General features: G+C 36.9%; 3 protein-coding genes across 5 annotated transcripts in view; all 3 read right to left on the bottom strand.

Annotated features, from left to right (window-relative positions):
• Positions 1–17,867: 17,867 nt before the first annotated feature.
• Positions 17,868–42,968, bottom strand: cylda (cylindromatosis (turban tumor syndrome), a). The gene is given in 18 exon segments (XM_048185017.1): positions 17,868–19,491; positions 19,642–19,858; positions 20,129–20,247; positions 20,374–20,482; positions 21,200–21,332; positions 21,448–21,514; positions 22,799–22,890; positions 23,052–23,174; positions 24,040–24,181; positions 25,658–25,823; positions 26,353–26,541; positions 26,543–26,745; positions 28,607–28,723; positions 30,579–30,671; positions 31,377–31,482; positions 34,003–34,308; positions 34,596–35,232; positions 42,603–42,968. Coding segments are annotated over 17 exon segments (2,859 nt in total). The 5' UTR covers positions 35,088–35,232; positions 42,603–42,968; the 3' UTR covers positions 17,868–19,306.
• Positions 42,969–43,156: 188 nt separating this feature from the next.
• On the bottom strand, positions 43,157–49,419 carry nod2 (nucleotide-binding oligomerization domain containing 2). Its single transcript, XM_048185016.1, has 11 exons — positions 49,082–49,419; positions 48,323–48,851; positions 47,924–48,050; positions 45,888–47,652; positions 45,658–45,741; positions 45,459–45,542; positions 45,288–45,371; positions 45,115–45,198; positions 44,829–44,912; positions 44,665–44,748; positions 43,157–44,196 (listed from the first exon to the last, which is right to left on the bottom strand). Exons 2-11 carry the CDS (start codon positions 48,800–48,802, stop codon positions 44,124–44,126), a joined length of 2,949 nt encoding a protein of 982 aa, XP_048040973.1. The 5' UTR covers positions 48,803–48,851; positions 49,082–49,419; the 3' UTR covers positions 43,157–44,123.
• A 15,991-nt stretch (positions 49,420–65,410) lies between these two features.
• The window catches only part of nkd1 (NKD inhibitor of WNT signaling pathway 1), a 25,622-nt gene continuing 18,943 nt past the window's right edge, over positions 65,411–72,089 (bottom strand). For 2 of the 3 annotated variants that reach the window (XM_048185013.1, XM_048185015.1), the window contains 4 exons: positions 71,732–71,879; positions 70,535–70,616; positions 70,232–70,359; positions 65,411–68,916 (listed from right to left, as the gene is read on the bottom strand). In XM_048185013.1, coding sequence (XP_048040970.1) covers positions 68,408–68,916; positions 70,232–70,359; positions 70,535–70,616; positions 71,732–71,879 — 867 coding nt within the window. In that variant the 3' untranslated portion in view covers positions 65,411–68,407. The remainder of the gene's footprint in view (positions 68,917–70,231; positions 70,360–70,534; positions 70,617–71,731; positions 71,880–72,089) is intronic. The other variant, XM_048185014.1, reaches the window with a different exon arrangement.

Here is a 72,089-nt window from a genome sequence, read left to right as displayed (position 1 = left end):
AGTTTATTGAGGGAAAAGTCATAGTTAACCGTTTATATATGTGTTCCCTATACTGAAATGTTACCAAAATAATGTAATGTAATGTTAACCCATAAAGCTAAGTAGTTTTTTTGTTTGATAATTAATCTGCTATGTCATGTTTATGACAGGTTATGATGTTTTGCTAATGTCAAGTTGTCATGACAAAGACATCTCAAACAATGTCATCTTTGCATTAAAAATGACTTAACTGAGCGAATGACATTTAATGACAGTTGTCATAAACATGCATAAAACCTCCTTCATATTCATGACACATGTCATGTCAAGATTATGAAGGTGTCATGTCAGTCTTATGCACACCCCTTCAAGTAAAGTGTTACCATTTACAGTAAATGAAAAACGTTATTTTAAATTGTAATAATATTTCACAACTACTATTTTAACTGTATTTTTGATCAAATAAGAGCAGCCTTGCTGAGCATAAGACATATAAAATAAATAAATAAATTACGGACCAGTAACGGTAGTGTACAGCATGACATTTTGCTAGTATTTTTAGGGCTGACAAATTTCATAAACATTCAGAGCCATAATCGTGCAAGTGAAGTCAAACTAACACACATGACTCACACAACATTTACAAAGTTAAATCCTTTTCCTCAGGGTTACATTACCCTCATGGCAAAGTGTAAAACAACCAGCGTTGTAAAACTATCCTAATCTGGCAACGCTGCTGCAGTGAACCAACACTACAAAACTGGCAATCACGAAGTATGAGATGCCATTCACTTCGAGTGTGAGCAAAGCTAAAACTCCCCTTTTTGCCAGGGCTCCTAGCACCTGCAGAGCGGTAGAGTGTGTTGTAATTGCAGTTGTATAATGGCCTGTTTAACACTATGAATAGGAACAGTGCACCTGATGAAAACAATGAGCAAACCCAAGAGATTGAGTGTCTGCCAACACTAAACCTAACCATTCAAACTGCACACAGATAAAGTTACAGTTCACTACTCTGGACTGCATTAAACTAATGGCGTTCATTGATATGGCTCAAAATGGAGTTGTTTTTCAAAATATTCTTTAGAATAAGGAATGGCTTGAGTGCTTAACATATGGCTCAGCAGATTACTAATTGAATATTCCGTCTCTTATTTTGTGTATCACCTTTCGTCAAGGCAGCATACAACCTCTCACATATTGCATATGTTATTCCGTCCATAAATTACATGTGGCGTCACATGATATTATCAGCTGTAATCATGAATAGGGAGGCAGTTGGCCATTAGTGTGGGAGGATGAAGATGAGTAGATTAACTCAGTCCTTATCACATTTTGCTAGAGAGCATGTGAAATCTATACAATACACACCATATTTAGATTGAAAACCATCTCTGTAATATATATGGAAATTTTGGTTAAAAGTTCAAAGCATTTCTGATGATACTGGACATTATATGCTATGTTTTGTTATTCTGTCACTATTCTGGACATTATATGTATTATTTACTATCCCCTAAATTTTGGGGGTCAGTAAGTTTTTTTTTATTTTATTTTTTATTGGAAATTATTACTTTTATTCAGCATGAATGCTTAAAATTGATCAAAAAGGAACAATAAAGACATATATAATGTTTTATTTCTAATAAATGCTAATAAAAACTTTTTTTTAATCAAAGAATCCTGAAAAAATGCATTACAGTTTCAAAGTAGCAAAAATATAAAGCATAATAATATTTCATATTAATAATATTTCACAATATAACTGTTTTACTGTATTTTTAATCAAATAAATGCAGCTTTGTTAAGCAGACTTCTTTCAAAAACATTCAAGATCTTACTCCTAACTTTGGAATGGAGTATATATATATATATATATATATATATATATATATATATATATATATATATATATATATATATATATATATATATATATACACACAGTATGTGTGTGTATTTAAAGTGGATCATTTTAAAAAAAATTGGGTTTTTTTGTTATTTCATCGTAAGGGAAGCAGTGTAGTGATAATGTTTGAGTTGTTTTTTTTAAAAGGTACAGCAGAAGTGGAGAGATTACTATTCACCCCCCTTTTTCTGAGATTCTGTTTGAATGGTTTGTTCAGATTAACATATGTTAAAAGAGGGAGCAATAAATGATTTTAGTTTGCTTTTAATGCAGGGAGTGTAGCCTTAACCATAACTCTGACACAAGCCCACTGTCTAGGGCTGTTTTATGATTACATCACAATTGTAAAGTTATGGTATGGCTGTATTGTTTTGGATCAGTGGTATATTGCTTTTGATATCTGTGCTTTTATAATAAGTACAGGCTCCATTTGGGTCATTATGTTCTCTCTAATGCCTGTTCCTTTTGTCAAAATGTCCTACAATACATCTAGCGAGGCATGCTTTGTGTGAATAATTGAAGATATCAGAATTTTAGAAGTTAATAAGCTCAGCGTTTGGCCATGTTAGAGGCGTACTTTGACAAATGCATTATATTTCCTCCTCCCTGATGCACTTACTATCTGTTACAGCTAATATAAATATGCAAATCTGCCTGTTGAACTTTACTGGGGCTGCTGTGATTCGTCTCTTTAAGATATTCATTTGCATGGCTGAAGCACCCATGCATCATGCCAGTGTCATTCTGAAAGCAAATATTAATCAATTTTGTGTGATGTACCCCATCCCCCAGCAATCCCTGTTTCTTTGTTTGACTGTAACATTCGTTTTTTAACGTTTACTTGCTTTACAATTTAAGAATGGTCTTTGTGCATGACCCAGCTATTGTTGTATCTGGCCCTTGTACAATAGTGAACAGAAATGGTGGCATAATGAAATTGATTCATCTGTGTGAATTACATATGAATTTAATTAGATTGAGTTATGTCCAATATCATCACAAAGACTCTCTTTGAACCTTAAACCAATATTTTCAGGAGCGGGTGATGTTCTTCGGTTCTGATTGACAGTGGTGTGGTTTACGTGTGGTAGGGTGTGCATTTTTACAACACTTAAAAGGAGGACAGTTTGCAGGATTCAGTGATGCCATGATATAACATGAAGGGAAAAACACCAAACCTATAAGCAATGACAGGAATTAACTTTTTTTTTTTAATTGATTTCTAGGGGCATTTTTTTACCTTTATAAGGTCCCCTTTCATGAAAATTCCTAGATTTATCCCATGAATGAAATTAGACATTATAACAGTATTACCAATAGACCCTTTTCACATTTCCGGAAGTCTTCATAGTTGTGTAAAATATTATAGCGGTGAATGAGTGACTTCGTTAAACATATTTTTTTGCATTTCCATTTGCACAAATAGCCAAAAAAAAAAAAAAAAAAAAACTCCACAATAGTTTTTTTATAACTTTCAAAAAGAGGAAAAAAAAAACAGCAGTCAGAAGAGAGAAAGATGTCATTTTTACCGTCACTTCCATAGCCACTGTATTAGAAACACCCTCACAGCAGTGTTAACTAGTTTTTTGTAATTTGATAAAACGGTAATATAATACTAAGTATAGTGTTATAAATATAGTACATACATTTAAAAAAAAAAAAAAAATGAAAATATAAAAAACTTTGCAGGATTTACAATATTGATGACCGTTAAAACACTTCATCACAGTACGTGAAAAGGGTCTATCAAATAAAATAAGCATCAACAAAATCTATCTTTGTACTGCAGAGGTGACACAGAAGCTGCATCTGTAGTGGCATTTAGATGTTTTTGCTCAGATTGTTCAGATTGTTTAGATGCCATGAATGTATTTACACCGCGGTAACAATTGCATAAATAATGTTATGAGATTAATGTTTTAAAGACCCCCTGTGGTGAAAATCAAATTTTTAATGTTGTTTATATGTCTATCTGGTGTTTTTAACATGCAAGACAAACCATGTGCAAATTCATAAGTCAACACCATTGCTGGGTATTTTCTATTTAAAATTGCAGTAAAACAAAGACAGCCTCAAACCCGCGGTTTGAGATCGCTGGTGTTTCTGACGTCACAAACTACCTTGTAACCAATCACGTCAACGTGCTGGTGGGCTTTAGCATATCATTAACTGACGGCGCAAGAGTCTCAAAAGAAGGTTATCCTGGTATATTTTTCTGTTGATATTAAAAATCAGGTAGATTTAGCAATATGGCGGGTGTATGATGCATATTACGAAGTTATGATTAACTATATGCCTTTCTCCACTGATGTTAAGGTGTTCAAAGCGTTTGTAAGGATACTGATTGTTAGCAGGCAGCTGTCTGACTCGTGAATATGAACATGGTTTGTGTAACATTAGCAACACATTATTAGCTGTTTGATAACATAGTCAAGCAAAAGGCTAGTCATATTAATTACCGTTATGTGTCCGACATTATAAAAAGCGATACCATTGTGCAGCATTTACCTCAGTAAGTTGACAGAGTGAGTGGAGGCGGGGCTAATTATCATATTCACAGATCCTTGTATATTAAATGAGGCGTTGAGTTACATTCAAGCTATTCGAAGGCATTAAGAATTTTTTTCACAGGAAAAAAACATTTAAATATGTAATTTTGGTGATTAAAGATGAGTTTCAAAGGATAAAATTATTGACTACAGGGGGATAAACATAAAATATATTGAAGATAGTTGGGCTGCCACTAACGACTATTTTTATATCGATTAATCTATTGACTAATTTGTCAATTAATTGATTACTTTGATGTGATGCAACTATTTTATCGATTAATTGATTACTTTGACATGATGCGCATAATGTTAGCTCACACTAGTGGCATGGAGGAAACGGTTATTTTAGTCAAAGCGTGAAAACGAAATTTAAAAGGTAAAATAACATAAAATTATCAGCGTTGACGCAGTCAATTATATAGACCAATCATGACAGGCCTAGAAGATAGTCATATGAAATGTTAATAAACTATAAAAAAATAAATTATACTTTACATTTGAAACTAAAACTGCTTGTAGGTGGTGGCAAATCACTGTTGTGCACCAATAATGCAATTATTAGGACTTAATCGCAGTAAGATGTTCACATGACACAAGCAGAACTCTTCACTCCAGTTTACATGCAATTTTCATTATTCTGATTATTTGCTACCCAGCAAACACGAACATTTCCCTAAGGTTCTCATATGGTTCCCATTTGGTTATTTTTTTTGGGAACAAATAAGAATATTCTGTGAACGTTCTCTATTGATTTTTATTTTATTTTTGCAACCTAAAGAGAACGTTCCCAGAACATTCCCTGCAGGTTATTTTGGGGTTTTATTTTTATAACCTAAAGAGAACCTAATTTGCTGGGAATATTTAAATTTTACCCTTTAAAAATGAGGTTGTTACAAGTTTTACAGATATTGTTTGTGTATTAAATTTACATCTGTCCTATCTCAAGCTACTGTCAGTTCAAGCTTTTGTCAAATCAAAAATTTCAAGAAACAAAACATGTAATATATATGATTTAAGTGCACTGATTGATTGATTGATTCATTCATTCAACCAATTTGCTCAAAACTTTATGAATGTGTTATTGAATCATTGACTCAACCGATTCATTCAAAAATGCTGAATCATTCAGGAACAAAACACTACTGTGTTGATTGGAGATGCAACGGTTCTGATGTTATTCTGTTTGGAACTATTCTGCTGTGATTGGTGGAATAGAGCAAAAACAGAGGATACTGAAAATATTGGGTCTAAAATGTCTGTCACTTAATATTAACTTAAACATTGCCAATTTTTAATTAATTAATTTACTAATTATATACCATTGGAAGTATAAAAGTATAAAACAGAGATGATCTCAAGGCTGCGCTGGTAGGCAGAGATGGTATTTCAAAAATGGACTGTCCAACCTAAAACCAGACAGATGGCCGCCCTAGGTGTTACAGTATCTGCATGAACTCATCTGGATTAGTGCATATAAAACCCAAAATTTGCACTTACCAACTACAGTAAATGTTTTATTCTAAACTCTGTCATGCTCAGAAACCTTTAAGTAAACACAGATATGGGTCTGACTCACTCCCTGAATTAAGTTTCCATCATGATTCATTCATAGCAGAACATCAGAACTCAACAGCCTGGTACACAGTCAAACAGAGAATGGGATAAGAGCACAAAGTCAGTCTGCTTTCTTTCTTTCCATCTTTCTCTCTGTGTACTTGCTTTCTCACCTTCTCCAGCAGGGTTAAGAGCATTGAACTGCACACATTCATAACACAAATAAGTTAGATGTTAGATGAATAGCCAGCTATGTGTTGCATAGCTAGAAATCAAAAGCCTAAGACTCAGAATAAAATACAAACCTATCCAAAGGGCCTTTTTCTCCCTCCCTCTCTCTCTCACTCACACACACACACACATACTCAGCCCCAGTGGGATCCCCAGTCAGACAAACAATGATAAAGTAGTGCTCTTATGCCTTTGACACTTTGAGGAGATGCAGACCTCAAAACGGCTAACTAATAAACCCTGTCTGACTGCCACAAACCCTGTGTACACAGCAATCCAATGTAATGTTACTGATGCCTCTGTGTGTTTCTTGAAGAATATTGTTTATTAAGGTATTGCACATTTTCCCCAATCCCATTGGAAAAGGTCAGTATATGGTCAAATTGAGTAAACTGGGCCACTTTTTGTCACTGAGGTGAAAAAAAAAAATGTTCAGAATTCACCCTAATACTCAAACGTTGGCCATTTTAATCTGAGCTGACCGCTAAAAAAGACAACATGTGGTCCTGATGAGCAGTCTTAAGTGAACAAAACAAACCGGTTTCTAGGTCCCGCTGAAGTAAAAGGGCAATGAGGAGAGCGAAAAGTTTGATTGTGAGCAATACCCGCGAAGTAACGGAGGGAGGACGGATGAGTGGACGGGTGGGGGTGCCGTTGCCAAAAGGTCAAGCATGTAATATAAGAGCAGGATCTCTGCCGTCTCCGTCAGACAAAAGCCTCCCGCGGCAGACACTCCTCTGTTCTCTCTCTTCTCTTAATTACAGTCATATCACCCTGCCACCGCCGCCTGTCCTTAACATATTCCTCTTTATTTGGAGTCCTTTTTTCTCAGCTAATGGAATGTCAGCTCTCTGCTATTCCCTCTCCTCATCTCACACCGATCAAAGTGACCTCTGCCTCTCCGCCAGCGCGCAAATCAATACGCACACTGACAGAAAACCACACAACATATAATAAATGACAATCTGCGCACACACTCACACGGGCCGTCCCGTGGCATATCTGACAAAAGCCTTTCATAGCAGTCATTCTGGAACGATGGCAGTGAGTTATGTTTAAAAGAGGATTGGCGGAGCGCTCGGCTCTGCGCAGGTGTGGATATTACAGGGCAGGGTCGGTTAAAGCGTCTCTCTTCGGTGCGTGAGAACGCCCGTCCCGGCCCGGGGCTGACAGCACCAATGCCATTACAGTTGTAGCTGTTTATTGTGGTTGTCTTGCTGGGAGAGGTTCTATCCAAAGCAATTTTCCTCTTAAGGGGGCAAATTGCTGGCGGAAAATTGTATGTGCTGTCGCTCAGCCATGATTGGCAGGGAGGCCGAGTTTGGCAACAGCGAATAAAGGAGAATGAAAGGATTTCATACTCGGAGCTGAGAGCAAGTGAGCAAGGGAGGGATGGATGGAAGGAGGAACGAGAAAAAGCACAGTGCATATTAAAATGTGTTGTGAAAAACGAGTGTGAAATTTCACACAATTCTGAAAACGACTGCTGTTCTTCCAGGTGGAGCGAGAGAAGCCAGGTGTTTGTGAAAACCTCATGGAACTAATCTCTCTCTCTATCTTTTTCCTCTCTCTTTTTTTCCCCCATCGGTGTGCGCTGGCTTTGTAAAGGATCAGGAGGATTTGTAACAGCTGGCATTCTTCCAGTCACTTGAAACAGAGAGAGAGAAGAAAACTGAAGTGATGGAGAGAACGGCAGACGCTTGCATTCTGCAAACTTTGATAGTAGTTATTATCTGCAGGCACTCTTAGTAAAATAAAGGGGTGAAGTGCTGTGAACTAGCTGAGTTGTCTAAACTCTTTCGTTCTTTGTTTCTATTGCAATAACAGGCAGCCTCTTTCTGCTTTGGTTCTTGTCTGCTCATGAACAAATATGAAACACTCTTCCTTCCTGATCAATACTTTTCATTTTCTTTCTTTCTTTCTTTCTTTCTTTCTTTCTTTCTTTCTTTCTTTCTTTCCTGTCCATCCTTCCTACTCTTCTTACTCTTTTTTCTTTTCCTTCCATCCTTCCTTCCTTCCCCATTTTTGCCTTTCTTTCATGTTTTCTTTCTTTCTTTCTTTTCTTTCTTTCTTTCTCCCTCATTGTCCACCCTTCCTACTTTCTTTTCAATCTTCCCTTTTCCTTCTTTCCTTCCTTCCTTTCCTGTCCAAACTTTATTTTTTTGTCCATGCTTCTATCTTTTCCTTCCTCTCATCCCTCCCTCCCTCAGTTCTTCCTTCCTTCCTTACTTATTTTCTTTCTTTCCTTCCTTTCTTTTACTTATTTTCTCCCTCATTGTCCATCCTTCCTATTTTCTTTTTATTTTATTTTCCTTCCTTCTTTCCTTCCTCATCTTTTTCTTCCTTTCTTTCTTTCTTTCTTTCTTTCTTTCTTTCTTTCTCTCCCTTTCTTCCTTCCTCTCCTCATTGTCCATCCTTCCTATTTTCTTTTTTATTTTCCTTCCTTCTTTCCCTCCTCATTTTTCTTTCTTTCTCTTTCTTTCTTTCTTTCTCTCCTCATTGTCCATCCTTCCTACTTTCTTCCTACCCCCCGTTCTTCCTTCATTCCTTCCTTTCATTCCTTGCTTCCTTTAATTTCTTTCTTTCTTTCTTCTTTCTCTTTCTTTCTTTCTTTCTTTCTTTCTTTCCTGTCAAAACTTCCTTATTTTCTGTCCATGCTTCTTTCTTTTCCTTCCTCCCATCCCTCGGTTCTTTCTTTCTTTCTTTCTTTCTTTCTTTCTTTCTTTCTTTCTTTCTTTCTTTCTTTCTTTCTTTCTTTCTTTCTTTCTTTCTTTCTTTCCTTCCTTCCTTCCTTCCTTCCTGTCAAAACTTCCTTATTTTCTATCCATACTTGTTTCTTTTCCTTCCTCCCATCCCTCAGTTCTTTCTTTCTTTCTTTCTTTCTTTCTTTCTTTCCTGTCAAAACTTCCTTATTTTCTGTCCATGCTTCTTTCTTTTCCTTCCTCCCATCCCTTGGTTCTTTTTTCTTTCTTTCTTTCTTTCTTTCTTTCTTTCTTTCTTTCTTTCTTTCTTTCTTTCTTTCTCATTTTGCTCTCTCTCTCCCTCCCTCTGCAGATGGCTATTCAGCCTCATCCATTAACTGTTATTGTTTTTCCTGAACATGACATTGATTCAATTTAACACCAATCAATTTCAAACGCTTCTGACATTCAGATCTGACCTTAAGGCAAACGACTCATGAACTATGATCAGAATTAAACTTTTGCTAACGAGGTGATCTCTCAGCCTTGCCCAACAGCAATGTTCGCTAAAAATTAGATCAATTATTATAAGGGAAACAGACCCTAAGTTGATTACCCTGCCCTCACTAATTTGTGTAATTAATAACCAGGCCTGGACTAGAATAAGAAGTTTATTAATCCATATCTACAAGCCAGTAATGAAATTGCGTGGGCAGGTCATCCATTTAGATGGTAATGTCATAATCAATGCTGCCACACCATACATGTTAATGAGCATTGTTATGAATTGTTACAGTTAGAGCTGTGTGTATGGAGACGTCGGCCTCTTTGTGTTGTTATGTATGGCAATCAGACGCGTGAAAATGGCAAATCTAATTAGGAATTCCGACTGGAGCGGCTGGGAACACTGAGAGCAGTAGACGGTATCGGAGCTGACAGCTGCCAGCCGGAACGCCGAGTGTCGGAACAAAACCAGCATTCTGCACCACAACGGGAATGACAGGAAAAAAGGATGTATCACAAACGAATAATTGCACTCTGCATGGCCTCTTGCCATATAGCACAATAGATCTGCCAGCACAGGAAGAAGATGCTATTGTGTGTGTACAAGCACTCTTTATGAGTTTTACCTTCGAGTCGAGGGGATAGACTCGTGTCATCTGCATGGCGATGAGGCTCCTGTTCTCGCATTCAGTCTTCCTCTGCAGGCCCTGTGTGGTCCTCCTCTTCTGCATGCTAGACAATGCACTGCATTCATCTGCTAAATTAATAAATGCAAATTCACACATATAGAGGACTCACGAGTTATAGGATTCATATATAGAGGGTTTATATTAATTCATAACATAAGGAGGAATGTTTCCTTATATTATGAATTAGTGTGTTAAATTTGTATTGTGATGCTTAAAGATTTGCCATGAGAGAAGTCTGCCACTATGTACACTACCGTTCAAAAGTTTGAGATTGGTAAGATTTTTTTTTTTTTTTTTTTTTATGTTTTTGAAAGAAGTCTCTTCTGCTCACAAAGGATGCATTTATTTGATCAAAAATACAGTAAAAAAAAAAAAAAAAAAAAAAAAAAAAACAGTTAAGTATAATAATACCATTTTTAAAGTTCTTAATTTTGTTTTGTAGGTCTCCTACAACATGCTTACATGCATCAAAGGTCAAAAAACACTTGAATAATTTTCTCATAATTTACACTGCACATCACTACATTTTTCTCAAACGACTTGTCCGATGCTTCAGTCTCTCTTAAACCAGTGGTTCTCAAAGTAGTTCCCAGTGGTTCTCAAAGTCTGGGGGTGTGCTACGGCGTTCAAGTGCGTGGAATAACGGTTGGCGTTCTGCCTTTATAAAGCGGCACCGAACGCCAATTGCACTTAATCGCTCTTCTTTAGATTCTTGACTTGTCACTGTCTGAACAAGCCCAACAGAAGCTGCTCGCCATAGAAAAGCACCGCTTCAGCGGATGGAATCACAAGCTGCTATTGTGAAAGGCGCGCGCTCCGCTGCTGTATGCGTTCCGGTGAGAAGACGCAACTCACAAGAAGCTGAGCTTGTGAGGCGCTGTCAAAAATGGTTATATATTGGCGCTGTTATATATTTCTCACCCAAAGCATCACTGAAATATTTATTTATTTAAATTATAAATTATCATCTATTATTTTCTCTGTTATATTTTTCAATGATTCAGTTACATTACAAAGTGAAACTAATGCAGGTGTTTTTCATTGCACGTTTTTCAATGTAAAAATCAGTTTTTATAAGTTTTAGTGAAATTATTTGGTAGTCAGAGGTGTGTTGTTTATTGGGGGTGGGGGGCGGCAGATTTTTTTTAAAGGTTTAAAGGGGGGCGCGACCAAAAAAGTTTGAGAAACACTGCTACTCTGGGGTGCGTTTCCCAAAGCGAACTATGGTCGTAAGTTCCGTCGTTACCAATAGAGTTCAATGGACTTACGACCATAGTTCACCAACGATGCTTTCGGGAAACGCACCCCAGATTGGCCAGGTGGCACAGTGATTGGTCTGCCGCTTACAACAGCGCCTGTAGGAAACGAAACTCCCATTAAGTTACTTTACAGAACTTCAGCTTCAGTCGATTAAAGTAAAGACAGTAACGATGGCGTCAATTTTAACATATCTGACTGCGAGTCCAATGATGAAATATTGGAAGAACTAGTTTTTCAACCCGAACCTCCATCGTAAGGATGACTTGAGCAGCTTCTCAGTGATACACTACTCTTTTTGACGTTCATCGTGAGATGTTGCAACTGTAATTCCTCACCATAAGCATTAACAAGTGTATGCCCATCAAAAAACTCATATTTCTAATTTATGATAGTGCACATGTGGGAACTGCATCATTTAACTGTATCAATAATAGTGCTGACATTAGCCGAGCACTAACATAAATGATGTAACATTAAAGTTTGTAAAGCAAATCTTGCTCCGTCCTTTATCACTACTCAGAGTTCTAAGAAAGACATACATTGTGCATTAATGGACACAATTTTAGGTAATAGTGAGCCACAGATGATGTATTTCAGTAAGACGGTAGGCTAATAACGTGAGTTAGCCAGTTAGCCGGAGATCTACACAATATAAAACACAAAACTACTATTTTGAACACCCAGTAGAAAATATATACATCAATAATTAATCGTACTTACAGGCTGTGATTCTGAGGAGCACGTTGGTTCAAATAAAGTCGGTACGGTCCCATCTTTAAGCATGTTGTAAATCCCATATAGACCTCACGGAGATTTGAGAAGCAACCGTGAAAATGTTATTCTGATGTTGTATCACTGTGGTCATTTTTTTGTTTTTTTTTGGTCACTTTTGCAGAGCAGAAAACAGCGTCTTTTCGACATGTATACAACACAAACCAATTACAGCGTTTTGAGGGCCGGTCAAAGTAGACGTTTTTTTCTTTCTCTAGAGATGCTTGAGCAAATATGTTACCCAGTGACGTGTAGCCGTCACGGAAGTGGGATTCGAATTCCTAACGATTCGTTTAAGCGGTTCAGAGTCGATTCATCTTTTGAGAGACTATAGAGGCTTGTTCGAGATGCATCAGCGCTGCACAGACAGATCGGCAAATGACATCAAAGTACAGCAAGAAAGATTGGAGAGCAAACAAATCCTTATACTTTTGGATTGCTCTCGCGGTACTTTGATGTCATACGCCGATGCATCTCGGACAAACCTAATTAACTTTATTTAGTGTGCCCTTTCGGGTTGCATGAAATGTAATATTCGAAAAAGCATAATAGGGGCACTTAAAAATAAGATTTAAATTATTATAAAATTTATTCCTGTGATGGAAAGATGAATTTTCAGCAGCCATTTCAGCAGCTCCAGTCTTCAGTGTCACATGATCCATCAGAAATCATTTTAAAATGCTGATTTGGTGATCAAGAAATATTTATTATTATCAGTGTTGAAAATAGTTGTGCTGCTTAAGTGTTTTTAATAAATTTTTTCAAGATTCTTTGATTAATAGAACCTTTAAAAGAACAACATTTAATTTAAATATAAATCTTTTGTAACATTATAAATGTCTTTACTGACCCCACAAACTTTCAATTGGAACTGTATGTGGGGTATAGAGAAGTGTTTACACTGATTCACTATTTACTACTATTAAATAAAAACATATTAGAAATACAAAACTAGCAGTTGGAAGAATATGTTTGTTGAAACCTGCATGTAAGTGTACTGTAAGTCATACAAACCTTGTGTCCTAATAAGCAACTGTAAATAATGCAGTGTTAGAGACAGATGAAAGGAGAGAAGAGAGAAAGAAAAGTGCACAGGTGTGCAGTCAGACACACCAGTCCTGCCACAAGTTGCACACCAATGCTAACTGCTTTTAGCACCTTACACATGCCACTGTGTGTGTGTAGGTGTGTGTGCTGCCTGTTATAAGCTTTAATATTTTACACATGCACGCTGCATATGTAGCTCTGCAACACCTGTTCTTCAGAGCCAACTGCAGCATCTGCTACACAGCTCATTAATGACTACACAGATACACACCAACATATATTAAATGAAATGCACACAATGTGTATTTTCCTACCCTCTCTCACACCTTTTCGGTAAACTTCTATAAATTCCCCTTTGATTAGTGAAGACCGTTTTACAGCTAAAATGACAGATAAAGCCTGATCTAAGTTTGATCACAGGCATCAAGATGATCATTAAGAGCTCGAGATGAAACTTAATCAAAGAGATCCTTTAAAGAAAGGTGAATGAGTAGAGGTAATGCTATCATCAGTCATCATCCCAGCATTACCTGCTCCAGTTTTTGAGCTTTGAAGACGGCCAATAAAAGCTGCTGTTAGGATGAAGTTAAAGTGATTCTCTGGGTTTATATTGGGTTAGTACTGATTGGCTTTAAATTGCTCTGTCTCGAGATTCCCTTTCATCTTTACTGCTGGAAATCACTGTTTTCCTGTTGTCTGAGTAGGTTTAAACATTTACTCTCATGGATGTTTTCCCTTGGGAACGTGAGGAGGAACAGCTCAAGGAGTGAATTTCAACTAACTAGCAGTAAAGGTGAAGAACAAGACACTGAATCAGAAAACAATTGTCAAATCACAGCCAGCGTCTGTACATTTCCATACTGAGTGCGCAGATTATAGGCATGTGCACTCACTATGGAAAATAAGATATAGGCAAAGCTGAAGACCTGATCTAATACCATGAGTATTTGCTAACCTGTGAAAGATGCATATTTAAACACAGTACTACAATATACTTTCTTTGTGTCAAGAAGGCATGCAGCGGCTCTGAAGCACTATTGCTATGCGCTCAAAAATATTTTCGGCTGAACTTAATTTAAATGTGGACAGCACATGTTGGAAATGAGATTTCTTAACATGAAATTGCCATGTCGACTCAACTTTCAATATTTTGTAATTGAAGCTGACTTATTATGAAGTACCAAAGTAACTCAAATAAAACAATAGAATACACAAGCATGTTAAACTTATTTTTTTACAGTATGTAACGCATGGTTGCACAGTTATCACAGTTACAAACTTTGGAAGCAGCAAACTTGGTCATATTTCTAATAACTGTCAATCACAACTAATTATATTATTATATAATATATAACCACAGGACTGCTGAATGCTTGATTCTGATTAGTTGACAAACATTCTAAGGTGTGCAATTATTTTTCAGTAAACGCACAGCTATGAAGTAGTTCCAGGTCTGCTGAACGCATTACAGTTCCATATCACTTTGGCCAATTATTTCAGTTATTTCATTTGTCCTTGCAGTCTACAAGAGCAAAAGAACCGAAAGAAACAAAAACACTGACCAAGTTAGCTGTAGAACGATGTTTTGAAATTAGCAACAGAGGCTTCGGATAAGATGCGTAAGACATTAGTTCTACACAGAAGAGCACTTTAAAGGATTAGTTCACTTTCAAATGAAAATTACCCCAAGCTTTACTCACCCTCAAGCCATCCTATAGTGAATATGACTTTCTTTTTTCTGATGAACACAATCGGACAAATATTAATAAATATCTTGACGCATCCAAGCTTTATAATGGCAGTAAGCGTTACCAAAGGAGTATGAGCTGAAGAAAGTGTCTCCATCCACATCCATCCATCATAAACCTATTCCACACGGCTCCGGGGGGTTAATAAAGGTCTTCTGAAGCGAAGCGATGCGTTTGTGTGAAAAATATTTCCATATTTAACAAGTTATGAAGTAAAATATCTAGCTTGCACCAGACCGCCTTCCGTATTCTACTTACGAAGAAAGTGTAAAACTCTAGCAGTTCAAAAAGCTTACACTACGTCCTACGCCTTCCCTATTCAACTCTCGGAAAAAGTATAACTGACGCGACGGCAGTTTACACCTCACGAACTTGAATACGGAAGGCAGTCTGGCGAAAGTTAGATATTTTACTTCATAACTTGTTAAATATGGGTTTGTTTGTTTTTTACACAAATGCATTGTTTCGCTTCAGAAGGCCTTTATTAACCCCATGGTTTTTAGAGTTTAGAGTTTTACACTTTCTTCGTAAGTAGAATACGGAAGGCGGTCTGGCGCAAGCTAGAAATTTTACTTCATAACTTATTAAATATGGAAATGTTTTTTACACAAACATATCGCTTCGCTTCAGAAGGCCTTTATTAACCCCCTGGAGCCGTGTGGAATAGATGGATGGATGTGGATGGAGACAGCTCATACTCATTTGGTAACGCTTACTGCCATTATAAAGCTCGGATGCGTCAGGATATTTATTAACATTTCGTCAATTGTGTTCATCAGAAAAAAGAAAGTCATACACACCTAGGATGGCTTGAGAGGGAGTAAAGCTTGGGGTAATTTTCATTTCAAAGTGAACTAATCCTTTAAGGACAAAACCGTGACAAACGTCTTTAAAGAAAACATTGGACTATGTCTTAAAGTGTGGGAACTGTGGTATAGCAGAATAATTTATTCTGGTCTGTTGAATTATTGAAAAATAATTCACTCCAGAATGCGGCAACGATGCAAAGTGAACCCTCATCAATTATTCCTTTTATCCTAATGTATATTAAATATTATTAACTAGAGTAAGAATAACATTTTGGCATATTATATTATACATAAGTTTTCCAGAAACTTTAAATAGAGTGAAGGTCGATCATCTTAATGTTGTTTTGTCCTGTTGTGGAACATTTCCTCAAAATTGTATTTTGTGCTTAATTTTCTTGCAATTTTTCATACACTGCGCTGCACCAGAAGTTGTGGTGGCCACTAGGCTAAATGCAAAAGCATTGTACCATTGCTCATTAAGAAAAGCAAAGTACACTACATTCACCAGCTCAACCCAAGCATAAGCGCCACTCTTCAGCATTAAGGTAACCGCCAAAACTTACGTTTCAAAACATTCACCTTTTTAACTTGCTCAAAAACACATTAAATAGCACTTAACTTTAACATTTATTCTCCCATTCAGTCCCATGCAAAGCATGCTGGGAACTAGAAATCTAATTCCTCTGGCCATTTCAGTAAACATCTGTTTTACAAATTTAAGTGGATTGCACACAATGACATTAAGTTAAATAAAATGTTGAAGAAGTGTTCCATTAGCTTAAGCAAATTGAACAAGCAGCAAAATCATTTTTTGAGTCCACATAGCAAAGGCACACATAAAACCAATTGTTACATTCCTGAACTCTCATCGGGAGGCTCTGCGATAAACCTCTTAACAATAGCAGATCTTCTGTTTGTCAGAATCAAAGTTGACAGAGAAGCAATCCATATGCTTTGATTTTATTTGACATTCAGCCCCCAAGGCGATTTTCTAATGGTGAGAATGGCAATACTGTTCTCCATCTGGTCAGGTAGCGCCAGCGTAGTCTAAATTAGCACGTGGCACACAGCAGGCATATGCCACAGCATAAAGCTACAAGAGAGCGTTGTGTGCCAGCTGTTGTGACGACAAATACTAGCATAATCGTGCAGTTCGCAGGCTTGAAATGGACGTGAGACGACAAGACTAAAAGGCAGCAATATGTTTCAGTTGTTTAAGTGGAGTATATACATTTTTATTTATGAGAAACATGATTTATAAAACACCAACAGACTTAATTATGAGTATCCAAATGTACATTCGACAATCAACACTTTATTTTAATGTGTCCTTGTTACACATTACATGTATTTACTGTTGTAATAAGAGTAAATTATCGATAATTACTAGCATCTAACACTAAACCAAACCCTAAATCTAAAGTACATGCTGTTAATATTACTCAATACTTAATTGTGTAATTTCACCATAACAAGGACACATTAAAATAAACCAAAAATTTGTACCTCTACATCTATTGGTACAACTGAACATGTAATGGCCGTCACCATACAAGGTCATTGGGGCGGGGACTTGATGTAGCATGTGTGTGTGTGTTGTGTGTGTCTCCAGTTGCTGAGCCTTCACTACACATCAGCCCCATCTGTCCAACGTTGGTGTGTTTGCGTCCGAGACCACATCATGCCCCGGCCGTGACACCATGTTAATGAGATCCGCACAGGTGACAGGTGAAAGCAGCAGCGCCCGTGGCAGTAGACAAATCCCCACACAAACACTCTCAGACTTATGACAACACTGAAGGCAATAGACATCCAAACACACCTCACCCGTCTGCCTGCCGAAGACCGTCTACAAACACACTCTCACACACGTGGCAGATGAAAACACTGCTGGCATCAAAGCACAAATGCTGCACACATCTCTGTGACATGCGAAGACAGAGATTCTCACAGCTTGGTGGCACATCTGTCAACTTTTCAAGGTAAATATTCACTTCACACACACACACACAAACCACACTCCTTCCTCTTGCTTGTCCTCACTTCTATTTAAAAAAAAAAAACCACACACATTTTACCAAACATAATCCCAAATGAGCAAATCAAAAGCAGTGCAGCCATTACCACAAAAGCTGTTTTCAAAAGGGCGTTTTAATTTAGTTAACATTTAAGAGAACAGCACAGAGATAATAAAGTCCACCTGGCTTCATTTTACACAAGTACACCAGTCGTCATCCTTTCTCCCATTACAGCATCTCACGGAGAATCTCTCCCATAGTGTACGGTTACATTAGCAGAGATTAAAAAACAATCCCAATGCATGTTTCTTTCCATAGCTCTTCAGTTATAACCAGGCTGTGTAAACATTCCAGTAACCTATAGGTAAAATGTGCACGGTACATCAAACCAGTATCTCGATGAACAGTGTTACTGCAAATCAGCCAACAGTGCTGCAGTATAACGTGAGACAGCTCTTGCCCATTCAACCTCAGCAGTGAACACTCAAACCAGAGGATATCATATACAAAAAGGAACTTAAATCAGCTCTTTATAACATGAACATGTCCTTGACTGCAAAACTATAACTTTTGGAATATCATAATGTTATCATAATACTAGCAAAAATTGACTTGCATCTGTAAGAAGTAATTTTCTGATATTTTTACCACTTCGAGAGCAGGGCCTGGGGAGCTGCTATTAATTCTTGTGATATTTAAAATAACATAATATCCATATTTATGAAACAACTAATTATAATAAAATGCAATAACTCCTAATTCAACAGGAAAAAGCTCAATTATATTATTCTTCATGTCAAAATCAAATTGTGTGCTTAATCATCTCATTCTTCGGACCAGTGCATGGCAGTCGAGGGCTATGCTGTTTGTGAACACACCTGACAAAGACTTCACAGCAAAATATAAAGGCAAAAAACAGGGACTACACACAGTTAATGCTGGATGCTGCAGTGCATCAAGATGGGTTGATGATGAGTGGAGGCAATCAGACGGAAGAGTCATTTTGGTCATTCTTCCAAGGCTTCATTTACAGGGGTAGAGTGTGTTGGCCGTTTGGAGGGGTCAGTTCTGGCGGTACGTGGCGAATGTTAAGCCGTCAGGTGAGTGAGTGTCTGCGATATGCAGGAAAGGGTTGGAAAGACAATGGATTCTCTCCATTTTCAAATGGCAAAACCGTCACTCCACACACTCAAAGAGTTTGAGCTCAGTCAAAGACGGTACAAATCAGAGAAAACGACAACAACACTTCAACAAACACACACAAACACATACGCTCTCACACAGTGCAAATAGGCTTTTTTAGTTCGCTCTCTTGATCTCGCCTTCGCTCTTATGGCCGTATTTACCCTGCGGTATATACAGAGAGATGCAGAAGAGAGGATGAGGCAACTGGACATTCAACCTCGAGTGCGTCTTCATGGGCACTTTTCTTCTTATTTAATTCCTCATTCTCTCTTCATCGCAGCCCCTTTCCTCTGTTCCCTTGTTCCATCATCTCTCTCCTTCTTGGCCATTCCCTTTCCTACCTTTCCGTCCTTCGTTATTTCTCCGTCTCTATTTATAGAGGCTCATGGTAGGACTCTGGTACATGCACATATAGGCGTCACAGAGAAGTCTGCGTGCATAGCCCTGGATGTTCTTGGGGTCCAGCGCGTGGAGTTCCTCTGGGGTCATCTTGAGGTAGGCCCCTACTTCTGGGCACGGGGATACCTGTGGGATGTTAAACCCGTTCTGACCGCCTGCCACCAAAAACAGAGAAACAACAGAGTTAGCGACAGAAAAATCAATAAAAGATAAGAATGGTGCGTCTATTTATTATTGTGACTCAAAAGTGAGTCATATACGATTAAAAAACAATAACACAAAATAGGTTTATAAGTCCTCTGTACCGTCGCGGTCAGCCATACTATCGAAGAACAGCCAAGCCGAGTCTGCGGATCCGTATTTGACAAAGGCGACATAGTGGCTCGTCTCAATGCAGAGCACGGCAAACAGCTCCATCTGCTGGTGAGGGTAAGATCCCTGTCTCCACACTGATTCCTGCAGCTCTTTAGGGACAGATGACTTAACATAACGATGAGACTTACGCCGTGGGTGCAGATGTACCTAAAGGTCCAGGAAGTGAACACAAACTGTGTCAAATACTCAGGAAAAAAAAAACATGTACACACAAATATGCACATTAATGTACATTTAACCACTGTAAGGAACTGTTATAGTTGTCTACACACTATAGATTAACGCATTTGAACAGTGATTTATTTGGAAAAGCCTCCATCTAGTGGATATGAAAGGTACTGCAGACAAGATCACTGAATTTTCATAGAGCCTAGAAGAGCATGTTTGTGCTTAAATGTGCATATGTTAGTGTCCTACCTGCGTATTGCACTTTTCACAGAACTGCTTGATCTTTCCTGGTGTGATGTCACAATCTTCGTAGCACTCTCTGCACTCGTAAAGAGCTAAGCCACCACAGATTCGACATTCTCTAGGGGCTGATACAAACATTTGTTATACCATTTTCCTTTAAACACTGAAAACACAGAGCACAGCTAAAATGATGCATATTACAATACAATGAGTTCTTTTATTCAAATAACTTCACAAATCCATTGACTCACTGTCATCTAATAGATCTGTGATGTCAAGCTTCAAAGAGGGGAAGATCTTATTAAACATTTTAAAGTCCTTCCCAAAGCGAGGCATCTGAATTATAAGGCAAGAAGGGGCCTGGACAGAAACAAACAGACAAGAACATGACCTTTTCATTCGTCCTCACACAATAATAACCAACATGGATGTGTAATTTCTCCTCTGAATGCATCTTTCTCTTTTAATTTTGTACTTGTTCTATGTGCTTATTTAGAGAAATTTAACAACTAAATTATAAAATGATAATAACAGTAGTATTAATATCATGTGCAGAAATTGTACCTCAAATTGCTTTAACAAGTAAGTTTCAACAAAAATATTATTGCAAATTGAGAATAATAAGATTTGTTAGCACCAAATCAGCATATTAGATTGATAGTAATGGCTACTTTACCATCATAAATTACACTTTAAAATATAATCAAATAGAAACTGTTTCAAATTTCAAAATATTTCACAATATTATTGTTTTTACTGTATTTTGATCCAATAAATGCATTGGTGAGCATAAGAAAGTTCTTTCAAAACATTACAAATTTTAGAGACCTCAACTTTTTTTTATATATATATATATATATATATATATATATATATATATATATATATATATATATATATATATATATATTTAAAAAAAATGTAATATATATATATATATATATATATATATATATATTTTTTTTTTTTTTTACAGAATAAAAAATATTGTAAAGAACAATAAAACATGGAAGTAAAAGTGGCCTCTCCACTAATTATATGGTTAACAAAGATATAGAGGATGCCTTGTGTCCATACCTCTGCAAATTTGAGATCACTGTTGATGAAGGACCACTCCAGAAGTTGCTGGCTGGTTGGCACCAGAACTTTATCTTTCTTGTCCATAAATATTTGATAGAAGTAACAGTCCTGAACCTTCTGCCCTGCAGACCTGCAAGAGATAAGATAAAAGATAAAGACACCACTTTTTAATACTAGCTTTGTGGAGTTCCTAAATATGTTAATTCTACCATGGATTTGATTTGAAGGGTATGTGGGAGGCGCACCGAAGTTTGAGAAGAGGGTCGACTCTCAGGATGTGATGAAACAAGATGTTGAGAAACTCCTCAGGATCTAAACAGAGAGAATAACTTATTACAATTCGCACTATACAAATCAAAATGCAAATCAAAATAACTTATTACTATTCATCTCATAATTATTTGTAGTTAATATGCAGATCTTTATAAAAGAAATGTAATTTTTTTATAATAAAATATTTTCCATTGAGGTCCCACTTTATATTAGGAGTCTTTCACTACTATGTACTTGCACATCAATATATATATATATATATATATATAGAGTTAGGTACAACGTACATACAATGTACAACTTTTGCTGCTATTGAGGTGGGTAAGTTTAGGGACCAGTTTCATGGTATGGGTAGGTTTTAGGGTGGGTTAAGGGGTAGGAATCGGGTTAACAGTGTAATTATAGATTTTAGAGAACCCAGTTACTTACAGATGTAATTAAATGCAAGTATTTCTAAATATAAGTACAAGGTAAAAAATGTATTTACACAATACGTGCATTGTATCAAATGATTAAATGTTATTACAATGTAGTTGAAGACTAGTATATAAAGTGGGCCCATATTATGATCATTTTGAGTGCCATAATTTAAACGTTTAAGCATTTAATACATTTCTGGTGCTCTAGATCAATATAGAGTGTGTGTTTTGATGAAGAATTAGGTTTAGAGAACAATAAATTAGCATCCTTATAATTAATGACTTTATCTGTAACTTTTACTCTGCTTGTATAAAGAATGGAATGTTCTGTGCGTCATAATGTGTGATATACTTTATAAAAGCACAAAGTGGACATAACAGGTGCCACCTGTGTTTCAGTATGGGAGCACAATGTTCCCTAAAACAGCAGGATGTACTCAAAATAAAAGTAAATGGGAAAAAATTCCATTCCCAAACCACTTGGTATAACAATAACAGGTTCTGAGGTGATAACATGTTCTAAAACATCTAAGAACATGTGCTCATATGACAATATTATGACTAAAATACTTTTGCAGTCATATTGTCATGTAGATGACAACATTATTTCTTCATATTTTGTAGTATAGAGTACTGTTTTCAAACCAATACAATGTAGTATTAACATTACCTGTAAAAATCATGTTGATGCACCTCTAATAATTAATTATTATAAATAATTATCTAATAATTATTATCTAGTTGTGTTGTTCCTCAATATTGCAGATGCTCAAAATAACTCAACTGCTGAATAAAACATCTGTAATTTTTACAGAGTGAAAATCAGTTTCTGTTTGCACCTACAGAGGGCAGTATCAATACATTTCTTCTACAGTGACATGAAATACAATGAGACTTTTCTCACCTTTCTCTTCTGAAGTAAATCCTGACGCCGCCTCCACTTTCTCCAATATCCTCCTTAGTTTCATGATTTTAGTGGCGCATACGTAGCCATGTCTAACAAATACACACACACGCAGATTAATAAAAGTCTGTCACAGAAAATACCGAAAAGAGAATATTTGGATGAATATTTAGATGCACAATGCTAATACTAATACAGCTAATAAAGATGAAGCAGCCAAATAATGTACGGTAATAAACTGTGTGTCACTCACATTCGTAGTGGGTTGACTATTTCTGTCCGCAGTAACTCTTGAGTCTCTTTGTAATATTCTACATCCGTCTTGGATCTTGGCCTTAGGAGTACTGTATCCAACACAGAACTAAAAGAGAATAGACTGACATGCAGAGAGAGACAGAAGAATACATATATTTTTTACAAATTCAACATTAAGTAGTAGCTTATAATCTATTAAGCATCATCTATGTATTGCACTCATGTCAAATATATGTAATATGTAGTATTATAGTAGTTTTAACTCTCTGTGTGTAGATATCATGGAAACCCAGAGAAATTAAACACGGCGTGAGCCAGTATGTGTGTTTGTGTGTGTACTGGTTTGACCTACATTATGAGGACCATCCTTATACTGTAGTGTTTATTCAGGTTTCAGGCCATGACCCCTACATTATGAGGACATGCTGATGTCCTTATAATTCAAAATGCTAAATAAACATACAAAACGATTTTTTATTAAAAAACGTAAAAATGCAGAAAGTTTTGTCAAGGGTAGGTTTAGAGTTGGGGCTAGAAAATATAATTAGCTCAGTATAAAAAAAAAACATTATGCCTATGGAATGTCCTCATAATGATATGAGTACCAACATATGTGTGTGTGTGCGCGTGTGTGTGTATACGTTTTTCTATATTGGTGGGGACTTCAACCTGAATGCACACATACTCATGGGGACCTCGTGTCACCGAGGGGACCTAAATTGAGGTTCCCATGGGAAAGAAGCTTTTAAATCATACAGAATGAGTTTTTTTTTTTTTTTTTTTAAATGTAAAATTGCAGAAAGTTTTCTGTGATAGGTAGGTTTAGGGGTAGGGTTAGTGTAAAGGAATAGAATATAGTTTGTACAGTATAAAAACATTACGTCTATGGAGAGTTACCACAAGTGTGTGTGTGTGTGTGTGTGTGTGTGTGTGTGTGTGTGTGTGTGTGTGTGTGTGTGTGTGTGTGTGTGTGTGTGTGTGTTCACCAGAACAGAGTAGAGTCCAGATAGCAGGAGTTATAATGTCCTTGAATTCCTTTCTTCTTCCCAACCATCACCTCCAAACCATCATTCTCCGTCCGAGGAGGAGTGTTCTCATTAACTACTTCACTCAGATAACCCCCAAAAGCTGCAGCAAAACACACTGAGGAGTCATATCAATCAAGTACAATGAGCTTCAGTGCTCAAAAAATGGCTTCTGACATCAATACATGTTAAGCTCTACTGACAGCATTTGTGGCATAATGTTAATTACTAAAGATGCCACAAAAAGTCAACTTCAACTTTCAGTTTACAAAAATATAAAATATAAAAATGCATGCTATTTTCAAAGTATAGTCACAAACTTATTTATTGTACATGTTAACATTATTACTAGAATTACTTCCTACTCTTGTCTGCGCAGTTTTATTCAAATTGTTTTTGTCATGAAGTAAACTTATGCATGATTCACAAAAAGATTCCAGAAAAGGATGTGATACAACTATCAGTAAAGCACTGTAAACTACAATGCAAACTTCGCCCACACGTCTGTAACACATAACCAGTAAGTCATCCACTTTGAAAAGTATTCCCACAAAAGCACTTAACAGATCAAAAAATAAACATTTCTTTAGCAAAAAATACAAGCTTCACATTTCACAATGCTGGTTCATTTACTGTAAAGCTGAAAGTATATTTCCCTTGCCTGCATTCGGCTCAAGCCCTCAAAGTCTTCAGAACATAATTTTCATCATCAGCGAGTGATTTTAGCAAAAACAAAGGTCCACTAGGTAGTGTGCACACGCCAAATGCATTTATTTGTGTTCAGGGTCAATACAGTATACTTTTAAGGGCTTGAACTCTCAATTATGTACCAGACAGAGTGGAATGTGGGAAAAGAAGTATATGCAGGCCTTTAATGTGTTAAAGTAACTGCAATTTCTGCTCTAGATCAGGCCCTTCCTATTGGAGAATTCTATACAACTCCTTGTCCAAGCTCTTTTTCTATCCATACTGGACTACTGTAACGCTCTCTTTGCAGGCCTAACAGCCTGCCATCAATTTGCACTGGTTCCCAAGAGCTGCTTGCATCAAATTCAAGGCACTGATGTTTGCCTACAACCACTGGCAACCATTGGCTCTGCACTCCGTAACCTAAACTCACTACTTCAGACCCTATGTGCCCTCCAGAAGCTTGTGCTCTGCAAGTGAATGGCACCTTGTGGTGTCATCCCAAAGAGGCACAAAATCACTTTCACAGACCTTTATTTGACTTTACTTGTTCCCTGCTGGTGCAATGCACTTTCAAGAAATGGCCAAAGATGCATCTTTTTCGTCAATACTTTACCCATAAATACTAACACTTACTATACTATTCAGTATATCTATTTTTTTATTCATTAAAAAAAAAAAAACTAGTACTGTGCTAGACTAACTATGAGTAGTCACAGCATTTACATATTGTAGCCCTATTGTTGGTTTGATTGCTTCTATTGTTCTCCTCATTTGTAAGTCACTTTGGATAAAAGTATCTGCTAAATCATTAAATAATGTAATTGTAAACATTACTGTAGTGTAGACTTTTCATAACTATATGCACTGACACTTGAAGTGTGTTTCTTACCTATGGAGTTGCATCGTTCTATGGGGTTGGGTGAATGATGTAAAGACGGGAATCGTGAGTCTGGCCTGCAACACTTCAGTTTGACAAACAGAGCTTTCTTTGGTGGACACGTAAAATAACGAATCCCTTTAAATGTGCCATCAGTGCAGCCCACACACTCCTCCTCCTAAACACACACACATAAGAAACACAGTTTATAATATAGCAAATGTATATACACTAATATTCACTACCTTTCAACATTTTGGGGTTTATTACTGTTTTTGAAATAAGTATTTTCACCAAGACTGCATTCATTTGATCAAAAATACAGTAAAACAATGATATTGTGAAATATTATTACATAATTTCATATTATTATTAATTTAAAATAACTGTTTCATATTTTAAAATATTTTAAAATTATAATTTACTGTAATTTATTCCTGTGATGGCAAAGCTGAATTTTCAGTATCATTACTCCAGTCTTCAGTGTCACATGATCCTTCAGAAATCATTCTAATATGCTGATTTGGTGCTCAAGAAACATGTCTTATAATTATCAATGTTGAAAACAGATTTCGATTTCAAATTTAATGTATCCTTGCAAAGAATTAATCTCTTCAGAAAAAAAATTGTACTGACCCAAATGTTTGAATGCTAGTGTATTTATATTCACTAGTTACAGTACAGCGAACACACATGAATCTACTCACCAGCTCTAGACCAGCTAGTGGCTCTTGTAGACCTGGGGGTAGACCAACCCAACGGATGACCCCACACAGCGGTGGGTTCTCTTTGACCTCCACCATTGACCCGACCTCTAACCCCGGCTGGCCTTGTGGTGGTGATGGAGGCCTCTGAACAGGCGTGGTAGCAGGTGGCAGGATCTCCTGCTGCTCCCCCCATCACTGAGCCAGCAGACAGGGAGAGGGGGCCGTGGCTCATGCTCCCATTGGGGCCAACTTTGCGGCTCAAGCTGAAGGGCAGGGAGTGGAACTTGTTATCAGTGGGCAGCGAAGGGGTGGTGGGCAGAGCTCGAGAGGGGGATGAGCTTGGGTTGAAGTCTGGGGGCATGTCCGTCAGGGATTTGGCCGGGTCCTCGCCGACTGTCAAGAAACAAAGACAGAGAAATGAGAGGCTGTACCAAGAGGTCATAATAACCGGAAGATGCATCAGTGTGAAGGACCAGGAACTGATCAATCAATACAAACCATCTGAAGACATCACAGCTAATGTTATGAAATTATAATAAATGGTTCAAATAGCTTAAATGAAAGAGTAATCTGTCATTAAGAAGATTTACATTTATACACTGCCGTTCAAAAGGTCGGTAAGATTTTTGTAATGTTTTTGTAACATCGTGTTGCATCAAATGTAGACAACATTACTGATTACAATGGGTTTTATTTTATTTTTGTAATTTTTTTATCTTTTGTCACGTCGCATCGAGCTGCTCTCGTACAGTGTAGAAGTGGTGTAAGAAGTCTCTTATTCTCACTAAAACAGCATTTATTTGATCAAAACAGTAAACCATAACAGTAATAGTAACTACTAACATTGTGAAACATTATTACAATTTAAATGGAATTATTTTCTATTTTAATATTTTTTAAAAATCTGTAACAGCAAAGCTTAATTTTCAACAGCCATTACTCCAGTCTTCATTCTAATATTCCGATTTAAACTGGTGCTCAAGAAACATTTGATTTTATTCTAAATGTTGAAAAAGGTTGAAAACACAATATATTTTTTTCAGTATTCATTGATTAATAGAAAGTAAAAAGCTGTTCTTTTTTACTTTCTATCCATCAAAGAATTCCAAAAAAAGGTATCATGTTTTCAACATTGATAATAAGAAATGTTTCTTTGAAATAGAAAACTTTTGTCACATTATAAATGCCTACTGTCAGTTTTTAATTAATTTAAAAGTATGAATCAAAAGGATGAAGAATAAAAGTATGAATTTCCTTAAAAAAAATCTTACTGAGCCAAACTTTTAAACAGTAGTGTATACTAAACCACAGCTTAGCCAAAATATGATGTCTGATCAGTGCTGGTTATTTTCTCCTCACCGAAACACATACCAGTACATAAAATATGAAGATATTGGTAAACATTTGTATGGGCTACAGGAAAAAGTCACCATAGGAATCAAGCATAAGAATTGTGGTGAACAGACAGCCTGAGGAATGAGAACGAAAGAAGCACAGGCCACAAACACAATATAAACCCCATAACCAAACACAATATAAACCCCATAACCAATCACAGACCACCCCTGCAATGTCCTCCAATAGTGCATGTTAGTATAGTGTGACATGAAATATGAAATGGTTACACAGATGAAAGCAATGTTATAAGGAATACAGTCTCCCAATATGTTCAAATACACATACACACACATTCAATCACGCACACTTACACAATGCATGAGTGGAGATATGGCTTGAGCGTGCCAGCAATATTAAATATAAAAGGCTTTCACAAATCACACAAACATAAAACTAGTCACCAATAGTAAGAATTACATATATATTATGCAACTCATGAATTAATGCAGTGTTAAAATAAATATTTAATGTAACTTAACTTTTTTAATTTAATTTAATTCATTTTAACTTACAGTTAAATTTAGCTGTAAACTGAATTTGAAATGCAAACACAGAACATTCAACTGAGATGTTCACTTTCTGATTAATGATGTCATGCTAATGAGGTCGCATGCCACTCACGTCACAGTGAACCAGACTCCAAATAAAAGATCTCAGCAGCAAGTTGCTTTTAAAATCACAGCTCATGTATTCAAAGGCATTGACTAACATGACTTATTCATGACAAGATTATTAAAGGAGCCTAAAGATAAGTGCAGTCTAATTTTAGGATAGCTATCTGCAGGACGGCACCTTGCTGTTAAGATGTTTATCATTAGAGTTTTGCAGTCTTCCATTTGTATTGATTATTAATTACCTTCATCTATGTACCATGTGCTTTTGGCTTTGGACTGGGCAGGGTGATCGACCGAGCTGCCATTTAGTGTATAATAAAACTCAGACTTGCTCCTGCTGCCAGGCTGCAGGCCTAACCCTGAATAAAAGTCACGATAGGAAGATAGATAGTAAACATTGTGTGGTGTGTGTGTGTGTGTGTGTGTGTGTGTGTGTGTGTGTGTGTGTGTGACAGAGAGAGAGAGAGCTAGAGAAAGAAGGAATACATGTTTCTACATGTGGGATTAAGCAAAATCTCAGATTTCTACATGGATGTCATTTCACCATAACAATTCTGAGACATTTGTGTGTATTCTTGCAGAAATTACATGCCTGGTGAGGATTTTACATGATCTATCAGGACAGAGAGAGAGAGAGAGAGAGAAAGACTCCAAAGCGAGTCATGCAGTGTTCAGAAAAGCTTAGTATGTCATTTCAAGATCATGTTTAGATAAGAGAGAATAGTTCTGGAGGAATAAAAAAAAAACCCTCAGATGCACTCCTTCCACCTAGCGCTGTCAATACTAATGATGCCTATGAAGAAGTATCCAACAGAATTTTTTTTTTTTTTTTTGCACTTTGGAATTGCACTAACACTCATATACAATTTTAAATACAGTACATATAAATTATGTCAAATTTCACCAAAATGGATTAGGATAATGCATAATATAACATCGCAATTAATAGCGTGTCTGACAGATGGCTTCCTGTGTGCATGTTCTGTGACAGAGCAGGATGTGGACAGGGCTTAAAGGCCATTTCACATGGAACACAGCAATGTTATTTCTGATGGCGTGCAACCGGTGAAATCTTGCCTAATCAGTCCTTTGCTAGTCATTTGGGTTCATGACTGAATGTTCAAATACTCACAAAAATATGTCAAAATCTCCATCTTGAAGAGCATTCGTGTAAAAAAACAGTTGATTATGTCTTAAGTGAATGTTGTGAATAGCATTGTGTATCAATAATATATTGGATTTGTGCATCAAGTAAAATTAGCTTAATATACCTTAATATATTATTTTAATCAAACAACAAAAGAAAAAAAAGAAAATCACTCACTGCTTTTGACTGAATAACTTCAATGACTGTTTATTTACAGTGGGTACGTAAAGTATTCAGACCCCCTTAAATTTTTCACTCTTTGTTATATTGCAGCCATTTGCTAAAATCATCATTTTGCTAAAATCATTTAAGTTCATTTTTTTCTTCATTAATGTACACACAGCACCCCATATTGACAGACTGGGCCGAAGGTTTACCTTCCAACAGGACAATGACCCTAAGCTCACAGCTAAAATAACAAAAGAGTGGCTTCACAACAACTCCGTGACTGTTCTTGAATGGCCCAGCCAGAGCCCTGACTTAAACCCAATTGAGCATCTCTGGAGAGACCTAAAAATGGCTGTCCACCAACGTTTACCATCCAACCTGACAGAACTTTAGAGGATCTGCAAGGAGGAATGGCAGAGGATCCCCAAATCCAGGTGTGAAAAACTTGTTGCATCTTTCCCAAAAAGACTCATGGCTGTATTAGATCAAAAGGGTGCTTCTACTAAATACTGAGCAAAGGGTCTGAATACTTAGGACCATGTGATATTTCAGTTTTTCTTTTTTAATAAATCTTCAAAAATGCCAACAATTCTGTGTTTTTCTGTCAATATGGGGTGCTATGTGTACATTAATGAGGAAAAAAAAATGAACCTGATTTTAGCAAATGGCTGCAATATAACAAAGAGTGAAAACTTTAAGGTGGTCTGAATACTTTCCGTACCCACTGTACATTCAATAATTAAGTTTTTTTTATTATTATTTATTTACTTTAGTTATGCTAGTATTAGTCTTTGGTGTGGCATCAAAATTTTCATTCAAAGATTTCACTGGCATCTAAAAATTATAATATGCTGTATGAACATACATACTATATATAGATATAACAGCATAATTATTACCTTTGCTCTTTGGTTTGCTCTGACTGCCAGGCTTGTCACTGCCACTCCTGCAGGCAAAGACTTTGGGCAGCCTCTGATCCTGCATTGAGTATTCTGTAGCAAATAAAGACATGCAATCTGCTCACCTATTCTACCAAAATTCATAAGATTCTCTTTCTTACATGGGTCAAAGTAGAGTCTTTTCAACATAAATTTAGATTTTGTAAAGTTATTGTGTCATAAGGATTTATCCAGTATATATATTTGGTAAAATCATCACATACATTATCACACATAGAGCATCTGATAACTGTGTTTACAGATTCCTTTAGTTTCACAGATTGAATAAGAAAGCTTTAAGACATTACCAACCAAGACAAGACATCTTGCCCACACACATACACATGCACACAAACAAACAAATCAATATATAGAGGGAACAAAGAGAGCTCCACACACTCCACTCACAAAAACAAGACCTTTAGACAAAAGAGCTTCTGTTTCCTGCATTACCATGACTCACTCACACACACATGCTTTCTGACAACAAATATTTAGCCTACACTCTGACTTGAAGTCTAAAACACAATGAAATGTCTCTATCTATAAACAATAACGCAATAGAAAAAATAGAAAAATAGATAAATGTAATTTTTAAAAATGTTCTTTTCCTATGACTTTTATAATCTTTTGTGACATCCAAGGTACTTGTAAAACTTCACATCTGAACAAATAGTAGAACTAAAACCAGGTTTCTAGCAGTAAACACTCAAAGCCAGAATAAAATCCAATACAGAAGTATGAAGTGAGAACCCTTACCTGGCATCACATCACAGATGGGGACGAGACGGGTGTGTTCAAGACTAGCAAAATTACACAGCTGTTTGCCGTCGATGATCCCATCCCAGTCTCCAATGGGATTGTCCTGAGGGCGAGAGGTACAGCACCCTATTACTGCACCTGACCTAGATCATCTCATAAGCATTCACATCTACAACACTGTAATTTCCACCTCAAAATAAACACTTTCCAAACAAAAGTTGGCCTGTCTCTATCTCCTAATGGAAATCTACAACTGTGTTCCTCTTCTGACCCAGACAGGACCCATCTCACTAACTGAGAGCTGTAATTCTCTAATGGCTACACTACACAACCTACACTATCATCAGAACAACTGATGTCTCTGGACTCTAAACCCACACCCTTCACATGCCAGATCTCCACTGTTATCTGTTTTAATCTATATTTCTAATGTATAGCCATTTCCTTCATACTATTTTATGTATCTATTCAACCAAATAAATCCAAACTCTTCATCAAATAATCCTCATTCAAATACAGCACTAATAATAAAGGCATTAACTTACTAAATAGACTCAAACATACCAAATCTAATCTATACAATCTATTATTAAAAACCAGTAGCAAACTAAAAGTAATGTCCTGTCCTAAGAAACATATAAAACTCCTCAAAACCTAAAAGTTATTCACATCTACACCATTTAGATCTCAGTGATAGTAAGTCCAGCTGAGCTATGCTGAAAGAGCAATAAGAGCTTAACAGAAGAGAGAAACAAAGGGTGAAAAGAGGAGAACAGTGGAATGGCGTGTGTTGGTTGTGTCTTGTGTGAGCATTTGGCAGTACGCCATTATGATGGTCACACAGAGCAAACTGAGCTGTCTCTACATCTCTCCTTCAATCCATCCCTCCACACTGACGTTTTTAATGTTATAAAGTCTCTTATACTCACCAAGGCTGCATTTATTTTATCAAAATTACAATAAAAACAGTAATATTGTGAAATATTATTAGAGTTTAAAATAACTTGTAATATATTTTTAAATGGTAATTTATTGGTAAAGCTCATCTAAGCAGCCATTTCTCCACAAGATCCTTCAGAAATCATTCTAATATGCTGATTAAGATTTGGTGCTCGAGAAACATTTGTTTTCCATCATTTATTTGAAACAGAAATCTTTCGTAATATTAAAAATGTGTTTACGGTCACTTTTCATCAACTGAATGCATCCTTTCTGAATAAAAGTATTAAAATATGTTTTACCAACACTAAACTTCTGCACAGTTTTATAAAAAGTGTATTTTATATTTTTATAGGCTGACATTACAGTTTTTTTTTTTTTAATCTGTATCAGTCAATAATGGATATTTAATTTCATCCTCATTGTTCATTTCTCCTATTTTTTAGGTTACCTTTGCCATAATCTAACACTCACTTAATCTTTAAACACTAATAAATTAATAACACTGTTAAATGTAATCTTTATCAGACCTCAGAATTAATATCCATTTTCCATACTGTACATTATAATGTTGTGATGCCTGTAGCATGTAACATTTAAAATTGCAGAGTTTAGCTTTTAGGGTTTTATTTTTTTTATTTATTTAAACCAGGCATGTCAAACATACAGCCCACGGGCCAAATACAGCCCACAAAAATGTCCAATCCGGCCAGGAGAATGATTTGAATAATAATAAAAACAGAGATGCATGGTCCACCAGCCATAAATCTGAACAGTTTTTAGCTTTATTTTGACCTTTGACCTTATTTTGATTCTCTGTTCTGGACTTGCAAAAAAAACTGCTTTGAAATCATTTCCCAAACTGTCATTTGTGTGGAAATATTATGAAGTCTGTAAACAAGATGTTTAACACAGGCACATGCTGAATATGGACGCAAAGAGGAAATACTCCAGCAGAGCAAATACTGTACCAGGCCAAGCTTGCTGTTCATGAAATATAGGAAAAAACATAAATATTGAATTATATGAATGGATCTCTGAAGGGTAATGACTGTCTTCAGAAAAGTTTCGATGACATTTTCTTTTCCTCTTGTCTCTGTATAATGTGCTCCATATAAGTGCATTATAAATATATATAATAATCTGCAAATATGCTTGTAAAAAAACTGTAGCTGGCCATGGAAAATAAAAATCGGTGCATCACTAATAAAAAAATTGTATTGCTCTTTTTCAAAGAGCAGTGTGTTTCTCTAATCTTCTTGCAAATTAACTTGTAGTTTGTATGGTTAATATTAAAATGTAACTGTCAGAGCACTAAGGTTTAAAAAAAAAAAAAAAAAAAAAAAAAAAAAAGGTAATTCGGCCCGCACATGGTTACATTTTTTCCCATCCAGCCCTCAACCTAAAATGAGTTTGACACTCCTGATTTAGACAAAATTGAACATAATTTATCGGTTATCACCCAAAACATAAAAATAATTATTGTCTTATCGCATCAGCCAGAAATTGTAAATTGGTGCATCCCTTGTATTTTAATAATAATAACAAACTTCACATAAAAAGCACCTTCTAAAATATCTGACCTGCCTGAACAAACACATTGCTTAATGAAAATGGTAATAATAAACTGTAACTTTGCAGCTAAAATCAGTTATTCACCATCTCAACAATCTAATTAATTTACCATATCAACACCAACGTAGTATCCAAGACTCTCGTTGCCAGGCAGTAAGTCACAGAAGATAACAGTGCCCCGTTCCGGGCCGTCCCGTGTCTGTACCAACACTCGAGAGTTGATCTCCAGTGGTGGTACTTCACCTTCCACTTCCGGGTCATTATCCTCTAGCGTCACACGATCCACCTCCAGCTCCTCATCTTCCCAGAGCTCAAGTTTATCCAGTGCAACGAAGACACCGCATTCATCTTCACAACGAAACAGCTGCTGACCCTGATAAGAGCCCTCTGTGAAACCCTGACCCCGGCCCTCCTCCTGAAAGAGGATAAAAAAAAGACATTGCATACACCAATCCAGACATAAGAACTCACATTAATAACGTCACACATTTGCCATATGAACAAAAGACATTGTTGGTATGTGATGTTTGAGTCTGGCCTTCACCTACACAACAGCCTACAGGCTTTAGTTATGTTCGCTCAAATCTCCCAGCTAAGCCCTGGAGACAAATGCAGCTTTGTCCTGTAATGATCACAAGCTCAAGGGCTGGGTGAACCCAAAACCAGTCAAACAACGTAAACAAGCCAAACAGCGTTGCTCACCAGTAATTCAACACCAAACCAGATACCGCTCAGTGCTCGGTCAGGCAGCAGAGCCCCTTTAAAGCGGACCACGCCTGGAAGGGGCTCGTCACCGGACCTCAGCTGCACTCTGACTTTTGACCCACAGTTGATGTCATGGGCCCTGTCCAGACGCGATCTGTTGCACAGCAGACTGTAGCGCTCTTCACAGTTGGTGATGGGGAACAGCAGCTCCGCCAGCTTCTCCTCGAGCTCCATCACGTCCCGTTCATCCACGCTCACCACCACATTGGTCTGGTCCAGGATGCGTAGACTGCGCTTACCCTTGCTGGGTGGGATTGTGCGACCGAGGCTGTTGCGTTCCTGGCAAGCCTGGCCGAGGCTGCCACGTGGGATGCGCAGAGTCTTCTGGCCTGGCTTTTCCACGGTGCACTCCTTCACCACAATGTAGAAACGCCAGTCATCCCGGAAACTGCCAGCAGGCTTCTCCTGGCTCCATAGCACAGAGCTCATGGCTGCATAGCAAGAGTGGGTTGAAGATGACTGGAACACACGTCGAAGGTCAGAGGGTCGTCAGGGGTCAGTGGGACCAGGAAGAAGGAGCTTTCATGACCTTTTCAATGGGAAAGGAATAGATGGACTGAACGGACATAAAGAGCTGTAAAAAGAGAGAAAGTGGAGATTTAATAATCAGAGAAAGTATAAAGGTTTAAGAATGAGATTAGTCTTGTCTTTTTGCCTGATTGAGATCTTGAGTAAGTTTTTCTAGTCGAATAGTAGGAACTGCATAATTAGTTGTTAAAAGATTGTGATCTTGATTCAAACAAACACGTGATCTTATTCCTAAATGACAAAATGAAAATCTTATTCCTGTCTATTAAACCTTTTACAAGTAGGACCACAGTGAAACACAGTGTTGGCACTGCTGCTGACTATAGAGTAGATGTCATGTACAGGTATGAAACAGCTTTACAAACAATAATTCACATTATGACCGAAGTACTGAAATAAAAGTTTATAGTTCAGATATAAACACTGAAGTCTACAGTAGCAATGAAAATATAATAAATCACCTTTTGAAAGTAACTTGATGCTTCAAATAAAGATTGTATCGATTACATTGTTACACCGGTAAGTGGCAACAAGGGACTGTTAATAAAATGTGTTTGTCATTCAAGAGATTATTTCAAAAACACTGATTCATCCAGTAATGAAACAAGTGAAGTCTTTATGAGTGAGTCATTGAATCGTTTATTTAAACAGATTTTTTTAAATAAAAATTCTAATTAAATATTTTAAATAGACTGCAGCAATTAACATTTTGTCATTTTGTTCTGTTTTCTATTCAGAATTGTGGGAGAATTGTGATATCTATTTTTAAAAAAAAATATCATGATTTTCAATTGATCCAGAATCGTGCAGCTCAACTAGTAGTCCTTTATTTAAGCAGCAACTTTATGATTTTAATTTAATTACTTAAATATATACAGTGGGGTGGCATTGGAAAATAGTTTCCGTTTCAGGGCTGAGATAGAATATTATATATAACACTGCTTACTTGTTGTACATTACAGAGAAATATTAAACCATAATTAAAATATAAATTAAAGGCTCAAGCGCACACATAAAGCTTGCCACACAAAAGTAATAATTATGAGTGTGTGGGGAAAAAACAAGGAGAAAGATGCATGAAGTGGCCAAGTGTAAACAGGGCCTTGTTTACGCTAGACCAGTGTTTCCCAACCTTTTTTCAGTAACGGCACCCTTTGAAAATGTTTTTTAAAAAAATTTGAGAAACCCTACACTAGTGTTGTCATGATACTGGAATTTCTAGATTCAACTTGATACCTTGAAAAGTATCGATATTTGATACCACAGGGAAGAACCACTGTATATATTGTCATATAGATATTTTAATATTATCTAGCTTTTGTCCATCCATTGAAAGTCTAGGAAATCAATAATTTCTTCTGAAGAGATCACTTATATGATGACAGATTTTAATTTAGACTTTTATTCATATATAAATATTGCCCAAGTACAATTACAACTGTCTCACCTAAATGTTTGCTCACTTTGGGTAATTTTGGTGTAAATGGGGTAATTTTATTGCAAATTCACAAGATAGCTTGATTTCGAAATTTGAATTGAATTTTTTTTTTAAAAGTAAACAGTAATAAAATAAGAATAAATAAACTAACGATAGCACAAATAAATACAATAGAATAAAGATACAAATTAAATAATTTGCTTTAAGTTTTTCAGGTAGGTTTAACAGTAGTAGGGCTATTCAGGTAACAAATACTACAAGAAACTGAATAAAGTAATTAAATGTAAAATAACCTTGGATAGTCTTCATTGAAATGAAATTACAAAGGGGCCACCATTTAATATTAATAAAAATAATAATTTAGTTCATATCTGTAAAAATGTCTAATTAAATATATTATAAAATAACAAAAAATAAATATTAAACTATTACTTTGTATTTACTATTTAAGCACTCTGATTGGTTGTGTTAATAATAAACCACCAAATTATCTAGCATATGTTTGCTGCATACACTTACTATAGACATGAATAAATAGGTCTGCATGAAATATCAAAATTATTGAAATATCACAAATATGCATATTGTGATTTGCATATTGTAACGGCTTGCGATATCTGAATGATTTTCATAGGCTACTTTTGGGAGTTTTTGTTATTTGTGAGTCAAACAACAGAAAAAGAAAAAAATAAATCACTATCTTGACTAAATAACTTTAATAAAAAGTTTAATACTGTAGCTTTAATAAAAATCAATGTATATTTAATTCATGTGAAGACTATGCAGTTTTATTTTTACATTTGATTATTTACACATTATTTTACTGGAATAAGCTTCACATCAAGCCTGATCTCCGTTTGCAACTTTCTTCTCTTCAGCCTGACATACAGTGCTTAGTAAATGTTTAACAACACAAACCAATGCATTAGAAGAGTCACAATGATTTTAGTTTATAAGGTCTAATAACTGTTATGTGCCCGACTCTCTTGAGGCTCGGTCAGGTCCAGTTCCACGGGGGTGCAAATGAAAGCAAGAGCACCCTCAGTCGAAGCTGTAATAATATAATAGTGTCAAAACAGATTTGGCAAATGCTCCAATGCATTTGTGTTTGCACTCTGGAGAGCATCAGATGTTTCCATTTACTTTTGCAGTGTTTAGAAATATAGCCAATCATAGACATATCTGCTGATTTCTTGAACACAATGGCCAATCAGAGCCTTCAGAGGTGTTTAAGTTAGTCAGAATCCACTCACTGCTCAAAAAACTGGAACTTGAACAAAAAACTTTGATTCTGGAACTGGGCCTGGGATTGGTAACCCATTATCTGCATTTTCTGTTAATTGCCAGTTTAATCAATAAAGACTGTGTTAACAATCTCCGTTTATAAGTCCCCATTAACCAACACGACACAAAAAATAGCCAGGTTTGTTAAAATTCTTGCAGTGAAAACTTGCACATTTGGTTGTATGGGCCATGAGTTGGAAAATGTTGGGAACCACTGCTCTGGAACATGCATGTTCATTAGGTCGATCATCCATAAATACAGTGGGTTTTTTTCTGTTTTTGTACAATTTGAGCTAAATGAGTCAACCTATGATAGCATTGTTGTAAGTTCCTGATTCAAATATGTTATTGAGATTGACTGATATTGACAAAGTTATGTCGATTTTGTCTTTCTCCAGGGGATAAATAGGAATGTAATTGCATACTGGAAATAGCTGTCTGGGGGTGTTACAATTCTGGCCGGCAAATGAACTGACTTGCCTTGAAGGGACTTTGGTACCCTTCACGATGCCTCCTAAAATTACCAGCTCTGACCAATCCTTCCTGCTCCCCTCTAATGAATTAGCAGTGACCCACTAGTATTTGCCATATTATTACCATAATTAGCAACTGCAAGACCATGGCTGGGAACATTGTGCAAGATTTGTCTACTGCAGATATGCTTAAACAGAGTTAAAATTCAGTAATTTAACATGGGGTTAATGAATATGAGAACTGCACAATATCAAAAATGTTGCCAACATCTTTTAGAACAATGATGTTAATGTGTCATCTGTTTCATTTTATTAATGTTCATATGCTTTAAATAAGCAAATAAAAATATACACAGATGACTTATGACAATTATTTTCAATTTAATTTAGGCAAATGAAGTTAACTGTGTTAAATGTAATACACAACCATTTAGAGTACTTTGATCATGGTTCTGTTCTAAGCTAACACAAAGCTGTCCATAAATCAGCCTCTCATATAGCTACAGATACTGATGATGGGTTCAGTAACTTAAAATCATGTAGTAAATCATGTATAGCATTAAAGTTCACTTGAGGCTGAACATCCTCATAAAATTGCTAATCAGACTCAGTGATTATACCGGGTCCTATGTGCTTTTGTTGCGATGTGTCGTGCCTTTTGCATCCGGTGTAGACAGAGTGTAACCTACCAGGTTACACCAATGCGACTAGAATCGACAGTGTATGATTTCCATCAGTGACTTTTTACTTCAGTGTTTCTTTCAGCTTTCTGTAGCACAGCTGCTGAACTTTCCGTGAAAACAACTTCTGCATTTAGCATTCAAATACAATAGTAGTTATTTTTTTCCATTGGTAAAATTTATATGAATGCTTCTTGTTGACTGATTGGCTACAGTTTGATAATCTGTTCTACGCAATTAAAGTTTTAGGGCCCTATTTTAACTATATAAGAGCATGGTCTAAATCGCACGTCGCAAGTGCACTTAGGGCATGTCTGAATCAACTTTTGCTAGTTTAAGGACAGGAAAAATGGTCGGCGCACTCACCGCATGGTCCAAAAGGGTTGTCCCTATTCTCTTATTGAGTAATGGGTGTGTTTGGGCGTAACGTGCAATAAACCAATCAGAGTGGCATCTCCCATTCCCTTTAAAAGCCAGTTGTGCTCGCGCCATGGTGGATTTGCTATTTACTTGGCGGAATTTGCAAGCGGAAAAACTGAATGCTTCTGCAACGAGGAAACGGATCTGCTTGTGCGTGAGGTTAAAGCGCGCGAGCAGATCATCTACAGGAAAAGCCGGATTTCACCAAATCATTTTGTCTTTATGCACACAATAATAATCTTTTACATTGTAATCCTTTTATTTTTTAATATTTAGCATGTTTGTGTCCTGGTGCGTGTCCCTGTGTGCGTAATAAGCAGAGTGTACACGTGTTGTGCACCCGCATATTGGCGCATTACTAACGTGCTCTTTAAATAACAAAACAAATATTGCGCCATTGACTTTAGACCAGGCTTCAGTGGCGCTGTCTATTTCAGTTGCCTCAAAATAGTAACGCGCCTGAAGACACCACATTTTCAGAGAAGCACGCTCATGAGCGCACAAATGGGCGCAAATGCATTTGCTATTTAAACAACATTCAAAGACTTCTCAACATCGCCAAAGGCTACAGCAATGAAAATTACCAACAAAATTATGCATAAAACTTTGAAAATCTATTTATTACAGTTATTGCAGTCATTATTGAACCAATTTAGTAGATCCTTGTTGAATGAAAGTTTCTTTTAAAATAGAATTGTGCTGACCCCAAACATTTGAATGGTAGTTTAAATATAATAATAGGCCTAATTAAAAAATGCAAAATAATCAACAACATTAATATTTAGGGAAGACAATTAGACTACATTTTATTTGATGGGGGGCAGTAAGGAACCTAGATAATGGATAGGGGGTGTTGGCCCAAAAAACATTCAGAACCCCTGATCTAGGCCTCCACGGGTTTAGTCTAGTTAACTTTTTAGGAAGAAATTGTGCTGAAAAATGGCACAACATCTTTTAAATCATATTTTAAATTAGTGGATCTCAACTGGTGGGTTGCAGCACAAAAATAGGTCACACGTCTGTTCTGACAGGGTTGAGGAGAGCAGGGAAAAATGACACTAAATGCAAATAAGAAAATGCATCTCTGCAACTTGTGCATAGTTACTGTAGGATAGTCATAGTAGCAAGTAATATGTCTATTACCTTTTAGAAAGGAAGGAGAAAAAATCTTCCCATATTTTTGTTCCTGACAAAAAAGGCAGTGTGTCCAAACAAACACTTTTGTTTTTATGGTATTTTGGTGTAAATGTATCTGTCATTTGTAAGAAGCTTGCCATATAGACCAGTTGACATGCCCTCATGTCATAACCTCATAACCTCATTCCATGACCAAAACAACTTAGGGTAAAACAAAATATGACCCAGACTACATTAAATATGGATTCACTTAGAAAAAGAGCAAACATGAGTTTGTGGTGACCACAATGTTGGACAGTTTCACTTGAGTAATTATTGGCTGTCAAGAGCCCATCAAAATCAATTTGTATATAAAATAAAAACTATAAATCATACTTCTTCTGTTGTTTGTGCATTAACACAATTATTGATTATCAACAAAATTATATGATAATAACTTTTTTGGTCCTATGTGTGCAGTACAATTTATTTAGTTTTTGTTTAACAACCATTTTGCTTACTTCTATTTGGCTACCACTAGCTGTTCAGTTTGAAATATGGGTCCTTAAAGGTATAGTTCATCAAAAAATGAAAATTCTGTCATCATTTACTCACCCTCATACTTCTGTTGAACACAAAAGAACGTATTTTAAAAAGGTGCTGTCTTTTGTTCATACAATGTTTTTCAACATTTTTCAGATATCCCCTTTTGTGTTCTACAGAAAAAAAGGCATACGGTTTTGGAATGGTATGGTGAGTAAATGATGACAGAATCTTCATTTATGGGTGAAATTTTCCTTTAAGCAACATCACATGACAACCACTGACTTGGCTCTCTGGCATACCTCATCAATGACCACGATATTAGAATAACCAACCCGAACACACTTGTATCAACAGAGACTGTGTGACTGGTTTTTCCCCCAGCAGCAGGGGAATTCACACAGCAAATTAAATCTCACTCTGAGCTTCCTGTATGCACAGTAATGGTGCACACATAGTACCACTACTGCATAATGACTAATATCAAGAATAAAAGACAAGACAGATAATGCTCTAGCGAACAAACTTTTACTGATATTGCACGTGTCATCTACTTCTGTCTGAAATGTAAGATGTGGCAGTGAAGAAAGATCCAGCAATATAGGTGGTTCGGCAGTAATTTGGTCCATCCTAAAAATGTCAGCGTGGTTTTGATTAACATCTACAGCCTATCCATATTCAGATCTCCATTCTGGTAATTATTAGTGCTCTGGGCAAACACGTCAAAGAGTACTAAATCTTAGGGGTCGCAAAGCCTACTTAATTCCAGATGAATGGATCAAGGAGGGCTATAATACCTGGCCAACGCATTCTGTTAGCATTCCCATTCATCTCAGTGGCACTTGCTGTTGTTTGACATGACATGTAAAACAGGGCCCCTTCTGAGAAAAAAAAAGTTGTGAAGCACAGCTCTAAACAATACTGATGATCACTGTGAGGGACTCTCAAGCTTTGATGCTGTCTGTCTTACCCCTCCCTCCACAGCCATTGATATTCAACAGACAGTGATCTGTGAAGAAGTTGATGCTATGTCAACATAGGAAACATGCAGAGCCTAGAAAACCCACCTGTAATGCCAATGTATTAGCAATATGAACAGGTTTCTGTAAGTGCAATGACTGTATTCATGATGTAATACACCCAATGTAAATATCACATCAGCGTTATACACACTCTATAGACAGTCACCGACTGTGAATGCTGGGAGAAAACGATGCAGCAGAGATGGACAGGCCTTACACTAAATGAAAATAATCAAGTACAGAACGCAAACTATCAGCTTCTCTGTCAACGGTTATTCCTAGCTCGGGTTGGAGATAATGTCATTGCTGGATAACGCTGTGTTGTCATGTATATTCAGCGGATCTGGTTACACGTACGGATCTAAAGCTGGTCATGTGTCAGAGTCAGTCTGTAGAGGTAAACAGGTGACATCAGCATGAGCGGATCAGACTCCTCTTACCTGACGTTTAAATATCCCGGTATTCACCCGTCTGTCTTCAGTGGCATTTGAGATTATTCCAGTGAAACTCTCGTGGCGCTTTTAGTAATGATGATGGTGTTTATTTGACATTGTCGGATGGGCTCAGCTGAAGCCAGCGCTGACTCCACTCCGCATTACTACCAGTTAATGGAGGGACAGTCGCCTCCTCCGTGAACGTTAAACCCGCTGGTAATAATCTCGGGCGAGACGATGAGGGAAACTCGAAAAAAATCCGGTAATATTGGTATAGCCGAGGCCGTTGTTTCATTTGAAATCAGTGTGAGTATTATTTACAGTGTGATTGTGTATGTGACGGTTAAACCAAACGTGCTACTTTACTGGAGAGAAACTTGTTCTCTTATTGGCTAGTGAGTGACAGGTACAATCTGATTGGTCGTTTCGGTTGTCCTTTACTTAGACCCGCCTTTTGGGGTTTTCCACTAGTTTGGCTGAGGAGTTTTTAAGGAACTGGCTGAGTGACAGGTTGAGCACTGCAGTTTATTATACAAATATAATGCTTAGCCTACTGAAAATCTTATAAAATTCAGTTTTATTTTCTTAAATTTGTATTTTTACAGCATGTTTTACATAGATCCTAGATGAAGCTCTTGTAAACTTTTATCAGTAAACATCTGTTTCATGAGTTCAGGAGTTTTGTGTGAGAAAGAATAAACAAATAAATCTATGGTTTCCATGCAGCTTAACATAAGTCATAGAAGATGTAATTAAAGGGATTTACAAACATCATAACAAACCCTGACAATCTGTGTTGCAAGTAACAGACAAATAGACTATGAATATACAATACAAAATGTAAACTCTCATATAAAATAAAATACTGTGTACAATAAATGAAAACTAAGACAGTGCAATGGATAGAGTCAGACAAATGTTTATGTTCCTTTTGGTGTGTGTCACTAGGCCCACTTTAGAAGTTTGTGTACTGGGTAGAAAGTTTGCATCTTACTTATTAATGTTCTGAGGTTTTCTTCTACAAAGACACTTTTACAGTACATTTATGACAGTCTTGATGAAGCAACCTGAGGCACATTCAAGTCACAATGGTAACAGAGGATCCCAGTCATTCTCCAGCCCCATCTGACGTTCTGGGTTAGGGGTGTCCAAACTCGGCCCTGGAGGGCCACTGTCCTGCAAAGTTTAGCTCCAACTTGCCTCAACACACCTGACTGGAAGTTTCTAGTATAGTCTTGATTAACTGGTTCAGGTGTGTTTAACTGGGGTTGGAGCTAAACTCTGCAGGAGAGTGGCCCTCCAGGAGCAGAATTGGACACCCGTGTTTTGGTTAGACACTAGATATTTAGCTTCTGAACTACCTCTATTCCAGATCAGCCATTTACAAGACATGCACTTTGACTAGCTATGGCTTCCTGCTTGTGTGCATTTGTTTTGTTTTGTTTTGTTGTTTAAAACAAAAAAGAAAAAAAACATGGGCATTGGATTTGGGAGTTTGGTGGCAGGCATTGCAGAGGCATTTTGCCCTCAGAAGGTCAATCTGCTTTCTTGCTTGCTCAGCTCCTCTTCTTCCTCTGGGCTCAGATTATTTCCTCTCAGCCTTTAAGAGTACAAAGCGAAAAACCTTTGTATTAAGGATGTTAATATTATTCTCAGCACAAACCATTCACCAGGCATTGGTATTAATGTAATAAAGCGTAGTACAATTGAAATTCTGTTTGCACTAAGATTAATCAAGTCCCAAAGTAGTTGCATCATAACTGCTAATCATTACATAATGGGGGAATCCTGTCACATTAAATAGGATAAGTGGTCACCATGGAACCTCCCAATAAATACTCTGTTATAGGCCTTTGAGCAAAACAAACAGGTGAACAACTATAAAAAAAAATCTCTACACAGCAAAAATCATACAAACATTTAAAAAAATCTTATTGTTTTCCAACTATGCAAAACGTGTGACAACATGCCCCATATTTGTCCTGATTCTTGACAGCATGTATGCTATTGTGGATTTATCGAGTAATACTAGCACACAGTCAGCTAAAATACTGGAAAATTACCTTACCAGATTTCCTTAACACTAGTGTTCATTTTCAGTGCCTCTATCAGACACTCAACTCCGTCCCTGCTGATACAGTTTTTGTTTAGCCTGAGTGAGAAAGACAGAGAGAAACATGTAATTCTGACTTTAAAAAAACCATTTCAAACAAAATGGATTAAATCACTCACCACAGTTCGTCTAGAGTTTTGCTCTGACTGATCAGTTTAGCCAGAGCGCATGCACCTGCATTGCCCACACCATTATCTACCAGACTGAAACAAACCAACGCAAACATTGTTATAACCCACAAAATGTAACACATGCTGCATAGAGTAGCACAGTGCTCTCCAAACATAGACAGGGCAACCTTTCCTATTCCACTGTTTAGCATGAGCTAGCTGCTGGGTTTTTTTTTTCTTTTCTTTTTTTCATTGTCATAGAATGCAGAATTAATATAGGACTATACAGGATTACCTTAACCATATTAACGTAGTGGTATTCTTCAGCGCATTTGCCAATGCCTCAGCTCCCCTGTCCCCAATTTTATTACCCCATAATCTGAAAATAAGAAGTCAGAATGGAAATATAATTTAATATAGGTACAGTATTGAAACACTGGAGCACAGTATTCTCATTATTGACCTCACCCCAGAAACTGCAAGGACTGGTTGTAGCTTAGGCCTTCTGCAAGCTGCTCCGCTCCCTGTGATGTGATGTTATTATTTCCAAGCCTAAAATCAATTTGGTATGATTAGAATGATCAAAATCCTATAGGCCAGAACTAGAACATAATAACCTTAGATGAAGTAAGCACTGACCTCAAAGACAGGAAGTTCTGCTTTGTTTTTAGCAAACAAGCAAAGTGCTGGGTGCAAGCATCTGTGAGCTTGTTGTTAAAAAGCCTGGGGAAATGATGAGGTAGTAATAAAACTTGGTTGTATAAGTATAACAATGCAATTCAAATGATCATTATTCATAAAAAAAAAAAAAAAAGGTTAAGGTGTTTGATATTCTCACGCTATTTTTTGGAAGCTTTCACATTTCGCTCCCTTTTCCAGAACTTTCCGGATTCCTTCATCTGATATGTTATTGTTCCTTAAACTGTGAAATTCAGAAGTTTCAGAAAATCAAATCATCAAACAGAGAGATGATAAGAATTTTCATTTTTAGGTGAACTATCCCTAAGACAAAAGAAAGCCTAAACAACAATTCAAACACAACCACAATCAGTTAATCTCTCATCTTACTAAAGGGAGTGACAAATATGTAGGCACGGTAGAAGCTGCTCCACGCCCACATCTCCCACTGAATTGTTGTCTAACTGAAGCCCAACAGGATTCCGCAGATGCTTTAGCACATACGCCAGTGCGGTACACTCCACCGGTCCAATGTTACAGTAGGTGAGCTTCAGGTGTTCAACGTCCAACTTAGCCACAGCATCTTGAGCAATACTTTTGTCTTGCATTTCATATATGCACTTGATTAGCCAAACAAAACTTGGCATAGCATGCATGCTTTTCTTTTCACCCTCTACAGGACGAGGAATGGACTTGAAATGTCTCTGCATGCCTTTAGACAATGACTTCACAACCTGCTTGAATTTGCGTTCACGCACAGCAGTGGGACAGCAGTCCAGGAGGAGACTATGGTGCCGCTGAGATAAAAGTCCTGACACAAACTGAGCTGTAATCTGGAGGTTTGGTGTCTCTGCCACATGAGATTCCGCCTCCTCAACCGAAGGATCAATACAGTGTCCAAGACATCTTTGAGACAGGCCCGACAACTGCCTGTGCTGAGGCTGAAAGAGTCTGGAGATAGCAGAACGATTGTTGTTACGATTCAGAACAACATACAGAGCAGCGAAGAAGCATTGTAAGGTGATATGCAGAAACTCATAGTGTTTACAATCTGTCACAGATAGGTCATTGCAGAAAATGAGGAAACCCATGCTGACATCCTGTTCTGTGAGCCCATTTCTTTGTAGCTCATATCCAGAGAACACATAACAAGAGGCTTCCAGGCCTTCCAATGCCAACTGTCCAAGTTTTAACACTGTGTCCAAATGTTCCTCCAACCAGGCCTTTCCCAGGGCTCCTTGGGACAGAGATGACTTTCGCTGGAAGAAATGCTGTAGGACCAGTAGGTAGACATCGGTAATGGTCTGAGGAATACCATCTTGACCACCCAGAAGCTCCTGGTGGCACTTGGTTACAATCCAGCAGAAGACTGGGATGTGGCAAAGACCTAGCAACACCGTGTTAACCTGGAGGGAATCTATGACACGTCTAGCCATAGCAGGGTCGCTGTGATGTTTCTTTACAAAGGAGTTGATGCCACTAGGAGAAAAACCCTTCAGGTGCACTTCTTTGCGGAGATAGCGCTTCAGCGATGGGCCCACAGCCTGTGGCCTGCTGGTGACCACCTTCAAAACGCCCTTCATTAGCGTACCCTGCAAGAGATTGAAAAGCAATACAGGTATAGGCACTGGCTTTGTGGGGCAGCAGTGACGTTCTTCATCCCTGAAACCCTGTTTGAACTCATCAAGCCCATCAAAAGTAAAGAGGACCATATGAGGGTGGTCTAGGATGAACTGGAAAACCTCATCCTGACTTCGATCAGGCCAGCAGCAGTGCAGGAAGAGGAGCTCTTTCAGAGACAGCTCTCTGTGCTCTGCATTCAGTTTGCGGCAACTGAAGGGGAACAGCAGGAAAGTGTTTGTGAGCAAAGCTTCTCTTGCCCAGAGCAGGTGCATTCGCTGAAGCAGTGTGCTTTTGCCACTTCCTGCCTCCCCAGACAAAAGAATGGTGTCAGCATCTTCATTAAGAGTCCCTATGGGACCCACCACATCCTCCAGCCCTAATGTACTAGTTTCACCAGAATCATCTACCACTTCAAGAAGCCCATCAGTGTAAATATCATCCAAGGAGAAATGTCCTGCCCCACCGTAGGTGCTAAGGAAGAGGGACTGGGCAGCAACAGAGCTTCGCAGCTTCTTCTGGTACAGCAGACAATCTAGAGAAACAATGTAAAGATTTTTTTGTAAAATATAAATGTGAAAATGATTTTATTATCTTAAACTTGTATTCAATATTCTTTATTTCATTCGTTTTTTTTATATATATTTCTACATTTATTTACATTTATTTTACATTTCACATTTACATTTATATATTTAATAGTCAACGTTTATTTAAATAATTATTATGCCCATCTCATTGCAGTTAACAGACAGTAATATCAAAGACAAAGTCATGAAAAACGACAACTAAGAAATGTCCTATACCGGCAGAAAGATGATTTTCTTTATCTTCATTTTTTGGTTTGGTTGGCTCTGCTTGTTCTAGATACTGTAGTAAGGTCTTTGCAGCAGTTTCCCCTTTAAACTTCACTTGGTCTAACAGCCTCCGAACCTGCAACAATCCAACAAGATCACTAAATGTACAATCTTTAAGCAAGTAAAGGATCTTTACTGTGAACAGGCTTGTTAGAAATAAATATGTCATATGGCAAACTAATATGCACTTATCATTTACTATAGGAAAATAGTTCAAATCTGAAAATTGTTTGGCAATTCAAAAGTCAGTGACAAGGAATTTAGTCATGGGGCAAAGTAAATTTAAGGATTTCATAATACAAAGAAGTAAACTAATTTATGGATCAAAGTACTATTCAAACAAGTTACCTGTTGTGAGGGTGTGTATACAGGTAGTTGTACCCCATCACAATCTTGGATGGTGAAGCAGCCAGTTGTCAGTAAAACATTCAATGCTCCGTCAATATTATCTCTGAGCTTTGTCACTAACACTGGCCTGTCAACCAGTAACATTAAAGTTGCAGTGTCTGGTCTGTTCTTGCCCACCGCAGCACATCCATTCCCAAAACACAACCCAGCCTTCTGCTCCTCTGGTAAGACCTGGTTAATCGCAGCCAAAAAATGGCTGCATGCATCTTCTCCTTTATCATGCACCACATCTAAAAGTTGCCTGATGTTAGAACATAGAGGTTTCTCCGCCACTCGTACGTTTAGGTAATCCTCCCAAACAAGAACCTCCCATGCCAGGAGCAGGTCCAGAACACATTCCAGAGGTTCGGCACTGCCTCCACCACATAGGACTGTCAGAAGCTCTGCTCGCTGTGTTATGATCAACTGGTGAGCGCTCATAGTGGAATTCAGTCTTGTCTCAAAGTCAACAGTCACAATCAGAACCCAACTGAAGGGATGAGACAGAGAAGACCAACATCACAACTTCTCACTAAAGAACCCTTCATATTGTGGCATTTATTAGATTTCAAAGAGATGTAAAATATTGGCAAAAGTTCCTATAAAAGCTAGAGTAATTCTGGGCACTCATTTCCTCATTTTTAACAAAAGAGAATAGGCCATACGTGTAATAAATAAAATAAATAAATCAAATAAAACAAAATAATAATAAAAACTTACCAGACAAGGTCCAGAATAGTTCCTGAACGTCATTGCTCCCCGACTACAAGGTGAAGTAAATCTTTCATTCGTAATCATACGTGTACGCGTATCAGTTAAGAACAAATGCGTCTCTTTTGAAACTTTCGAAATTAATATCCCAAACAAAACACGCTTACAAACGTCGGTCTGCTAAATATTCCGTAGCCTGTGATTCTGGGATCATTGGCAGTCTATATAGCCTACTCTGAAATATGAAAACACCACGAACACATGCTTATCTGTCGTTATAGTCTGTCTGTTTGGTCACTCACTTTGAAATGATCGTCCGAACTGAAAGTGAAAGGGGAGGCGCTGCTGTCCACTGAATTTTCAGGAAGTTATAACGTTAAGACGTTGACACACAAAGTGTCTTGTTGCAGGTAAGAACATTTCTTTACACGTCAGTAAGTCATTGTCAAAGATTTTGATATAGCCTAATATTCACATAAGTAACTGTTTCAGTTTTAATATTTTTAAATAGGCTACTATATATATATATATATATATATATATATATATATATATATATATATATATATATATATATATATAGCGTCTTGCGGCTCTGAACAAGAAACATTTTTGTTACTTTTTTTTTTTTTTTACAGTGGTATAAAAGCATGCAGAACCACATTTCAAACTCAAGAGGGAACCCTAGCATCATGTAAGATGTAGCCTTTTAGTTTATCTCAGCAAGCAAACTTCTTTTTTTTACAGTAGGCTTTAAATTATAAATATTTAAAGTTCATAGATTAAAGGCGTAGTGTTCAGCTTAGTTGTTTTTCTTGTTTTTATAAATGCTACTATCTGTGCACATTTTCTATAATTTATCAATAGACTATGTTCAAGAAACTCACTCTCATGTCGTTCCACACCCGTAAGACTTAAATTCATCTTCGGAACACAAATTAAAATATTTTTGATGAAATCGGATAGATTTCTGTCCCTCAAGACAGCTACGCAACTGACACTTTGACGTTTCAAAAAGATCATAAAGAGATCGTAAAACTAATCCACATGAATTGAGTGGTTTAATCCAAATTTTCTGAAGAGACTCAATTGCTTTTATGATAAACAGATTTAATTTAGGCTTTTGTTTTATTCACATATAAACATTAATCAGCGAACATAAACAGAAGCTCATCCGAACCTGCTTGACACACAAGAACAAACCTCTTGCGGAAGCTGAAACACACAGGTATGAACCTCATTGGTTCTCACATGCCAAGCAAACATGCTTGAGCTTCCGTTTACCACAACTGATGTGTTGATGAATGTTTACATGTGAATACAAGCATAAATTCAATATGTTCATCATATAATGCGATCGTGTCTCTTCAGAAAATTTTGACTAATCCTCATATGGATTATAATTTACGATCACTTTATGAACTTTTTGAAGCATCAAAGTTTCAGTTGCGTAGCTGTCTATGGAGGGACCGAAAGCTCTCAGATTTCTTCAAAACAATCTTTGTTTGTGTTCCGAAGGTGAACTAAAGTCTTATGGGTTTGGAACGACGTGAGGGTGAGTAATTAATAACAGAATTTTCATTTTTTTTGGGTGAACTAACACTTTAACGGCTTCTGGGTTTAAACCAGAGGGAATTATTCTGTTCTGTGTAGACACAGTATAAATAGCCTAATGATCAGTTATTGCCTTTATTTATTTAGTCTGCAATCTTACCGTGTCATTTGGAGTTTTAATCATTCAAGTAAAGCAATAGTCTATGTTATATTCTGATGATGAGACCCAGGAGTCAACTGGGCAGTGGAAGAAGAGGGTTTGGTGTTGATCCTTTGTGTGGGCTGTCTGGCTTTGATGAGACCATGCTGATCAGCGTGATGTCTCCATCCCTCTCTGTCATCCACAATGTAAAAGACAAAGCCTATTTAAAAACTTAGTTTTTCTTGTTAAAGTTACATGAATTTCTTTGAATTTCAATTAATTTGAATTCTACCTCCATACATTCAAATTTGAACTGCAATTTTGCATTCTGTTTCTTACCTCAATTTGAATTGAATTCAAATTCAAGAACTGAACTGGGATTTAAAAGGCATTCTCAGTTCAATTCTGAATGATGCACGACCCTGGTTGGAAGAATTTGAGAGAGCATAATAAACAATTCTGAACCACAGTAATGGGCATTTTCTTCCATTAAGGAGAGACAACCAAATTAACTGACTGACTTACTCTCCTTAGTATCTCTCAATGAACTTGTCTATCATGCTGGTGCATTTCTGGCATTGCACTGGACACAGAAGATCAGTCATGCAGTGGCCAGCTGACATGTGCTGACAGTGTCAACACAATTAGCCAGTGACTCAGCAGAGGAACAGAGCAGCAGTGTGCAGGCAGAAGCTGTAAACAGATTACCTTCAATTCTCTCCTTTTTTTATCTCAGATTTTTAGAAGTTGCACTGTGAAAGCTCTCATTGGGGGAAAAAAAGGAATTCGAAAATCTTTAGAGCTAGGAAATATATTTAGGTTTTTAGCCATGAAAACGGAGTTAGACACCCTGGTCAAATCAGGCTTATTGGCTTAATATCTAAACAATTGAAAGCAATGCAAAAAAGTTCTTTATACCTAAAGTGTGTCTGAGAGAGATATGTGACATCTCCAATATGCCTTTGTCTTTGATCTATAATAAAAACATGCGAAAGAGAGTTGTTTTGTTCCTTTATTGCCTGCTGTTTTGTCATGATTGCTTAGTTTCATATTTCCCCATGTGTGATGATTAGTTTGTCATCTTTCTTATCAGTGTAGAATATAAAGCTCAGATGAGTCTAACAATGACAGATGTAATGATGACAAACAGTGAGGTGTGGGTTGTCATGTTGCTTTTCCACAAAGACTGTTGGGGAACAGAGAGGAGAGTTCTGACAGAAATGCTAATATCCTAATCAGAGAAGTACTATGAATTGAACTCCCTTAGCATAAATGTTCTTGTCATTTCAGATTTTGTAAGACTGTGGCTTTCTCCCTAATTGTAAATATTGGAAGACAAGAAAAGATGCAGGATTTTGGTCAGGTCTTTTCAGCATGATGGGGTGACCTTGTGATATACAGTGCTCAGGGTAAATGTGTACACCCCCTTTGAAAAGTAACATTATAAACAATATCTCAATGAACACAAAATTTCCAAAATGTTGACATGACTAAGTTTTATATAACATCTGTTTAACTTATAACATGAAAATAAGGTTAATGATATAACTTGGATTACACATTTTTCAGTTTTACTCAAATTAGGGTGATGCAAAAATGAGTAAATCCCACAACAAAAACTACTACATCTAGTACTTTGTCTGGCCTCCATGGTTTTTAATGACAGCACCAAGACTTCTAGGCATGGAATGAACAAGTTGGCAACATTTTTCAACATCTATCTTTTTCCATTCTTCAAGAATAACCTCTTTTAGAGACTGGATGCTGGATAGAGTGATGCTCAACTTGTCTCTTCAGAATTCCCCATACGTGTTCGATTGGGTTCAGATCAAAAGCCAGTGAATCACTTTCACCCTGTTCTTCTTCAGAAATCCAACAGTGGCCTTAGATGTGTGTTTAGGATCATTGTCATGTTGGAAAAGTGCATGACGACCAAGAGCACAGAGTGATGGTACACTGTAAAAAAAATCCCGTTGTTTCTACGGAAAAATACCGGCAGCTGTGGTTACCAGAACAATACTGTAAAAATGACATCAAACCGTAAACATACTTACGGAGTTACATGTGAATTTTACATTTTAAATCTGTTAAATTTACGGTAAAATAACGTATTTCATTAACTGATATAATGTTAATTTACCAACCTAATGAAGTACTAATATCTGTTTTGTATCTTTATAATACACTGACAGTCACCAAACACAGTGGTGATGAGAGTCACATGATGAATCAAAGTTCATCACAAGCAGCTTTTCCACAAGCTGAGAAGCACAATACTAATATATAGAAGGTGCACACAGTGTCATTCACACACACACTAAACACCATCATGGTAACATGCATGAAATTTTAAAAATGCAATAAACATTAATTTAACAACATTAGATGTAACATAAAACCCTAATGTACATAACTGATTAGAAAAAAATGAGAAAAACTAAGAAGAAACAGAGTTATTTCAACGAAAATATATCAAATGTGAAGTATCACGCAGGGAATTGTGGGAATGTCAATATACGGTTTTTCACTGTAAATTTTACAATGAATTGTTATTTTTCACTTCCAAAAACTGTGAATTTAACGGTATTTTACCGTAAAATTACATTAAATGTACCATTAGATCTATTACAGTTATTCACCGTATATAGTACGGAAACTTTCTGTAAACCATTTTTACATTTTTTACAGTGTAGCATCTTCTCTTTCAGCATAGAGCAGTACATCTGTGAATTCATGATGCCATCAATGAAATGCAGCTCCCCGACACCATCAGCACTCATGCAGCCCCACATAAGGACACGGCCACCACCATGTTTCACTGTAGGCACCATGCATTTTTCTTTGTATTCCTCACCTTTCCAACACCATATAGTTTTGAAGCCATCAGTTCCAAAAACATTTATCTTGGTCTCATCACTCCAGAGTATAGAGTCCCAGTAGTCTTCATCTTTGTCAGCATGGGCCCTGGCAAACTCTAGGTGGGCTTTTTTGTGCCTGGGCTTTAGGAGAGGCTTCTGTCGTGGACGGCACCCATGTATGCCATTCCTCTGCAGTGTATGCCGTATTGTGTCACGGGAAATAGTCACCCCAGTTTGGCTTTCTACTTCTTTAGATAACTGCAGTAAACTTGCATACTGATTTCCTTAAACCCTTCTCATCAGAAGATGCTCCTGTCGAGGTGTTAACTTCCACTGACAGTCTGGACGTCTCTGTGAAATGGTTGCAGTTCCATCTTTTTAAAATTTTTGTACCATGATATACTTCAAATGAAGTTCTTTTTCGTTCTTAGTTTAGGGGTAAAACGAAGTTCAAAATAAGTGACCAGCGATATACTGTAAATGAACATCTGCCACCGCCCACACTGCTGAGAGCGGCTTTTAGATGAATATGTAAATATGTGCCGTGCACTTTCTTCTCAGTAACAAAATAAACACAACAAAAATGAGAAAACAGCAAGCATTTTTCATAGAAAGCATAAAAAGCGTTTGATGATTACAACATGGGTATTAGCACGAGCTCTGCAAAGCAGCACGGTCATTCTACAGAAACGTCCACTTTTGGTATGACAAAATGTCTTAAAATGCATTTCTTTTTTTAACATTTAAACTTAGAACACATTATTATATTACACTTGGACTTTATGAATACACATAAATGACAGCTTAATGATTTTTTATTTTTTTTGTACATTTATTTAAAGACTGCATGTCCCCTCTTTTTGTCACTGGTGTTACCTTACTTCTCTGGCATTTTTAAACATTTTTATGAAATATTATTTCTCATTTTTTTCAGCACATGCAGTCAGAGTTACAGAATAATAATGATAATGCAAGAAATAAGGAGATTATGTGTTATATATTTTAATCAGGTTAGTTAAAAGTGTGATTGAATGATGTTAATTCAATTGCGCAACCATGTATTTGCTATAACAATAAAAATATTTGAAAAACCTATATAAACAAGTAATGATACAATCCTTTACATCTTAATTCTTGAGTGTAGCAGAATTCAATGAATGTAAAATTATTATCATGTCACATATGACATTTTATTTAATGTGACAGACAAAAAACAGTAACACCAGTGACACAATGAATCACCAGTGACGTATACATAGGACCAAAGATCCTTAATTTTTCAACTATAATTAAGTAGTTTGGACTAAATTTTACATTTGGTGTACAATAAAAGACTATCATTGACACTTAGTGAAAGCAGTCAGAAAAAGATTATAAACAACATTTTAAAACTGTCTGTAAAGTCGCTGCACTGAATTTAGCCAAATCCCCTTAATTTAGCCATATCTGACCAAAGGAGGATTAACAATGAGAAAGAAAAGTTAGAATCATGTAATCTTAGTGCTTTTTTATGCAAAATAACTAAATGAATAGCTTTAAATAAAGTTTATCTATAAACGGTAACACCAGTGACGGTACCACCAGTGATATTTTCATAAAAAGGTAACACCAGTGACAGTAACACCAGTGACATTTTTCATGAAAAATGCATTTTACAAAATGGCTGCTGCAAGGAATCAATCCACATGTTGTAAATTATGATATATTCACTAAATCAAGTAATTTAATCCATTTGTATTCTAGTTTTTTAAAATTCCCTAGCGATAAAGTAGGTCACACCAGTGACTTCAACTAAAAGCTTCATATGAAAATATGATTTTATAATTAAAATTTCTGATAACTGAAAAGAGACAGTGGACTTTTCATTAGCCTTTCTTCATTGATCTTCAGGAAATAGGAAGAAGGAAGTCAAGTGATGCCATCAGTGTGATTTTTTCTTTCAAAATAAGAGATTTTTGTTAAAGGTAACACCAGTGACACAACACCAGGGGACAACTACATTCATTAAAAATTTTATAATATTTATTTAGCATTTGTTTTTTTTATGTCATTTACATTATACATTTGATAGTTATGCATACATTATTGTATTTGAAATGGTAGAAAAACCTGTTTGTGAGCTCAAAATAAAGCACGTTCCCTCTGTACATGACTGTGGGGACGAGCACTTCTGTGGCGCTTGGAATTTTTATAATTAATTAAAAAACAAATATTGCCACATTGATGGCTCAACAAGGTTTCATTGTTCAAATAACATATTGTTTCATATTAAAATATAAAAAAAATTGTAATCCTAAAGTGTTTTTTAAGTGTAATATTTCTGTAAAGTCTAGGGACAGAAAAGTGGACGTTTCTGTAGAATGACCCAGCACTTTATTCAATAGATTGCTTAAAATCAAGCAGCTTTACAGTATCAAACATGAAAAACAGTGTCAGTGCCTCATTTCATCAGAAGCACAACTTCATGTTGTCCTATAAAGCGGCTATCCGATGTGTTCATGTTTTCACCCGCGGAGATCTTACCTCAATGAACTTCAACACGCGAAATGAGTCAGAGAAGTTCCACGTGAGTGAAGGCGAAGCCTCAGTATGGAACGCGAACACCTCCTATTACGCTATCGTCACCAATGGTATTACGAAGGTGTTTTGCAGCTGGAGCGAACTTTCCTGAAAGTTCGCTTTGGCAAGCCAATTCGAACTTCCAAAAAAGAACATAAAACAAACTTCGTTTTTGCCTGATTTTTTCCGAAATGATGTCACATCAGTTCGTTCTTCGATTTCGATTGAAGGATATCGGGGCCTTAAAGCTTTGCTGAACTTCTTGTAGCCTTAACCTTTCTGGTGTAAAGGAATTATTTTCTTTCTCAGGTATTGTGACATTTCTCTTCCATGTGGTGCCAATGCTGACAGCATGAAATCGGAAGGGGTTTTAACACCCTTTTATAGTTAACTGTCTGCTAGACACCTGTGTAATGAATAATTAGACTCACATGTGGTTGAATTCTTGTTAAATTAGACATTTGTAGTCTAAAATTTAGATTTGCTCCAGAGACTTTCAGTGGGGTGTACTCATTTTTGCATCACTAATTTGAGTAAAACTGAAAATGTTGTTCTCTTAAGTTATATTATTAACCTTATGTTATAAGTTAAACAGATGTTATATAAAACTTAGTCTTGTCAACATTTTGGAAATTGTTTTTGTGTTCATTGAGATATTGTTTAAAATGTTATACTTTTCAAAGGGGGCGTACTCATTTACGCTGAGCACTGTACATTTGTGGGTAATGCATGTATGAGTGGATGTATTCAAGTGTAGAAGCACACATCAGTGTTTCATACAGAATATACATAGCTACTAGGGATTTTCCTTCATTTGGGATTCAGAATACAATGGTCAAGCTCAGTGTTTTTTATTCACTAAAAAGTATCAATTCATAAGGAGTCATTCATTCAGGAATCAGAGTACACTGGTCGTGCTCCATGTTTTTGATTCATTAAAAGAACCAGATCATAAACTGGACTACATTGCCACATTGTATGTTTGTTTATGCATGCACCCTGCAAGGATAATTCAATAATAAGATGTTGCCATTATTTCACGGTACACAATATTTTTATTGCATCATATTCTATACAGACAGTGAATTCACGTGGGGAGCACCACTGAAAAATAGTACAGCCAGGACACACTGACACAAGTAATGTCTCTGACAGGTTTGGTAATCCAAGTACGAAGGATTTAATTGCCAGCATCTCGAAGGTTCTGTATTCTAGTTTGAATTTCATTAAGAATCTTTGACCACAGGCAGGCATGTGCACTTGTCACAGAGTGGTGTGGCAGCACACCAGGGAATTTTGGGTAAAATTCCAGAGAATGAGAGGCTGCTCACTACGTGAAATTTATAAACGTAATTTAGAGAGGAGCGAGCCCATCTAATCTTCCAATCAACAGCCAGAGTATAAGGAGCTGTTTACCTCTCTTCAGTCTCAGCTGTTCCAGCATCTCTCCACCTTCGTCTCAGATACCTTTCCCTGTGTAATCATATCCTATATTTATTCACTGTGGGGGTATATCAGAGTTTGAGTTGAAGCTGCTTCATCAAGCCCTTCATCAGTGGACAGTAAGCCAAATAAGCTAACCTGATACCTTAAAGATTATATGGGCAAACAAACTCGTTAAAGAGCCAATGGGTGGAGCTTGACATCCAGCTCCCCCCTGCTGGATGTAATGGGTGTAAACCCTAACCCTACCCATAACCCTATTGCTAAACATAACTCCACCCATTAGGTCCACAGAGGTGGTGCTGGACTAGGTCAAGCTCCACCGATTGCCTCCAGAGAGGGGGATCTGGACCTCAATTGGCTCTGCAGTGAACACCACTTGCATAGAATATGAAATCAATATCCACATTTCACAACTCTGAAAGGGCCCACATACTTTCTCTATGAACACTATATCTTTAAAGCTGGATCCTCGTTTGCACTCAAAATATTGGACCATGTTTTTTTGCTTGAAATATTTAGGCTACATTATTAAAGAAGTGGTCTGCTTCACATCTCTTTCATCACATGAAAATTACAACAACAGCCATAAATTCATATTTCTGTCTGGCACACCATCAGCAACACAATTTAGCCTATATAATGTCTGGTTTTATAAAAAATAATCAATTAAAATACATTGTCTCACTCTAACAAGTTTGTTCTTCCGTTTGATCAGCCTTCAGTTGCATTCAGCCTAACAACACTTCATCACACATGCATTGCAGGACATTGTCATTTCGCACTCTTTTTTGAAATAGCACATCAAAGAAACAGGTGAGTTGACACCGTTTGAAAGTCTGATGTAAAACTCTGTCAGCACAATGGTGGACAATGACTTCAAAAAGACCGGGGAGGCAAGCTGGTAAGCGATGTCCTAATTGAGTCGAGTCTTGGTGAAATTGGAAGCCAATTAGTGCTGAGCTTAGAGAGACATGCTCTGTCAAAAAGAAAGAGATCAAATGTCTTTCAAAGAGAGAGAGAGCGAGAATGGAAGTGCCAGCGCGTGTTCCTGAGCATCTGCGACCGCAGTCGCAGGCACGCGCCTTTATCTGTGTTTGTGCGGTTGCTTTTGTATTGAGTTTTAATTGACAAGAAGATTAAAGCTCACTTCTCTGGAGTTTTCAGCGGACAGCTAAAAAGAGAGCGAGGGAGTGAGCGATAGTAGTTAGAGGAGGAGTGTGGGGCGTTGTGTGCGTCGTTGAAGGTTAGCTCTGGCTCCCGCTGCGTGAGCACTGCCTGAGATGGGCTACTTGTTGGACATTCATTATCAAACCCTGTTTGGTCCTTTCATCTGCTGCTCTGCAGAGCCCTCCTCGCAAACTACAGAGGCACCTTGCAGCTTGACATCTTTCCATTCACTCTGTACCTTAAACAGCATGCTGCCACATCAAAGCAGACACAAGCCCTTTGATGTTGCAAAAATAAAGAGCCCCAATGATCTACTCAAAACCAATGGAACTTTTGGTGCCTCTCTCTCCCATACACACTAACTATCCCTCTCTTTTTCTCATTTTGTTGGCCTCTGATAGACTTCATCTGAGTTTAAGGAAGATAACCAGGGCTAACTCTGATAACAACGGCCCGTTTGCACCTTTGAAAAAATGTGATCAGCATGTATGCATGGAATTAACATATCAAGAGCTATATGTAACGTCAGATGCAGATAACGAGAGTAATTGGAATGTAATTCAATTAGACTCACACTGTGTAAATGCCATGCACACATCCTGACTGTTCTTGTGCCAGTAAAAAGAAAAAAGTGGGAATTTCGCTATTTTCATGACAGAAATCAACGCCTTGTGTATCATATCTACCTTAATTATTTAATTACAACACCTTAAATTAAAATAATATAAAAAACACAGTTTGCAACATCATAACAGACTGTTTTTGTACAGCTAAAATAATTAGACGTAGGCTAGTTGACAACGGAAGCCTTGCACATTCAAGTTAAAAATGGCCTCGTCTGCTCTAAAATGATAAACAAGGTGGATAAATTAGTCATGTGTGGTTTCTGAAAAGCTTTTGACCCCCAAATAAGAACATACATTTTTTGAAAGATGTTAAATAAAAGTCTCTTCTACCCAGTGCTGCATGAGCATGTCATTAGCATGTTAATACCCCCAAAGAGGAAATCTACTGCATCAGATTTAATTAAAATAATCAAGGTTATTTATGGTAAGTATTCAAAATGCCCAGCCTTATTTTATTTCTTTTATCTTTCTTTTTAGATTTTTTCATTTTCATCTTCTCTATTTTATTATTTTTACATTTTTCTATATTTAAAACAACCTGTGCACTCTTAGCACGGATTTTATATTTACTTAAAAATATAATTACAATATACTTAAAATATTTAAGTTTGGTTGCATTACTTATAAAATATAAGTATATTCTACAAATTTGGGGGTGTATTTGAATGTGTTAATAAATGTAAGTTAAATGCACTTAAATTATGACATTTTTCTCCTGACCACACCTCCTACACACTGGCTTGCGGCAGGTAATGACGCCATTTTGTCGTGGTGTGTGTGAATTCAAGGAGCTGTTGATGAGCAATTGGAACATTTGTTTTGGCTGTTCTACAGACATTTTTTTCAAACATTTACCTTTTTATAGTTTTTCACCAAAGGAGAAAAATCAAAATTTTTAAGTTACCATCATCGAGGTCAGGGTTTGTTTTAGATGAACTCTTGACCCTTGACTTTTTAATATTAGATTTTGTTTGGGCAGTTTTAACTGCATTAAAACCAACCAGACAAGCAAAGTTAAAATATGATCAGGTGGTGTTGACCCTTGACTTTTTTGATCTGAATCACTGAACTTATTTAAAGCCCAATCTCTGAGTTAGATTTACATTATTGATTACAGCAGCACTGTGATTCTTCAGCGGAAGATCAACTTTTACAATACAATTAAAAATATATATATATTTTAGGCACACACAGACATCAAGAATTAGTGTATGAATCTCAACAACGGTGACAAGCAACATATTCTGATAAACAGATCAACTCTGAACATTAGAAAACAAGCTACTAAAAAGTCACAGAAAAACAGCAAAATTTAAATAGTGAGAATAAAGGAAATTACTAAGACAATTCAGCTCATAATTTATTCATGCAGCAATGCATGATGGGAGGCATGGATGAATTTTGATTGGTGGCAAGTTAACTTGCTTAGTACATTGAACTTAAATATACTAGGTGTAATAACTACAAAGTAATTAATAAGCATTTTAAGTTAAATGAACTCGAATTATTAAGGTAACATTACTTAATTTTTTTCGGGCAACCAGTTTCCTCAAATTTTTTAAGTAAATTCAACTTATCCGGGCTAACAGTGTGAGACAAAAATATGTTTATTGTACTGAAACACTTTTGGAAGTAAAAATGTTGATTTCTGTTCATTTTTTAGGGTAAAACAAATTGTATTGGGTAACACTTTATTTTGATGGCCCCCTTTAGACATTCTACTAAGTAACTTTGCAACTACATGTCAGCTAACTTTCATTAGAATATTAGTAGACTGTCTGCTTAATGATGCTCCCCCAGCAGACATTCTACTGACTATAAGTAACTTTGCAACTACATGTCAACTTATTCTACTTACACTGAACCCTAAACAGTCAACTATAGTCTACTAATAGTCTAATGAGAGTTCATTGACATGTATTTGCAAAGTTACATATAGTTAGTAGAATGTCTAAAATGGACCATCAAAATAAAGTGTAACCTTTTATTGAATTGTACAGTTGTCTGGGATGACAAACAGTTTACAAAACATTCACATAACATCATGTAAGAATACGCATCTGGGACTACCAGTTGAGGTGCAGTTGATGGATCAGTCATAAAACTGAAGAGGTGTAAGTCAATGCTTTCTTGCTGAGACCTCAAGGAGTTCAGCATAATCTTAACATATCTCACACTGATTCACCATGAAGAGACTCCAGAAGAGCAGGTGACTCAAGAGGGAACACTGAAGTCACAAGTGAAGCATGTGGCTCTAGAGGGATCACAGGAGGAAACACTCAAGAGGATATGCAGGTGACATATAAAAGGTCCCCGCAGACTTTGAGAAAGTGAGTAGCTTGAGATGAGCAGGAGAAACAAGAGAGCAGGTGAAACATCATAAACAGGGGGTTAAATTGAATCCAATTAACTGAGCTGAGGGTTGAGATTTGTACATTAGTCCAGATTTATTGGAGCACTCATGTCTACTATCAGTGACAGTGGGATTTACTGCTAATTGGGAGACGTGAGCCGTGGTCTCAGCAAAGAAACTAATCACTTCATGATGATGCAATTTCAAACACGTCACATTTTGTTTATCAGTGTTAATTTACAATCTAAAATGCTAAAATTACAGGGGTCTTGGTTAAAAAACAATAGCCATCAGGCATTTTCTCTTTCTTTTCTCTCTCTCCTTCTGAATAATTCACTACAGTTCATTAACACTTGGGTTCTTGACTATAAAATGTCTCATCACTCTTAAAAATAAAGGTTCTAAAAGATTTTTTTGTTGTTTTAAAATCCAAAGAACCTTTTTCCACTGTAAAGAACCTTTTGCGCAATGGAAAGGTTCCATGGATGTTAAAGGCTCTTCATGGAACCATCAATGCAAATAAAGAACCTTCATTTTTAAGAGTAATGTTTCCACATCCTCACATTCCAATCACACAACACCCTGGGCTGATGTGGAGATAGTTATGATGGAGCAATCATTTCAAAAACATTAGTGGAGGTTATTATGAACGCATTTCTCTGGAGAATTAGCAATCAGCATAAAACATGTATAATTTTTTTAAATGAACTTATGCTTTATCTAAAGTGCAAACAGCAAATGACCTTCTTCAGGTGTTTCCACAGCACCACAACAGATAGATGAGCCAACACAGTGTTATTTTACTAATATTTATATACTATTATATTAGTATTACATTTTTAATTACCTTTTATTTTTACATTTTACTTTTAGTTTAAGTTTTAGTAATTTATGTGCTTTTGTCATGTTTTTTATTTACTTCTTTTTAGCTTTATTTATTTATTTATTTTTCAGTTTTAGTTTTAGCCTAGTCATCTGCCAAGGCATAATTTTTTTTTTTTTTTTTTTTTTTTTTTTTTTGCTCAAGTATGGTTTTCATCTACTATTTACATTTTTTATTTGAGCTCTGATTTCATTTTTTATTTCAGCAGCAATTTTTAAGTTTTAGTTTCAGTTAAAAATTATCACTGCAAGGCACGAAGAAAAGTCATTATTTAAAAGGGATCCCACAGTTATAACAGTAACATCATAAAATCAGTAACACTGATCCTCAGCTATTTCATTTTCAGAATTTATTTATATTCATATTTAATTAATATTTAATATTTTGTAAACCAGACATAGCTATATTTACATTGCATGCACTCATGTAGCCTGTGACATTCACACATCCATTTACCATCTCCTTCTCAGCCGTCACACTCACGCCCTTGATTACAACAGGACGCTCTTAATCTCAATTACCGTTATCTCATCATACCCTTAACAGAAGTCGATATGAAGCAAATGTCAACAGGGCACCAAGACCTTGAGTGCTACAAACAAACCTCAATGACAGATAGAGGGAAATTGAACTTTAGCACTCTGTCAGCTTCTCGCCTAATTCAATGAACTTGATAGTTAATAAAGTGCTTTATATTCGCCCTTCTTCTAATACATAAAAGCCTACCATACCAATTAGCTTTAATTCACTTTTTTTTTCTCTTCTCTCTTTTCTTTTCATGCTCTCAAGCCTGCAGAAAGCGCTATATTCCAATCATTTGCATTATCCACTGAATCTGCTTTGAAGTTGTGAGATACTGTAAGAAAAAAGGCTCCACTTATCCTGCAGAAAAAAACGTTCAAAGCCTCTAAATACTCTGGAACAGATGTACATTATCATTGGATTTGCGTTTTCGCCTCTTTGCTCCTGTATGGGTAATAGTGTAGCGCGTAGTCGCGTGTCCCTCACATCCTCTGTGTTTAGCATCTCCTCTCAACAGAAGCTAGCACCCCACTGGGCCAATCCACACTTCAAAGCACTGTGTCTATCTACAGGAGACAAAGCACACTCCACACATATGGAAGCAGCCTCCTCACTCACTTAATAGCATCATTCGCTTGCTTTCTCGCTCGCTGTCTGTTTGTTTTTGTGACACAGAGATATGGCTCTTTCACACCATCCTCACCACACAAATCCAGCACCCAATATGAACCTGGTGTCACTTTCATGTACTTGTGAAAATATTTGGTGAGTTAAGGGGGGAAAAGTTCTTGGAGAAAGGAAACTTGTAGTTATTTATCACAAATTAAATTACATAATCTACCTCTGCAAAGTTTGAGGTCAGTAAGATTTTATATTTGAAAGAAATTAATACTTTTATGTAACAAGGATGAGACATCTTTAATGTTACAAAAAATGCAGTTCTTTTGAATTTTATATTCAATAAATAATTCTCAAAAAAAGTATCATGATTCTACAAAAATATTTGTTTTAATATTGATAATGAGAAATGTTTCTTGAGCACCAAATCATCATATTAGAATGATTTCTGAAGGATCATGTGAATCACACGAATAAATTAGCCAACATTTTTTAAAAATATATATATATTAAAGGGTTAGTTCACCCAAAAATGAAAATTCTGTCATTTATTACTCACCCTCATGCCGTTCCACACCCGTAAGACCTTCGTTAATCCTCGGAACGCAAATTAAGATATTTTTGTTGAAATCCGATGGCTCTGTGAGGCCTGCATTCACAGCAATGACATTTCCTCTCTCAAGATCCATTAATGAACTAAAAACATATTTAAATCAGTTCATGTGAGTACAGTGGCTCAATATTAATATTATAAAGCGCTGAGAATATTTTTGGTGCGCCAAAAAAACAAAATAACGACTTATATAGTGATGGCCGATTTCAAAACAGCTTTGGAGCGTTATGAATCTTTTGTGTCAAATCAGCAGTTCGGAGCGCCAAAGTCACGTGATTTCAGCAGTTTGGCGGTTTGACACGCGATCTGAATCATGATTCGACACAGAAGAATCATAACGCTCCGAAGCTTCCTGAAGAAATGTTTTGAAATCGTCCATCACTAAATAAGTCGTTATTTTGTTTTTTTGGTGCGCCAAAAATATTCTCGTCACTTTATAATATTAATATTGAGCCACTGTAGTCACATGAACTGATTTAAATATGTACATTAATGGATCTTGAGAGAGGAAATGTCATTGCTGTGAATGCAGACCTCACGGAGCCATCGGATTTCAACAAAAATATCTTAATTTGTGTTCCGAAGAGTAACAAAGGTCTTACGGGTGTGGAACGGCAAGAGGGTAAGTAATAAATGACAGAATTTTCATTTTTGGGTGAACTAACCCTTTAAAAGAGAAAACAGTTATATTAAATTGTAATAATATTTCACAAATTTAAACTTTTAATAGGTGGAGTATGTGGAGATGGTGATATGTTATTAGCTAGTTGTAACTTAAAACTTATAGGACTTCACTTAAGTACTTTCTTTGGCCATGGGTAAGACTGCAGCTTAAAGCAAGACATGCAAACAACATAGATAACAGATAGCATGCTAAAGTATTTGCACTAGAAAGAGATCTTTGCATGCAGCCATGATGTAGTGTACATGCATGCAAAGAAATCATTAGAAACATTCTCAAAAACAACGGCCAAAGAAATCAGAGCCACCCAGTCAGTAAGCAACAGTTCAGCTTTTAATGAAAGATTTTCTCTTGGCACAGTTCTGCTATTAAATAAATAAAGCAATTATTTCCATCCATCTATATAAACTAAAAAAAAAAAAAAAAATATTAGAATAGTCACAAATTATCTGTACTAGTGTTCAGTTGTGGCATAAAATGCTACCACATTGTGTTATTTATATACAAGCACCTCCATGAATCACTTTCTTTGAATCTGAAAGAGTGTGTGTCGTCCTACACACTCAATCACACGAAACAAAAGCACAAAAGAAATCAAGAAATGTTATAGCTACAAATGGCACTATAGAAAATAGCCGATCATCCAGATAAATAGCGCAGAATTAATCTAAAATACTGGTATCACCACAGCAGCCCACTCATGTCGTATTTACATCCATCAGGCCACAACTGATCATCAGACATCTAAACAAATATCAGTGTTAGAAGAGAAACGAGAACACTTCAGGACATTATTGAAATATTGTTATAAATGAACCTACTGCCCACTCACATGTTTCACACATGTGGCGTGTTTAAACTTTTCATTTTCTCATGAAGCCATGGGTAGATTTTTAGCAGCAATACATGTTTAAGTAATGGTCAGAATCATTTAAAATGGCAACAGCTCATACTATCTCACTGTAAAGAGAGAATGAAAAAAAAAATGAGAGGGAGAACTAAACTCCACACATTCATTCCCCTGCAACAGCGAGGCTGAGTGGAGGTTACAAGCTGTGATGAGACCACCCTGAAGCTGCAGGTGAGTTTTCCAGAGTCTCGTGTTGTGTGATGCTCTCACATTTCCACCATCCTACTGAGCAGAAGAGTCAACTGATCTTACTCTAAACATATTATGAAGTTGAACAGGTTCTAACCAAACATAATGGACACGTCGTTTGACTGCTGTCCATGTTGAGGCCAAAAAGTGCCAAACTTGTTGTTTTTTTAGCTTTTAAAATGTTTCTGTGTATAAAAAAATAAAAAGAGAGAGGAGATCAATTATATCGCACACACTTGGATTATTAAAACACCTGCTGTGAGTTTCAACACACACATGCGTGAGTGTAAACGCAGGCTTTTCTGTTTCATAATCTTCCGTCGTGCTGGTTTCAGATGCACATGCACTCATTAACTCTCTGTCAGTGGGGTATTGGTGAGTTATGGGAGGACTGGAGACTCCTAGGCGGCGATACTGTCATCCTGCCCCTGAGGAATGAGACAGCTGCCACACACACTCACTCACTCACACACACACACACCCTCTAGGTGACTTGGGATACATCGAACCTAAAATAGATTCATAATGTACTATTTAAACACTGTTTAAAACTGCTGCGGGGAACCAATGAACTCCAAATCAACCAGACTTTTTTCTCGCTTTACCCATCTCACTTCTGCCAATAAGTGAGCACTTCTGAGCTAAAGGCACTACCATGCTGTCTACAAGATCTTAATTCAGTCTGGATTGGATTCTGAAAGAAACTAAACTCTCCCAATGGTGATTCTCTACCAAAATACGCTTACAGTCCAGTGGTTTACTGCTCCCTTCAAAACAGATTATATCGTCTTGTCAAATCAATGACTCAAACGTGAACAAATTAACCTGAGAAATTAAAAATACTATTTTTCCTTGGCAGCACAGATTCCTTTACACTTTAGAAGGTCAAAATATGACAACTTGAATGATCTCATTACTGAACTGATAATAAGGAAAAAAAGTTAACTAAGCAAGCAGAAGATGAAATACTGGGTCATACAATATAAACTCTATTCAATGTTTTCCAATCTTTTGATTTGACTTGCCATAAACATGACAGGAATATGTTTTTCAAATAAATTATTTTTTAACAAACTTCAGAACAGTATTCTACAATCATCAGAAGATTATTTTAAGATCTCATATTGTATGATACACATAATAACACTATAAACTCTGATACCTAGTGGTCTAACAATGCAATTAGCTTAAAGTTACGGGGACAGGAAAACACAAACAAATAAAAAAATAAAATAAAAATAATGAATATAAATGTTTCAGTAAGTTTCAGTAATAAAGCTTACAATGGATTTAAACCCAACACATCTCAACATAACTGCAGATTGGTGGCATATTAGAACATACAGACAAATAAAAAATAAAATCTGAATAATAAAAAAATTATATCAATAATACCGATAATCATAATAATACTAGAGGTAGCAGCTGATTATGATGCTATGTTTTCTTCATGTAGATTGGTAGAGTGTAGTTCTCATACTGTCCTTCAACAAAGTCCTCTCTGGCGGTTTGAGCATCTTTACAGGCTCCGTCTGTACACGTGTCCTGTATTGCATTTTGATTCAGATCTGTTGTTTCGGAGAGAAGCTCTTCATAGATAAAGTGTCTTGAATGCAATGGCACAAGAAGTGCTTTTCAAGTGGTCTTCAGTGAACAAACAAACAAACAAACAAACTAAACAGGATAAGTGTAAGGAAAAGACACCTTAGGCACACAAAGAGCAGATCCACACACACACACACACACACACACAAATGTAAATTACAAAACCAAGGAATTGTATTCCTTCAAAAGTGGTTTGACAACTCACAATTCTTCATTTATCAGGGCTAACCACCTTTTCAACCAAACAGACAAGCATTGAGAAAGGGAGATATGGAGAGAGAGAGAAAACGTGTGAGAGATAGAGAAGATGGAGAGAGAGAGAGAAAGAAAGAAAAGGGAGATATAGAGCCCTTACGTAGTACGTAAACCTGTTCAAAGCTCCTGTTGACAAAGACAGGACTGACTACATCAACACACATTCAAACCGACCCACACAACCTCATACACACATTTATATATACAAATGCGCACACGCCGTCTGCCACTTTGGCATGAACATGATGCTTTGTGTCCTTCTCAGCCTCAACGTGACCATGCAAGAAGGTTTAAGATCATTCATTTGTTACATGTTCCTTGTGTTTCTTCTTATTTAGATCTGGTTTCACTCTTCAGGACTGATAAAAGTGATGATAGTGATGATGATGTTCATGATGATGATGATGCTCGTGCCGCTGGACCACCTGAGCTAGTCCTCCTTCATACAGCACCAGACTGGGCAGATCCCTCATGTGCTCTTTCTCCACTACTGGGCCGGACGTCACGGTTGGCCCCAGAGCCCGATAGTGCAGCCCTTCTTTAGGCCTCTGCTTGTGCCGTCGGTACGGGCCTGAGCTTTGGTGTGGAGGGGTCTGGTTGGGGACCGCTGGGGGAGGCGGCGCTCCTCTCCTCATCACCCGACCGACTGAGGCCTGAGTGGGCGGCGTGCGGTGCGTTTTGGGGGAACGGAGTGCGTGTGTGTGCCGGCTGAGGACAGCAGGAGGATCCGTGGAGATGGTCTGTGAGCGCCGATGGTGAGCAGGGTAAACGTGGCCGTTCTCGGGTTCTTGAGAACGCGATCGTGTCTGATTGGACATACGTGTGGCGTTGTTGGGTTTTGCTGGTTCTGTGGCAGGAGCTGCTAAAGAAAGCACAAAATAATTTTTTTTATGATTATAAAAATGGTAGGTATTAACCACACACACACACACACACACACACACACACACACACAAACACACACACACACACACACAAAAAACAAAACAAAACAAAACAAAACGATTACAGTGTTACAACTGAAGTGATGTCTAGCACTCATTGAAGTATATGCGCGAGACATCACTGCTGTTGTCAGAGCGCGATCAGACCTCACGAATCGAGTGATGAACGCAGTTGGACATAGTGGTGTATTAGAGGTAAAAAATGATATAAATACTGTTCGGTTTCTCGCACAAACTGATCGTTTCGTGTCTTAAGACATCAATGTGTCGTCACAAGCCGCAGGGTTTATTTTGGATTTGTCTGTCATGTTTTATTTACTCTTATAGTCCAAGTTCCCGCTGACTTGCATTATACCACTGACAGTCGGCAGCAGTTGGAGTTAAAAATCATAATTTGTGTTCTACTGAAGAAACAAAGACACCTACATCTCGGATGCGCTGGGGGTAAGCAGATAAACATCAAATTTTCATTTTTGGGTGAACTATCCCTTTAAGTGTAATGTCATTTTATGATATCTTGCCTTGTAGTATCCTATATGTTTTGGTAGATGCCATCGCAAGTGTACAGATTATTAAAACAAAGATTTAAATTTTAAAATGTACTTTGGAAACTTTTAAAATGTACTTTTAAAATGTACTAAAGTGAACCGTTTAAATTAATAATAATAAAAAGTGTATTTTTAAAAAATATACTTATGTGTATTAAAAACAGTCATGAAAGTGTACTCTTTAATTACACTTAAATGGTTAGTTCACCCAAATATGAAATTTCTGTCATTAATTACTCACCCTTATGTTGTTCCACACCCATAAGACCTTTATTCATCTTTGGAACACAAATGAAGATATTTTTGATGACATTCGAGAACTCTCTGACTCCTCCATAGACAGCAATTTAACCACCACTTTCAAGGTCCCGAAAGGTACTAAATACATTGTTAAAAAATGTGGACTTTTTCATGTGGACTATTTTAATGAAGTCTTTAGTACCTTTCTGTACCTTGAAAGTGGTGGTTAAATTGCTGTCTAAGGAGGAGTCAGAGAGCTCTTGAATGTCATCAAAAATATCTTCATTTGTGTTCCGAAGGTTTGGAACGACATGAGGTTGGGCCTTTTAACGTTATATTATCTGAAAGTATACTATATACACTACACTACACTACAAATTCTAAAGGCCTATTTTGGGCCTAAATGAGGAAGATCTCCATTTCCTCTTTGTGATTAAGATCTTACCTGTTCCAAAGCGGGATGTGTAGTTTTCAATGCCGGCCAGGTCAAGGTAATGGTTTCTTCTCTCTAAGTTCTCATCCACACAGTGCCGTTGGCAACCCTGCTGGTTGTGGTGGTCAGCATGGTAACGCCTAATAGAACAACATTGTGTTGTCATAACTGCAAGTATGTTGCACTGAGATTGTGTACACAAAGCGGGATTGAACCAATCATTGTCCATTTGTCAATTTTTTTAAAGTTTCAACTCTGACATGTTCTTCTGAAGTTTATATACTGTGGTTTTATGTAACTTTTTTTCATAATTACCTAAGAAAAGCTCTTGACTTTTTCTCTGAAGTCTTGGAGTCCTCAATGCACTTTTCTCCCTTGTGTTTGGGATGGGGAGTGTCTGATTGAGACAAACAGAGAGAGAGAGAAAAGAGGGGGGAGGCTTTATCAAAGTGAACGGCGTTGAGTTGCACAGAATCACACACGCGCACATATACTGCAGCAGCTTTAAAGACCAACCAAAATAAGAAAGAAACCTTTGTTCCCTGTTTTCCATTTACTTTGAAGGTTCATAAAAGAAGAAAAAACAACAATGCTTCATTTATTCTATTTTGAACCTCAGGCCTCATATAAATCTAAAAAACACACACTTGTGAATTTGCATGAAGACAGCTGCTGTTCAAAGACTCTTCTCTTTCAAATACGTGACGGGTATAAATAGCCCAAATGACAGCACTAAACAAACAGAAACACTTCTGTTTCTTCAGAGTACTTTGTTCTCCATCACATTGTTTTTTACCAAGTAACACAGTTAGAAAGTGGCTAAATGTGGATATATTTATTTTTCAAACAGCAAAAGACTGTCTGAAAGAAGACTTTCAGAGAGGGATAAGATAGCACTTTCCAAAAGGAATCCAAAAGCTCAGGGCTGCAGAGGTTTGTGTTGTTTCTCTCTCTCGTCTTCTGCCTTTGACTATGAACTCATCTTACAAGAGATACAATGACATGGAAGACAGGGAAAAGGAGGAGGGCAATAGTGTAGGAGACAGCATAACAAGAATTTAGGATTGCTCGCCCCAAAAAATCAGTCATCATCTACTCACCCTCATGTCAATTTTTTTTTCTTTTTAAATGGAACACAGAATTTGGTATTTAACAACATATCTAGGCTGCACTGGTCCAATAAAAAATAGTGTCAAGCTCAAAAAAAAAAAAAAAAAAAAAAATTATTTATATATATATATATATATATATATATTAAAACATAAAAGTATATTGGCACAGAAATTATACACTGCACCTTTACATTCCAGTCTGTTCCTTACATTAACCTCTTGCACAGCTTCAGAAGACTCAGAATACAATCCTACTGACAACGTCAACATTCTGCTAAACCTCTTCTTTTGTGCTCCATGTCATACATGTTTGGAAAAACATAAGGGGGAGTAAATGATGACATTATCATTTTTGGGTCTCCCATATATCGCTCTGCAAAAACACACTCTCTCTGTGTACCTGTGTTGGTCTGGGTGCAGTTCCTCCATTTCTGGCTGGAGTCTGGGGCGACGGAGAGTTTCACTCTGAGGGTCTTACTGCTGCTGGGGGAGTGATTTACTGATGCGTCCACCACCTCATATATAGTGTGCAGTAGACTGGTGATGTCCTGAACGTAAAGAAAAAAAACACATTAAATTAAGAGATCTTCACTGACACGAGACGAGCGATTAGCCTTTTATATACTATTCAAGCCTGTGCATTATATATAAGATACATGTGTTATTCATAATTCATACACAGACATGTCCATAATAATGTGTTAATCAGAGTCTCCATAACCTCAGGGAGGGAAGACAGACGCTGACGGCAGTGGAGA

This window comes from Megalobrama amblycephala, linkage group LG3, assembly GCF_018812025.1.
Source record: "Megalobrama amblycephala isolate DHTTF-2021 linkage group LG3, ASM1881202v1, whole genome shotgun sequence".
In the NCBI taxonomy this organism is placed as follows: Eukaryota; Metazoa; Chordata; class Actinopteri; order Cypriniformes; family Xenocyprididae; genus Megalobrama; species Megalobrama amblycephala.
Note: the sequence above shows the minus strand (reverse complement) of the source record. Positions and strands in the feature narration are given on the sequence as shown.

Excerpts from the sequence above, each read along its gene's own strand:
- nod2 (XM_048185016.1), bottom strand. The coding sequence starts at position 48,802 with ATGAGCGCTCACCAGTTGATCATAACACAGCGAGCAGAGCTTCTGACA. Across the intron at positions 45,543-45,657 it reads GAAAGCTTCCAAAAAATAGC|GCTTTTTAACAACAAGCTCA; the intron begins GTGAGAATATCA and ends TCATTTCCCCAG. Across the intron at positions 45,372-45,458 it reads CAGAACTTCCTGTCTTTGAG|GCTTGGAAATAATAACATCA; the intron begins GTCAGTGCTTAC and ends AATTGATTTTAG.